The 72,089-nt window shown below is 37.8% G+C and overlaps 3 protein-coding genes, 1 long non-coding RNA gene and 1 pseudogene across 8 annotated transcripts; 1 reads left to right on the top strand and 4 right to left on the bottom strand.

Annotated features, from left to right (window-relative positions):
- Positions 1–17,830: 17,830 nt before the first annotated feature.
- On the bottom strand, positions 17,831–20,274 carry LOC122143595. The gene is made up of 2 exons (XM_042754098.1): positions 18,054–20,274; positions 17,831–17,948 (listed from the first exon to the last, which is right to left on the bottom strand). Exon 1 carries the CDS (start codon positions 19,867–19,869, stop codon positions 18,055–18,057), a length of 1,815 nt encoding a protein of 604 aa, XP_042610032.1. The 5' UTR covers positions 19,870–20,274; the 3' UTR covers positions 17,831–17,948; position 18,054.
- Positions 20,275–21,788: 1,514 nt separating this feature from the next.
- Positions 21,789–25,758, bottom strand: LOC122143594. The gene is made up of 2 exons (XR_006159244.1): positions 24,595–25,758; positions 21,789–24,409 (listed from the first exon to the last, which is right to left on the bottom strand). It is a non-coding gene; the product is annotated as an uncharacterized LOC122143594 (long non-coding RNA).
- Positions 25,759–28,984: 3,226 nt separating this feature from the next.
- LOC109054952 (bromodomain-containing protein 1-like) lies at positions 28,985–58,190 on the bottom strand. Of its 4 annotated transcripts, none has more exons than XM_042754093.1 (13): positions 57,868–58,190; positions 53,744–55,109; positions 53,298–53,454; positions 52,232–52,363; positions 51,987–52,115; positions 45,507–45,819; positions 44,782–45,024; positions 41,731–42,189; positions 41,244–41,352; positions 39,953–40,089; positions 39,092–39,198; positions 37,367–37,521; positions 28,985–29,182 (listed from the first exon to the last, which is right to left on the bottom strand). In XM_042754093.1, exons 2-13 carry the CDS (start codon positions 55,090–55,092, stop codon positions 29,176–29,178), a joined length of 3,297 nt encoding a protein of 1,098 aa, XP_042610027.1. In that variant the 5' UTR covers positions 55,093–55,109; positions 57,868–58,190; the 3' UTR covers positions 28,985–29,175. The 4 variants fall into 4 exon arrangements, with proteins under 4 accessions (XP_042610027.1, XP_042610025.1, XP_042610026.1 ...); XM_042754091.1 differs by lacking the exon at positions 28,985–29,182 and adding an exon at positions 34,020–35,146; XM_042754092.1 differs by lacking the exon at positions 28,985–29,182 and adding an exon at positions 34,020–35,146 and having other exon boundaries at positions 39,953–40,086.
- Positions 58,191–58,670: 480 nt separating this feature from the next.
- Positions 58,671–67,859, top strand: LOC109054951 (zinc finger BED domain-containing protein 4-like). 2 transcript variants are annotated; one of them, XM_042754089.1, is made up of 2 exons: positions 58,671–59,010; positions 63,037–67,859. In XM_042754089.1, the coding sequence occupies exon 2, from the start codon at positions 63,232–63,234 to the stop codon at positions 66,988–66,990; it is 3,759 nt and encodes a 1,252-aa protein (XP_042610023.1). In that variant the 5' UTR covers positions 58,671–59,010; positions 63,037–63,231; the 3' UTR covers positions 66,991–67,859. The 2 variants fall into 2 exon arrangements, with proteins under 2 accessions (XP_042610023.1, XP_042610024.1); XM_042754090.1 differs by lacking the exon at positions 58,671–59,010 and adding an exon at positions 59,333–59,445.
- Positions 67,860–71,594: 3,735 nt separating this feature from the next.
- The window catches only part of LOC109055011, a 2,257-nt pseudogene continuing 1,762 nt past the window's right edge, over positions 71,595–72,089 (bottom strand).

Raw genomic sequence — 72,089 nt, 5'->3', positions numbered from 1 at the left:
GTGTGTGAGTGAGTGAGTTGAGTTAGGAGGGAGTGGGTTAATTATTAGAGTCACATTACCTCGCTGCATTGTTTGGCGTTTTGCCCGACTGTCACACTAATTTAGGGAGACGTGTGACTCTATATAATCAGACTTGAGTGCTTTCCCCGTTTCCGAATGCACATGGACTAGAAATAACAGTGAACTTTATCTCCGCCTCCTTATTATGTGTTTCTGTCCTGACGGTCTCCCGTGGCTGCTCTTCACCCCACGGCTGGGTCCTGCAAGTTGGGGGACAGGGAAGTGTTTTAACTTATTTTTGTGTGGATGAGAGAATGAATGGTGTGGGTGTGTGAAGGGCGATCGGTATAAGAGGGTTGAGTCGGAGAGTATAGGAACGGAGTAACACGCCTTAATGATGTGTGCAGTGTAGGTTGATGTGATGTTTTCAATAGGGGTCACCATTGTATTAATCTATTGCATTTGAAGATTCACGGTGTGTGTAGATGAATTGACGTGAGGGATTGTGTGTTGTCCCGTGCCCTTCTCTTCTGTCCTCATACTCGTACCTGTGCTTTTTTCTGAGAAGCTGTATTTATTCTAGGCTAATTGTAATAAAGGAAGTGTTGTCTTTGGTACAACGACTGTGGAGTTTTATTTTGACGGACAGAGACTTGAATAAGGTTCGTTACAGTTTTAAAGTTTTGAAGGCAATGCAATCTTTCAGAAAAACAGATTGATAAATAGACAGATAGATAAATATATAAGAAATAGTAAACTAGCATGTTGCTAGCATGATTAGCAAATGACTAGCATGTTTTTATTATGTTAGCATGATTAGCAAGAGACTAGTATATTGCTAGCATGATTAACAAGTGACTAGCATGTTGCTTGTATGACTAGCAAGTGACTAGCATGTTGTTAGCATGATGTTCAAGTTACTTGCATGTCGTTATCACGTTTCTAGCATGTTGTTAGCATGATTCTATTTGATTCCAGCTAAAACCAGCTAAAACCAGTTGATTCAGTAAAAAGAAAAAAAGAAAAAAAAATATGCTAAAAACCAGCTAAGACCAGCCTGGCCTGGTAAAAACGTTGCCAAAACTACTTTAAAACCAGCTTGGGAGACCAGTCAAAGCAGTCAATCAGCTTAGGCTGGTTTTAGCTGTTTTTCAGTAGGGAGTTGTTAAGCTTTGCTATAGAAATGGACAGCAAAAATACTCCATAAGTCTTATTGTATGAAAGTTTTCACCCCCTCTTTCATTGGGAAGTCTATAGGATTTTAGGTGGTTTTGATAGTCTGGTTTACAAAAACCGTAATCCGGATCAGTTAGAAAAGATATAACAACCCGAGTCAGACCAGTCTAAAGGTCTGACCCAAGTTTGGTGGTTGTAACTTTAAAAGTCTAGCAGGAGATACATTTTAAAATTTCTTCTCAGAAGAAGTTTAAATTGGATTTCAGTAAGATGGCTTTCTCAAGCCAACTTAATAAGCAAAAATGACAGACACATTTGTGTTTCATTTTTGTTATTGCTGAATAGTGTTGAACTTTCTTCTCCTGCGTCATATTCTTCATGCAATTTGTTTGAGCTGCGCCCTTTAATGTACAGACGTGAATTTACATTTTCTTCAGCCTGAGGCATATTCATTTCACTTCTGTTGTGAAAAGGGCTTTTACATTTGTAAAAGAATAACTTTTTTATATTAAAAACAAACAAGCAAGCCCTGCTCAGATTTTAAAAGTAACTCACAAGTAACATAACGCATTACTTTCCATACAAATATCTAAGTAACGTAATTAGTTACTGTTTTAGGGAGTAACATAATATTGTAATGCATTACTTTTAAAAGTAACTTTCCCTAACACTGCTAGGGAGTTCTCTAGACTGACAGTAGGATTAGAGAACATTCTGCCACTTCTTGTAGCAAATCAGCTAGTGCCAACCCCATCAGCTAGTCTTAAAAGAATCAGAAAGAGTTTTATTCCCAAGTATGCTTGCACATACAAGGAATTTGTTTTAGTGACATAAGCTTCCAGTACACAGAGACAACAACAACACAGTCAAAAAAAAAAAAACCTTTGCAAATAATTAAGTGTATAAACAATTGTGCTATAAATGATAGTGGAATAGGACTGAGTAAGATGCAGGGATGTACTAGGATGGAGGGGTAACAAATAAATATAAGGATATTGCACATTTTTATTGCATAAGTGGGGAACATTTAACTGTTCATGAGGTAGATTGCCTGGGGGAAGAAACTATTCTTGTGCCTGACTGTCCTGGTATTTGCGGCTCTGAAGCGCCGGCCAGATGGCAAAAGTTCAAAGTTGGGGTAACTTGGATGTGAGGGATCCAGAGTGATTTTCTGAGCCTTTTTCCTCACTATGGATGTATACAGTTCTTGAAGGGTGGGCAGGGGAGTACTAATAATCCTTTCAGCAGTCCGAACCATTCTCTGTAGTCTTCTGATGTCTGATTTTGTAGCTGAACCAAAAAAGACAGTTATTGAATTGCACAGTACAGACTCAATGACGGCTGAGTAGAACTGTTTCAGCAGCTCCTGTGCCAGGTTAAACTTCCTGAGCTGGCAAAGGAAGTACAACTTTGTTGGGCCTTTTTCACAATGGAGTCAATGTGATTGTCCCACTTCAGGTCCTGAGAGATGGCGGTTCCCAGGAATTTGAATGACTTCCACTTCAGCCACAGTGCTGATCATGATGGTGAGTGGGGGGAGTGCAGGGGGGTTTCTTCTGAAGTCCATGATCATCTCCACTGTTTTGAGCATGTTCAGCTCCAGGTTGTTAAGACTGCACCAGACACCCAGCTGCTCAACCTCTTGTCTTTAAGCAGACTCGTCACCGTCCTGGATGAGGCCGATGACTGTAGTGTCGTCTGCAAACTTCAGGAGTTTGACAGAAGGGTCTTTAGAGGTGCAGTCGTTGGTGTACAGTGGGAAGAACAGTGGGGAGTGAACACATCCCTGAGGGGCATCAGTATTGATGTAGTGGCTGTTTGACATGAATTTCCCCAGTCTCACTAGCTGTTGCCTGTCTTTCAGAAAACCAGTGATCCACCGACAGATAGAGCTAGGAACAGAGAGCTGGGTCAGTTTGGTCTGGAGGGCTGTTGGGATGATGGTGTTGAAAGCCAAACTAAAGTCCATAAACAGGATCCTCACATAAGTCCCTGTTTTGTCCAGATGTCACAGGATGAAGTGCAATCCCATGTTGATTGCATCATCCACGGACCTGTTTGCTCGGTAAGCAAACTGCAGGGGGTCCAGTAAGGGTCCAGTGATGTCCTTTAGATAAGCCAGAACCAGTTTTTCAAACCACTTCATGATGACAGATGTTAGAGCCACAGGTCTGTAGTTGTTAAGTCCTGTAATCTTGGGTTTCTTTGGAACAGGGATGATGGTGGAGCGTTTGAAGCAGGAAGGCACTTCACACAACTCCAGAGATCTGTTGAAGACCTGCGAAAAGATGGGGGCCAGCTGGTCAGCACAGGTTTTCAGACAGGCTGGTGTAACACCATCTGGCCCTGGTGCTTTTCTTCTTTTGTGCTTCCTGAAGACCTGGCGGACATCATCTTCACAGATTTGAAGAGCAGGAGGTGTGGAGAGGGGGATTGCAGGAGGTGTTAATGGTTGTGTAGAGAGATGGTCAGAATGGGTGTTGGGGGTTTCAAATCTACAATGAAACTCATTCAGGTCGTTAGCAAGTCGTTGATTAGTCTCAGTGCAGGGGGATGGTGTCTTGTAGTTAGTGATGGCCTTCAGTCCTCTCCACACTGAAGTTGAGTCGTTGGAAGTAAACTGGTCTTCCAACTTTTTAGTGTTGGTCTTTTTAGCCGCTGTAATCTCTTTGTTCAGTGTGTTCCTGGCCTGATTGTACAAGACTGTGTCCCCATTTCTGTAGGCATCCTCTTTGGCCTGATGAACATGTCTGAGTTTTGCTGTAAACCATGGCTTATCATTGTTAAATAAGTCCTGGTAGGAATGCATATATCCTCACAAAAACTAATATAGGATGTCACAGTCTCTGTGAGTTCGTCCAGATCGGTGGTAGCAGCTTCAAAAACACTCCAATCAGTGAGGTCAAAACAAGCTTGTAAATCTGCTCTGTTTTGCTAGTCCATCTCTTCACAGTCCTTACTACAGGTTTAGCAGATTTAAGTTTCTGCCTGTAGGTTGGTATAAGATGAACCAGGCAGTGATCAGACAGCCCCAGAGCTGCTCGTGGAACAGAGTGATATGCATTCTTTATTGTGGTGTAACAGTGATCCAATATATTACTGTCTCTGGTGGGACATGTAACATGCTGTCTGTATTGTGGCAGTTCACGGGAGAGACTGGCTTTATTAAAGTCCCCAAGAATGATTAAAACGGATGGATGCTACGCAACAGCGTTCGAAATCCGTGCTTCCTGAGTCTGACAAGCACTCCAGCTCACTTTCCCCATGCGCGTCTTGTAGCGTTTGATCAGTGCCACTGCTCCGCTGACAACAACGTTCAGTAAAACGTCTGAATAATTGAAATCCGGTAAAAGATCTTGTGGTGTGTTCTGCTGAATGTTCAGCAGTTCTTCCCTGGTGAAACAGCCGTGTGCGGCTCCGTCGAGCGCTGAAATGCATTGCTGAGTTAATGGATGGACTGAACATTTGCAGCAGAGACGTGAATTTTCACATATTCAGATTCCAAGTGTGCTCCCTGTTTACTATGTTGGCACAGCTGGGCCAAAAAGGCCATGTTGAGCTGGAATGTGGGTCAGATACAGTATATCCAGGCTAATGCGCAAACTTCCACATGAACTCCCATTTCATGCGGTCACTATCACAACATTACTGGACTTTGCAGATTGGCTCAAGTAAGAGATTTATGTGCAGGATGATCACTGATTATACTGGGCAGTTTTAATGTTTCATCAGTGCAGAGAAGGTGGATGAGGAGAGACCTTGCAGACCCACTACCATTCTCCTTGGTACAGAAAACCCAAAGGCCAGTCTAATATCACCAGTTCATCTAACCAAACCACCTGCAAAGGTGACTTTGCTGTCAATACTGCAGCAAAAACAACAACAGACATTTCCTAAATGGATGTGAGAACTTCAAGCTTCTCAACAAGGGCCAAACGTGACTTGGATTAAAGGGAAAATAGATTCTGGCACTACAGTCATGGTGAACATGCAGCCAATTACACGCTGAAAGCCTTCTGTCCAACTTGTAACAGGAAACATCTACAGGCACTACGTTAATGAGCAAACTAGAGCCACAGGAGAATCGGTTCCAGCCAGTGCAGTTTTACATGTGAATTGTCCAATTTCAGCAACAAAATGCTGTTAAAGGTGTTCTGCTAAAGGTTCTGCTCTATGGAGGCTTTGTGGAGGCTAACCTGAGGAAGGCTTTCAGGATATGGAGTGTCTTCCCAGCCAACAATCTGGGTCTAGCAGAGGACACGCATTCAGTCAAGGTACACCAGAAGAAATATGAACAATATGCAGTGCTGCCACCACAATATCTTCACAAATTGAAAGGTCCAAGGTTCAAGAGTCCATCCAGCTTCTCTAGGACAAAACCATGAGAGTGGATGTAAACTGAACTCAGGGCTACACTATCTCCATCTATGTGTCAAAAGTATGCCTCACCTGCATGCACCCAAAGAAGTTGTCACAATTAAAGGGAATAGAGAATCCGCTGCAAGGGAATTCAGATCAAGCGGCAACATACCAAGAGGAGATCAGGTTACAGCAAGCAGGTTACATCACAAAACTCACTTCAGAACAGGTGGTTCATTCCAAAGAGACTTGGTACATTCCACATCATCTTGTGCAGCATAACGTGAGGACAGTGGTATATTTAACCTTTCATTTGCTTACCAAGGCCACAATCTGAATGAGTTCTTGTTCCCAGTTCCATCATTTAGTTCTTCTCTTCTGGCAGTTCTTCAGCATTTTCAAGAACATTTCATCGCTATTAGTAGTGACCTTCATATGATGTTCCATCAGGTACGCCTTTAGCCCAAAGACAGACCACTTCTGTGATTCATTTGAAGAGATCTTCAGAGACATGGCTCACGCTGAAGAAATTCTGAGTTTATGGAAAGCTTGGTAGATCGAGCTGGATTATCTACAGCACATTTTGCTTGGCCAAGGTGCTACTGCAGTAAAGAACTGATCACCCAACCAGTGTGAGACAAACATATGCGTAGGCCTTTCAAATGCACAGCTTGCAAAATTTCTGAAAACAGAGACAAATCTGCTCATTCACAGCATCACTTTGTGGTCTGAATCCACAACTGTCCTTACCTGATTGCTATAACACTCCTGTTGCCTCAAAGCGTTTGAAGTCACCAGAGTGGCAGAAATCTAGGTACTTACAGTGTCTGATGAATGAAGGTATGTACAGCAGATGACATCAGAGCAGATGAAACAAAGGCCCAGGATTTCTCAGACAACCCACTGATAGCTGGCCAGAGATGTCACAATTAACAATCAGCACCCAAGAAAGTGAAATGAGAAAGACAATTTTTTTGTGGTCTATCGATTTCCTCTCCATCCACTCCAGATCCACAGCAGTAGGAGTTCCCTTCATCCTTAGCTCCTAGCCCAACTCGCCAGCCAGCAGATAAGATTTGTCTGTAGTCAAGTATGGTGACCCATATTCAGAATTTGTGCTCTGCATTTAACCTGTCCAAGTGCACACACACACACACACCATGAACACACACCGGGAGCAGTGGGCAGCCATATTGTTGGGGTGCCCGGGGAGCAGTTGGGGGTTTGGTGCCTTGTTCAAGGGTCTCACCTCAGTTGTGGCATTGAGGGTGGAGGAGAGCACTGTACATTCATTCCCCTCACCGACAATTCCTGCCGGACCTGACACTCGAACCTGCAACCTTCGGGTTACAAGTCCAACTCTCTAACCATTAGGCCATGACAGCCACGACTGCCCCGTTTGTGGCTTAGATGGTTACAGAGGAAGTGCTAAGAACTGTCTTCACAGAAATAGAGGGCTCCAAACCCATTGCTACTGCTTGTCAGACACTTCTGCTCCAGTGACTCTTAACATCTTGCTGATGGGGTGGCGAGATGCCTCATTGCCACAAGCGGTAAAAACTGTTTACAAAATGTTCATTTATTGAATATTATAAATATAATATTAAAGTAAATTTCTTTAACTTAGCTTGTCTCAAGGTAAAAGGAGGGAGAAGTCACCTGACTCTTAAAACATACCTACAGTAAGTGACATACTGTAACCAAAACATGTGTGACGACCTGCACTCTGCACTATGAACAGCCCTACAGACCTGCATTTGGCATAGCTTTCTGAAGAATCCCAGTGTAAGAAACTGAAGTGTCTGAAGTTTATTTTTAATCAGGCTTGGGTTGTGGGGGCAGTACCGTTTCTAGGCATAGGCGAACTAGGCGGTCGCCCACGACAACACCAACTGGACACCAATAAAATCAAACCACACAACTACACAATACTATATTTATCAGGGTTGTGATAAAGAGTGGCATGGCCACCCTGAAATATGATTGCCACCCCCACTGGATCCCCCAACATCATTGGGCTAGACTCACTAGAGTACTGACAATCTGACGATGCCTGTATGCACACTGGATCAGAGCACTGTCAATTGCTTCCTGATTGTTGCATGCAAAGTTTGCATTCGGAGCACTCAAAACACCATTAGATCAATGTGTTCTTTCAGTGCTTTGGCAAGGTAACGTGTTTTTTTTTTTTTTTTGCCATGCAATAAAGTTAACTTCAAAGGCCAATTTAAAATATTGGTACAGTAAAAATTGCACAAAATCAGTATTTTGTTTAGACAGTATTTATGGCAGTCAAGTAATTATGTTGTGAAATTGTTCCAAAAGGTGTGCGGTTTTGCACCGTTTTTTCATTGTTAAAGGATCAGTGTGTCATGTTATATTCCCATATAAAGCTTTAACAGCAAATTAAAAAAAAATATTGGTAAAGTAAAATTCTGTAATTCATGAGATCAATACATCCTTTATTAAACTGCTTTGTCGAATTTAACGCATCCTTACGGAAGTGTTGATATGCTGAATCAATTCATTCACTTCTAACAGTGTGTAAAGGGAGCAATGTCATACACATAGAGGGCAGAGCATCACGTTATTTAAAGGGGAAGTTCATGTGTCAATGAGTATCAAAGGAATACTGTAAATAGCTGCATTCTGATTATTTTAATGCCACTGATCAGTTATATGTGACCGGTGATGAGTCACAATTAGCAAATTTTGAAAAATGAGTAGTTTTTTATTTTTACATTCTCCATTAAAAGACCTTCAAAATGATGTATAATTTGTTTTAATCGGACGAAAACTGACTGAGCTACACCTGTTTGAAGTCGATCGAGTCAGCAAAGTAAATTTAGAGAAAAACCTCCAAAGCAAAATCCCCTAGCAACATTACATCTTTCCCCCACTTATTTTCTTAATAATTATTACTAGATCAGTATTAGAGTACAACGGGGCTAAAGGCCTATCTTAAGTAAAAATGTGCCATTCACTGCACCTAAAATGTATAATTGCAGAAAAAATATATATGTTCTATTGAACATTAATGGAGCAACAGTTTTTGTGTGAAAATAAATCATTCAAGTTATTTTGTTTAAAAATCTTATAAATGTATAAGGTGGCAAGAGGGACCTTTTACCCCACACACAGGGTAAAAGGCTCATCAGCATGGAGTAAAAGGCACAGGGTATTGATACAAATACTTCAGCTAAAATAATGTTTTTTGTTTGTTTGTTTGTTTTAAATAATGCCTAAGCTAATACTTATTCAAAACAATCACTTTAGCAAAGTTTGTACTATTTCTGCTTATTTTAAAAATAAAAAAATTCAATAAATATACTTTCATTAAAATATGTTAATATAAAAAATATATTTTAAAATACAGAAACAAAATTGTTTTAATAAGTAAAGATTCTGAAAGTATTGAAGGAGATCCAATAATAATTGAATTTATATGTACAGTAGTAACAACAAATGATATTTTATTATATGATATGATTAATATCATGTTTTTAAATAGGATGGTTTCATTCAAAACATGGTAATTATCTCTAATATGGACATCCAACATAATATATGATATTTATCTAATCATGTCATGTCAACAAATGGAAAAGTCAGCCATCTATTAATTATAAGGTTAATTACTGTGTGTCAGGGACCAGTCAAGCCCGGTCCCATCCACCACTCAACGATCACTCTCTCCAGAGTACTAATCACCCGCACCTATTCACCATTAGCAACCTCATCACAGCACACCATAAAACACTCACCACAGCCTCAGTTCAGTATCAAACCTCCAACAGGAACAGACTATATGCTGGTGTCTCCTGACCTGCTGATGCACCACGGATTCAAGGACATAACGTATACTCACCTTTGAAACACTAACCTCTATGTCATTGTCCTCCTGCTTCCAGGACTCCTGCTTAATCCCCTGTTACCTTTGATCCGATGCTCATCTGAACTCCCAGTGTTTTCCTCTGAGCTTGCTTGGTTGCGTCTGCATCTGAAAGAAAGAGAGACAAGTACTAACCAACTGTGATGGCTTGGCATTGACATATTTAGAGTAGACGTGCTCACCTGCATTCAGCCCCGCACTGAGTAATCTGCACCGAACCCGCACCAGAAGTCACTGAAAATTCACCTTGCACTTGTGGTTCTCAAACACTGTTTGGATTCACTTACCTTTGCCTCTTGTCTATATCCTGACACTGTGTGCATTTAGCCCCAACAGCAGGGGTGCTTTTTACCCCAAATACCGTACTTTTACATTCTTTCCTTTTTAAAAAAAAAAAAAAAAACTGTTTCTTTAATTATCTTAAAACTGAAAATCAGAAAGACCTTTGTCAAAATATATGCCTTAATTTTAGATTCTCATTGCATACTTAAATCTACAAAATTTAAAAACCTAAAATATTACTTCAAGTAAGCACAGAATCATCCTTGCACTGCTGCGTGCGATCAAGTAAACGATCAGACAAAAATACACATGCATCTTGCAAAGCGGATGTTTTGGACGTTTTTGTGCCATCTAGTGGTTGAGATGAAAATATCAAAGGCGCCTTTTACCCTGAGGCACCTTTAGCCCCGTTGAACCCTAGCTATTTCTTATTTTATTTTATCTTTATTGTTATAAATAATAACTGAAAAAAGAACAAATATAACAAAGAAAGTGTATAGTGTAGTAATTTTTCATTTAACATCTAAACATAAGCATTCAAGTAAGAAAAACAAATAGTAAAATGTAAAAATCACTTAATCATATACATTCAATCAATTTCTCAAGATGGCGCCGATGATGACGGCCTCCGTGGTGTGCTCCGCAGTTGTTTTTGTGTTTTTGTTAGTTTGTCATGTCTTTAGTTATATCCCTGCAATCAGTTTCACCAGAGATGAATGGCTGGACATCCAGCACTACACATCACCCGACTTTTCTGATGTTTTGCTGGACGTAGTAGTTGGCGGTGAAGCAGCGCTGATCAAGTGTTTCAGGATGCGCAGAACAAAAAAGACAAACTTCTTCCTCTTTAATCTAAAAAAAAGCATATTTCGAACGCCGTTGCCTAACATCCATCTGGCGAACCTCCGCTCTCTACCCAACAAAACGGACAAACTTCTTCTGCTTTCCCAGACAAATAAGGATTTCTCACACTCTGCTGCTCTGTTTCACAGAAACCTGGCTGAATGACTCAGCGTGTTAAATCTGCTGAGTTCCCAGCTGTTTAGAGTGGATCGCGATGCAGAATCAACAGGGAAATCACGTGGCGGCGGCACATGCTTTTACATCAACGAAAGGTGGTGTACAGATGTAACCGTGGCTACGTTTACATGCACCCAAATAATCCATTTGTAATCGGATTGACAGCTCAATCGGATTGAAAAACATTCATATAAACACCTTAATCAATCCAATTGAGCTCGATCGGAATGAAATTTCGATCGGATTGAAGGGGGTGGTTTATTCCTCTTCTAATATGATTGAGCATGCATGTAAACACTCCATCGGATTGAACCACGAAACTGAAAGAACTGCGCATGTGCAATGACGTAGAAATAACGTAATGACATATGACGCACAGAACAAGCGGCTCTTCCTTTTGAATAGTGTTGTATAAATGCGTGTCCTGTCATTATAAAACTCTCCTTTCACTCGGCAACTGTTCTTTTGCATAGACTAGAACACTTTGTTGGCATTAATGGAAGTGCATTAGCATGGTTTAAATCGTACTTATGATCGCCATCAATTTGCAGCAGTGAATGAAGAGGTATCATATCGTTCACAAGTGCAGTATGGAGTACCGCAAGGCTCGGTACTAGGGCCATTACTCTTCACGCTTTACATATTACCCTTGGGAAATATCATCAGGAAACACGGTGTTAGCTTTCACTGTTATGCTGATGATACTCAGCTCTATATTTCTTCACGGCCCGGCGAAACATATCAATTTGAAAAACTAACGGAATGCAAAGTCGATATAAAAAAAATGGATGACGAGTAATTTCTTACTGCTAAATTCTGAAAAAACAGAGGTGTTAATTATAGGGCCTAAAAGCTCTGCATGTAATAACCTAGAACACTAAGATTTGATGGCTGCTCTGTCAATTCTTCGTCATCAGTTAGGAACCTAGGTGTGCTATTTGATAGCAACCTTTCATTAGAAAGCCATGTTTCTAGCATTTGTAAAACTGCATTTTTCTATCTCAAAAATATATCTAAATTACGGCCTATGCTCTCAATGACAAATGCAGAAATATTAATCCATGCGTTTATGACCTCAAGGTTAGACTATTGTAATGCTTTATTGGGTGGTTGTTCTGCACGCTTAGTAAACAAACTCCATTTAGTCCAAAATGCAGCAGCTAGAGTTCTTACTAGAATTAGGAAGTATGATCATATTAGCCCGGTCCTGTCAACACTGCACTGGCTCCCTATCAAACATGGTATAGATTTTAAAATCTTGCTTATTACTTATAAAGCCCTGAATGGTTTAGTACCTCAGTATTTGAACGAGCTCTTGTTACATTTTAGTCCTCCACGTCCGCTGCGTTCTCAAAACTCTGGCAGTTTGATAATACCTTGAATATCAAAGTCAACTGCGGGTGGCAGATCCTTTTCCTATTTAGCGCCCAAACTCTGGAATAACCTACCTAACATTGTTCGGGAGGCAGACACACCTTTCAGTTTAAATCTAGATTAAAGACCCATCTCTTTAACCTGGCTTACACATAACATACTAATACACTTCTAATATCCAAATCCGTTGAAGGATTTTTAGGCTGCATTAATTAGGTAAACCGGAACCGGGAACACTTCCCATAACAACCGATGTACTTGCTACATCGTTAGAAGAATGGCATCTACGCTCATATTAGTCTGTTTTTCTCTTATTCCGAGGTCACCGTAGCCACCAGATCCAGTCTGTATCCAAGTCAGAGGGTCACTGCAGTCACCTGGATCCAGTATGTATCCAGCCCAGATGGTGGATCAGCACCTAGAAAGGACCTCTATAGCCCTGAAAGACAGCCGAGACCAGGACACTAGAGCCCCAGAGACAGATCCCCTGTAAAGACCTTGTCTCAGAAGACCACCGGGACAAGACCACAGGAAACAGATGATTCTTCTGCACAATCTGACTTTGCTGCAGCCTGGAATTGAACTGCTGGTTCTGTCTGGTCAGAGGGGAACTTGCCCCCCGACAGAGCCTGGTTTCTGCCAAGGTTTTTTTCTCCATTCTGTCACCAATGGAGTTTTGGTTCCTTGCCGCTGTCACCTCTGGCTTGCTTAGTTGGGGACACTTCATTTACAGCGATATCGTTGACTTGATTGCAAATGATTGCACAGATACTATTTAAACTGAACTGAGATGATGACGTCATTAAATTCAATGATGAACTGCCTTTAACTGTCATTTTGCATTATTGACACACTGTTTTCTTAATTAATATTGTTCAGTTGCTTTGACGCAATCTTTTTTGTTTAAAGCACTATATAAATAAAGATGACTTGACTTGACTTGACATGTCCCACCAGAGATAGTAATTCATTGGATCACTGTTACACTACAATAAAGAATGCATATCACTCTGTCCCACGGGCAGCTTTGGCTCTCTAATCACTGTTTGGTTCATCTTATACCGACCTACAGACAGAAACTGAAATCAGCTAAACCTGTATTAAGGACTATAAAAAGATGGACTAATGAAGCAGAGCAAGATTTAATAGCTTGTTTTGACTTCACTGATTCGAGTGTTTTTGAAGCTGCTGCCACCGATCTAGACGAGCTCACAGAGACTGTAACATCTTATATCAGTTTCTGTGAAGACGTGCATTCCAACCAGAACTCATCTAACTTACAACAATGACGAACCATGGTTCACTGCAAAACTCAGACAGCTCCGTCAGGCCAAAAAATATGCTTACAAGGAGGGGGACAATGTCTTGTATAAACAGGCCAAATACACACTGGAAAAGGAAATCGGAGTGGCAAAGAGGAATTATTCTGAAAAACTAAGGACTCAGTTCACCTCCAGCGACTTGGCATCAGTGTGGAAAAGTCTGAAGGAGATCACCAACTACAAGACACCATCCCCCAGCACTGTGGAGAATCAACAACTGGCAGACAGTCTGAATGAGTTTTACTGCAGGTTTGAAAAAACACCCCACACCCACCCTGAACCAACATCTAACACACCATTCACACCTCCTGCAACCCCCCTTTCCCCCACAGCTGCACCTCAGATCAGCGAAGACAAGGTGCATCAGTTCTTCCGGAAGCAAAAAAGGAAAAAAAGCACCAGGCCCAGATGGTGTTACACCAGTCTGTCTGAAATCCTGTGCTGACCAGCTGGCCCTCATCTTCACACAGATCTTCAACAGATCACTGGAGCTGTGCAAAGTCCCTTCATGTTTCAAATGCTCCACTATCATCCCCATCCCAAAGAAATACTTTGATTACAGGCCTGTGGCTCTAAAGTCTGTGGTCATGAAGTCATTTGAAAAACTGGTGCTGGCCCACCTGAAGGACATTAACAGAACCATACTCAACAACCTCCATTTTGCCTACAGAGCAAACAGGTCTGTGGACGATGCAGTCAACATGGGACTGCATTATGTTCAGCAACGTCTAGACAGACCAGGGACTTATGTGAGGATCCTGTTTGTGGATTTCAGCTCAGCTTTCAACACTATCATCCCAAACCTCCTCCTGCCCAAACTAACTCAGCTCTCCATGCCCACCTCTGTCTGTCAGTGGATCAACAGCTTCCTGTCAGACAGGCAGCAGCTAGTGAGGCTGGGAAAACTCACATCCAACACCCGTATAATCTCTTCAGGGTTGTGTTTTCTTCCCACTGCTCTTCTCCCTATACACCAACGACTGCATCTCTAAAGACCCCTCTGTCAAGCTCCTAAAGTTTGCAGATGACACCACACTCATCAGTCTCATTCAAGACGGCAATGAGTCTGCCTACAGACAGGAGGTTAAAGAGCTGGCTGTCTAATGCAGTCTTAACAACCTGGAGCTTAACACACTCAAAACTGTGGAGATGATCGTGGACTTCAGGAGAAACCCCCCTGCATCCCCCTGCACTCACCTCACTCACCATCATGAACACCACTGTGACTGCAGTGGAGTCATTCAGGTTACTGGGCAGCACTATCTCTCAGGACCTGAAGTGGGACAATCACATAGACTCCATTTTGAAAAAAAACCAGCAGAGGTTGTACTTCCTTCGCCAGCTAAGGAAGATCAACCTGCCACAGGACCTGCTGAAACAGTTCTACTCCGCCATCATTGAATCTGTCCTCTGCACTTCAGTAACTGTCTGGTTCAGCTCAGCTACCAAATCTGACCTCAGAAGACTACAGTGGATAGTCCGGACTGCTGAGCGAATCACTGGTACAACCCTCCCTTCCCTTCTCTCCAAGAATCATTCTCATCCAGAGTGAGCAAAAGGGCTAGCAAAATCACTCTGGACCCCTCACATCCATATTTACTATATATTTTTTGAATCTGGGCTTTTGTCCTGTCGCTGTCATTCTGTTGCACTGCGGAAGCTTCTGTCTTGAAAATGAATTCCTCATTTGTGTAAACATACCTGGAAATAGATCTCATTCTGATTCTGATTCTATATTAACATATAATGCACAAATCTAATAATGTTACACATCCGATGTTTTTCCCCAACAGTTTCCCAATTGTTCGCTTAAGATATTACAGATTATATTTGTGTGAATACTTAAATATATTTACCCTACTGTAAACCTGTGTATAGCTTATGTGTATAGGGATAGAGCGTCATCGATGTCATCATTATGCGTGTGCTTAGGAAGACTGTAAGTACAAGGAAGCATATGGAGAAAAGGTACTCCTCTCAGAAAACCAACAAATAAAGATACTAGATGTTTAATTCCTATTTGGAACATTGGGCTCACTAGATGAGGGCTTAATTAACTAATTTTTGTGAAAACCTCAAATTGCCATTTAGCAAAAATAAATAGCTGTTGCTATTTAAGATTTACATAATCAGTTTTATGTTATTTTGAGTTGGATGGGGGGGCGCCAATAAGGATTTTGCCTAGGGCATCAAAATGGCTAGAAACGGCCCTGTGTATGGGAACCTTAGTAATATGTCAAGTCAAGTCAAGTCACCTTTATTTATATAGTGCTTTAAACAAAAAAGATGGCGTCAAAGCAACTGAACAACACTAATTAGGAAAACAGTGTCAATAATGCAAAATGACAGTTAAAGGCAGTTCATCATTGAATTCAGTGATGTCATCATCTCAGTTCAGTTTAAATAGTATCTGTGCAATAATTTGCAATCAAGTCAACGATATCACTGTAAATGAAGTGTCCCCAACTAAGCAAGCCAGAGGCTTGACAGAATGGAGAAAAAAACCTTGGGAGAAACCAGGCTCAGTCGGGGGGCCAGTTCTCCTCAGACCAGACGAAACCAGCAGTTCAATTCCAGGCTGCAGCAAAGTCAGATTGTGCAGAAGAATCATCTGTTTCCTGTAGGGTGACCACCTCCAGTCAGACAAAATGTGGGACAAGTAGCATGGTAAAGTGGGACAATGTGGGACAGACCTAATAACTTTAAACTTAAGATATATTGTCTAATTTACCAAGAAACATTTTTTAAACCCACTGACTAAGAGTTTAAGACAATACCTGACCCAAAATATCACCCAAAGTTTCTACAGCTTAATTTTGCAACATCTCGTCTTTATTGTCAGGGCTGGCGCTCCGCACACGCACATCACGCACTGCGCGTAGGGCACCAAGTGCTTGGGGGGGCACCAAAAAATCTGGGTCGTGAAAAAATCATCACAATAGGCTACTAGTATAAATAACAAATAAAATATTTCTAAAAGCATGTTAATATACAAAAGCAATACAAAAGTAATATAGGCCTAGACCAAATTAGTCGAGAAAGAGGTGAATCTCTGTGCCAGTCTCCCTCTGGTGCCCCCCTTCCCCACCTCCCAGTGGTCTGTTCGATTATGCCTCAATAAATGTCAAATTTGGCAGACACCGACCTCAGACATGGCCTCGAAAAGGCACCAAGAGTCGGGGGCGGAAAAAAGAAAAAAGAAGAGACAGCGGGATGATGCTCGCAGGTAAGACAATGTTTTAAATAAAAATGTTAGTTTTGTAGCCCTTGCGTGTAGTATGCATGTCCAGGGGCGTCGGCGCGCCCGACACTATAATAGCAAAAGATCCGGGGGTTTTTAGCCCTGCATGTTGAGTCTTTTATTTTAACGGGGTCCGGGGAAATTGTGAAACTTGGGCTGTTAAAGAAGATGCAGTTTGTTTGAGAAGGAAAGGAAGGCTAATCGTTGGGGTCCTCATCGTCATATTTGAATGACAAATAAAGCTAATTTTCCCCGTACGTTACAGATGTGTCACGTGTGCATTAGTGCAGAACGTTCCCTATTGTAATTTCTTCACTTCAATACAATGTCTATCTGCCTCAGTCTGAACTTTAGAAAAACCCTGCAACTGAACGTGATGTGATTTTGCCAAATTAGACCGCTTAGATAAAGATTTTTCGTTGTTGTACTATGGCATGCGGTCATTTTCAAGAGGTTCGGCCAAGGGCGACATCTGTTGGTGAAACTGCAATTAGAAAAAAAAAAAAAAAACACAATCTCAGTTTTTGTATATTTTCATATTCACAGAGTTGTCAAATTATTAGGGCTGGGAAAAGATTAATCTCGATTAATCGCATCCAAAATAAAAGTTTGTGTCTACATGATATATGTGTGTGTACTGTGTATAATTGCATGGTTATTTGCATTTTAAAATGTTCACTTTAAAATTCATACTTCATAAAATTCATACACTTATACTGTTATTTGCACTAAACTTTTTTTGCACTTTTAACTTTCTGTGTTTACATTGTTCCGTTCCAATTATTCATTTGCAGCAGTTATTTTGGAAGTAAAGAGAACCTAACTAAGAAATTCTGAATGGTAGTTATTTCTTTGGTTGGTGGGTGGGTGGGTGGTTGGTTGGGGAGGGGAGGGCACCGCCAAGCATTTGTGCTTAGGGCACCCAAATGGCTAGCGCCGGCCCTGTTTATTGGAACTATCAAATTAGTCAACTATCCAAAGGACCAGGCATTACGAAACTAAAAAAAATGCTCTCAGTGAATCAAATTCACCTTAAAATACAAAATATACAAAATATAAGGCCTAGCCTATACAGTGCAAAATATTTAGGGCTTGCCTATAGAAAGTTTAACTATTTCAGTGCAAATAAGGTAAACCAACATCTTTTTTGATAAGAATGGCTATATGAGATAAAAAAAGAAAAAATTCTCCCATCAAGCAGACACATATTTTGCCTATGTGTCAACACAATCCAGATGGTAGCAGGCCAACAGTATTCCCCAGTACCATGGATAGCACTTTTCTGAAACACATGGGTAGCAGCAAACCAACCAAATAAAAACCAACATAGTGTAGCAAGAGGACCACAAATATATTCTAAATTTTACACAATGAATGTTCATTTTACCTTAATTGTTCTTCTTGAATTTATACTTTTTGTCTGCCCGTACTGCATCAAGGATAGTTTTCTCTTTTAATGCATAGCTGTAGAACTCTGTGCAGCTATATCCAAAGTTGCTCTTGACTTGAATCTCACTCTTGATAAGATCCACAGAGCACCGGTTTCGTTGGTCAGTCCATGCTGCAGTCATCAGTGAAAACACTCTTTCCACATGTGCATTTGTCACAGGGATGCTAAAGAGAAAGGATCCAAGTACAGTCAAATTTGGTGTGTTTGTGCCTTGGAGCAAAGTTGACCACTTCTCCACAACAGGAACTGTTCTCTTTACAACCTCCTGCTGGCGTGGCAAAATCACACAGTATTCTTCATAGAGTTCATCCATGTTTAGTTTATCTCTCATCTGGAGGATCTCCACCACATCACAGAGATGAGAGAATGTGAATTCACTCTTTAGTCCTAACAATGCCACATGCTTGTGAAAGTTGCTGTCTGAAAAGTCATACCATTTGTCAAGGTAGCTGAGTGAATTACTGTAGAAATTAGAGAAGTCCTGCTTGATTGCTGTTGCTTCACAGTCTGGAAACTTTTGGAGAAGTGCACTGGTTTCAACTCCAAAAAAGGAGTCTGCCTGCCACTGCTGGAGCTTTCTCAGAAGAGTGGAGAGAATGTCATATAACTCACAGACAGTTATATTGTCTCCCTCCAACACCAGTATAACATCATGGAATGTCTTCAGTGCATTATGGAGGAAGGACAGATAGGCCTGTAACTGAAGAGGGAGCCCATCACCATGTTGATCCTTTTTAAAAAGCTTCCATAGCACCTTTGGACAGTGTTCCTCTTCTAATGACAGAAAGTAGGCCTTCACTGCAGGCCAGCTGACATGAGGCCTTGAGACAGCAGGCCATATACTTAGCCATCTTGTAGGTACATGCCTCAGTACAGCATGATAGTCTTGAGCCACAAATTCAAACAATGATTTCAGTTCTTCAGTGCGCTTTGCAGATGATGAGAAGTGACTGTAAATCTTGTTAGTTGTACATTCGATGTCTATGTCTAGTTTGTCTCCAGCATATTTCACACAATTATGCATGACATGAGCCATACAATTAGCCTTGATAATGCCAGCATTATCTGCCTTCAGCTTCTGATAAACAGATTTGAACTTTCCATAATTCACACTAGCGTTATCAGCAGTGTAAGCAGAGATCATCTCCAGTCTTAGGCCATTATCCTTCAGTTTGTTAGTAATCTGGCGGTGAATTGATTCTGACGTCTCTGCGCTATCCTCGTAAAAATCAACAACTCTATTCTCTAACCCAAGCTCTGGGGTCCAGTATCTCACTGCCAGGGGGAAAAGCTTGGTGCTGCCGTGGTTAGAAGCATCTGACGCCACTGAAAAAAACGGTGTGTGCGTTCCACCCGCAAGCATAGGTGATGTCAGTTCTTGAATACATTTTTCCACTGAGACCGGAGCAAGGACATCTGTTAAAATAGATGTTGCTTTGGTGCGGCCACACAACATTTTCTTAGCTATTTCAGAATCTGGAAAAATTACTGGGACTAACTTGTTACTGCAGTCGGTAGAGCGATATGAATGTGTGTAATGTATGGCATGATAAATGCTCATCACATGTGCTTTTTTTCTGTGGTACTCACATGCACCATGTCGCTTCACGTCGTATTCTCCACCATGTCCCACAGAAAAACAGCTCTTGCATAAAATGCAAAAAGCTCTCTCTACAGGTCTTAACCAAGAGTATGTTGCGGTCCATTCGCTATTAAAAGTGCATCTTCTCTTTTTCGTGGCCACACTGGCCATGGCTGCTTAACCTGACCGAACAGTGTGCGCGCTCTCCAATTTGAGATTGTTGACAATGTTGAGGAGGCGTTCGTGCACCAGTCAACAGCTTGATTGACATACGACTCAGCCTATCGACTAACGCTTTTATTGCTCTCCTCTGAACTATTGGACATAAGTTAACAGTACGCCTTTGAACGTATCAGTGTGAAAAAGCGGGACAGATGCTTAATTTGCATGAGGCGGGACAAAGGGTAAAATTGCTGTACAGTACAATGTAAAGCAGGACAGGTGGTCACTCTAGTTTCCTGTGGTCTTGTCCCGGTGGTCGTCTGAGACAAGGTCTTTACAGGGGATCTGTGTCTGGAGCTCTAGTTGTCCTGGTCTCCGCTGTCTTTCAGGGCTGTAGAGGTCCTTTCTAGGTGCTGATCCACCATCTGGTCTGGATACGTACTGGATCTGGGTGACTGCAGTGACCCTCTGACTTGGATACAGACTGGATCTGGTGGATACGGTGACCTCGGAATAAGAGAGAAACAGACTAATATTAGCATAGATGCCATTCTTCTAATGATGTAGCAAGTAGGAAGTGTTTCAGGTTCCAGTTTACCTAATTAATGCAGCCTAAAAATCCTTTAATGGATTTGGATATTAGAAGCGTATTAGTGTGTTATGTGTAAGCTAGGTTAAAGAGATGGGTCTTTAATCTAGATTTAAACTGCAAGAGTGTGTCTGCCTCCCAAACAATGTTAGTGTTATGTAGTGTTAGTAGAGCCAGTGCAGTGTTGACAGGACCAGTCTAATATGGTCATACTTCCTGGTTCTAGTAAAAACTCTAGCTGCTGCATTTTGGACTAACTGGAGTTTGTTTACTAAGCGTGCAGAACAACTGCCCAATAAAGCATTACAATAATCTAACCTTGAGGTCATAAACGCATGGATTAACATTTCTGCATTTGACATTGAGAGCATAGGCCGTAATTTAGATATATTTTTGAGATGGAAAAATGCAGTTTTTCAAATGCTAGAAACCTGTCTTTCTAAGGAAAGATTGCTATCAAATAGCACACCTAGATTCCTAACTGATGACGAAGAATTGACAGAGCAGCCATCAAGTCTTAGACAGCGTTCTAGGTTATTACATGCAGAGCTTTTAGGTCCTATGATTAACACCTGTTTTATCAGAATTTAGCAGTAAGAAATTACTCATCATCCAGTTTTTTATATGGACTATACATTCCGTTAGTTTTTCAAATTGGTATGTTTCACCGGGCGAAGAAATATAGAGCTGAGTATCATCAGCATAACAGTGAAAGCTAACACCGTGTTTCCTGATGATATCTCCCAAGGGTAACATGTAAAGCATGAAGAGTAACAGCCCTAGTACTGAGCCTTGAGGTACTCCATACTGCACTGAATAAATGATTGATTTAGATAAAGATAAATTCTATGTCATTAATAACTCACAGTATAGTAATTATGTAACAAGAATGCTTTCTTTCTCCCACCGCATGGGTTCACGGGAGCAAGAAAGTCTGCATCTCTTGTCTCCAGTCTGCACACATATTCCTTAGATTTTAAAGCTTTGATATGGATTCAACCACATACTCTAAGGTCCTTCAAGGTTGATTTGTTCTTGTCTGTTCAACAAGCATCAGTGCCAGTGTCACATTGGCTCGACGGGCAGGCATCAACCTTCTGTATGGTGACATTGGTATTGTCATTTCCATAGTGTCAATAGCATGACTGCATTAAAGTTCCACTTCAGAGGGGAACACCTCAGGTTATGTATGTAACCCAGTTATTTATTTATGTGGAGCATGTATAGCAAATAATAAGGGGGATTATCAACAGGTAGGAAATCCCATCTCTCTGCGTAATGAGGAAATGTGTATATGTTGGATATTTTTAGATCATCAGGTGTTTTTTTTTTTTGTTGGTTTTTTTTTTGTGTGTGTTTTTTTTATTTATTGGGAAATATTTTAGATATTTCTTCAGTTGCCCAGAATCAAAGTTTCAGGATTTAAACATGAAAACAGAAGCATTGCTTTTGGATGCAAAACAATCTTTTCCACAGTGTGATTTGATTTGTTTTTGTTGTTGTTTTGGTTACTATTAAAATTCCATTGAGGAATCCCTAATCACACAAAGAGATTTCATGTTGTCTTTTCACAAATTTAATTTCCCATTACAGGCCTACATCTGGACTGAAATTATCAAAAGCAGAGAACTCTATGGGAGTAGCCAAGTCATAACAAATAATACCTTTACTATGACTTTCGATCTGTCAGTAAAACATCTGAAATGACTCTGCATCTATAGGGACAAATTTAAAGCAATCTGGTCTAAATTATTGCATCAACATTGCACAAGCTTTTGTTAGTACAAGTCTCCATGCCAGAAATTGCTTATTTGATCCAGACCCTGATACCAGATCCTTTCAGAAAATATAGATTTTGTCTGGCATCTGAACAACTACTCAGTTTAATACCTAAAACCCATTAACAGCAAGTGTTTTTCTGGTATCCAAAATCAGTGTTTTGTCTTGTACTCAAAACTGTATTACAGTATTTCACAATTGCTAAAACACATTTCTTGAAACCGTCGCCCATATTCTCAAAACTTTAAACACAAAACCCAGTCTTTAAACTACATTCACAAAACCCCTGACTCTTCTGGCAAAATCAAACATTTGCCTCAAAACCATTTGATCTGTGCTCAAAATCAAACAATGCTTTTGTCACGTCCTCCCCCCAGTCTAGGGTCGGGGATTCCGGACAAAGTTCAAATAAAGAATTTAGAGACTATGCCCGCCCCTCTCCTGTCCCAGCTGACACAAACACAACGGAGGGAGAGTATACTTAAGAGAGAAAGCTTTTAATTCACAAAGTAACATATAACAGGAAGCGTGAATCTTCAGGAGGGGTTATGGCCAAAATAACAAACAAAAGAGGAACTAACTAAGACATGATTAAACATTAACTTACCTAACAAAACCAAAACCCAAAACAAAATACATCAGTCACCCCTTTACTCCCTAGCTGTCCAAAAACAGGAGAAAACAAGGGATCATAAAGCAAATGGCAACCTCCTCCCTATGGCTTCCAAAACAAACAAAAGATTACATTAAAGCAAACATAAGAACAAAGAACTCTCACTCGAACGGCAACCACCATCAGGACAACCAGTGCGATGAATGTCTGGGGCAGGAGACGGCGGGCAGAACGGCAGCGGCCAATACCGTGGAGCTCTGCAACGCGCATACACAGCGAGCTCACAACGCCGAACCACATCAACCGACAACCCACACGTCGAATGACCGACGCGCCTCCCTCAGTGCCATCCTCCTCAGCTTTTAAGCATGCTCCATCCTCCACATAATCACCTGCAGCTGCATCCAATTAACACTGCGCAGAGGAAAAGAGATAGAGAGAGAAAGGAGGGAAACTGCACAACAAACATCACCACAACAAAGACAGATAATAAACAATTAAGTCCAGAGGACGTAACACTTTCAAAACATAAACACAGCCAGTCAATATATAAACACTCATCAGCATTCATTAGACACTACATCAGAAAAATGACAACACAGCATCCAGGGCATGTAGTTACAGAGAAATTTTTTTTATTGCATATAGAAAATAATTTTGCCATAAATAAAAGTAAATAATTCACAACTCAGTACAGCAAATATATTGCATACTGTAAGTACTGCAAGTAATACAGTATTGAATTTCTGCATTTTCAGCATGAAAATAAAGTAAGCCCAAAGAACAAAGACAACTCTAAATGAAAAGCGTATTACACAAAATATTGTGCAATTGCAAAATCAAAGTCAATGAGAGACTCATTCTGCCTCAGCATCCCGTCTTCGTGCTGGGTCCGGCCAGAGGACTTCGTCCACATCACATGCAATGTTATCCCTTCCTAGGCAATGGGGAAAAACCCTCTCGTGTGCCGGCTCCAGCCTTGACAACACTCCACACCTATGTCATCACAGGCCAATTCCATTGCCTGTAAAAGATTTACCCTTGTATATGGGTTACAGTCATAGACCTTCCATCGCCACGCAGAGAAAAACTCTTCTATTGGATTGAGGAAAGGGCTGTATGGTGGAAGGCAAACATTCACGAATCACTCCCTGCTGATGATCCTGCTGCTCACGTTCAAACAAAACATCCCGAAGACCACCCAGAAATGTAAGAAGATGGTCAGTGTTATATGGCCCCAGGGTTGCATGACGGTGGAGCCTCAGTGCTGAAAGTGTACACTTACTTGCACATACTGATATCGTAGATCTTTGACCCTTTCTGAATTGGGCTCAAAGGGTACTCTGTACACTTGCTTCATGCTTACCCTGTTGCGATGGAGGACACGGGAAATGGTAGAAAGGCTGACACTGTGGATACCTTCAAAGTTTACATTGTCTTCTACAAGTCTTTGCTGTATTTCACGCAGTCGGATGACATTGTTTTGACGGACCATATCAACAATGAGAGCCTCTTGCTGTTGGGAGAACAAAGGAGTCCTTCCACCTTCATTTGGTAGTCTTGGAATTCTACAAAAGGGAAAATGCTCTTACAAATGTATACATACAGAAACAATAGTAATGGACATCACATTCATGTAAAATGTATTGTAAATCTTTTTTTCTTTTTTCCCCACTCCCCTTTCTATTGACAAACTGATTTACTATATCAAATGTATACAGTAAACTTATAAGTAACTATACAGTACATTTACCTGTTCTCTTCTCTGAATGTCCTGATTATGGTGGCCACAGAGAATCTGGACAAATTGGGTTGTACTCTTTGTCCTGCTTCCCTCATTGTCATTCCATGAACAAGAACATGGTCTATCACAGTTGCCCGAAATTTGATCTGAAATTACTATTCTTGGTCTTGCTCTTCGTTGTCCTTGAACTCTTCCTCCTCGTCCACCACCTCTTACACGAACTCTTCCTCCTCTTCCTCCTCTGCCTCTCACATTGTTTCCATCCATTGTGGTATCAACACTCAACGTACCTGGGCCACCTGTACTGGCTTATATTCTAGACAACTGATTTGATCACATCATTAGAAACAAGTGTGAACAATTTTGAGTTGTTGTGTGTAAACGATGACAGCTGTGTTGTAGTTGTGTTTAACTTTTGCCACATGTATTTACCATTTTGCAACACAGTGCAAAATGTGTTTTAGTGTGTAAGAATGTGTTTAGAGTTTTGCAAAAAGAGTGGATGAGATTTGCAAACCGTGTCTTAACTACCTGAACTTGTTTGCCTACAAAGTGGCTGATTCGACAAATGGGTTTAGGCCACTGAGCATTGGGTTCAGAGAATGGGGTTTAGTGTTTTAGCAATTGTGAAATACTGTAACAGTCTTCTATCAAGCCAAAAAGTTGGCTAAGAAAGCCAGAGAAGAGCAGAAGCACAAGACAAAGTAATGCTGATTTTAAAAAAAAGGTTGTGTATATATATAAGTAGAGGCAGAGTGTAAGACATGATGTTAATAATGAATAATATATTAATTGTGCAGTGTGAGATTCATTGGTAACAGAACTTTGTGAGATGACGATGAACAAAGAGTGACAGCTTTTTAGTGGTTATTATGAGTTATTATTATTTCTAGGCAATCCTAGAAATAATTAAAATCAAATTTTGAATCCAATTTAAAATGTAGAACTTTGTTTTTCAGTTTCAGGAATGACATCTGCATATTTATGCGTGATTCTGTCTCGAAGTAGCAGTGTTTGACATGGTGATATAACCGCAGCAATAGACAGGACAAAATATATGAAAATGTGCATTAAGACTAGAGGACCCTCACTAATTTCAGAAGCACCCTCAGTGATTATTTCTGGAACCTGGTTGTTACACTTTTGTTGTATAACTATATACAAAAACAATAAAATACAAATGCACTAAATAAAATTATTTAATAAATGCATATTTACAATTTAAGCACTTAACTAAAATAAGTATTAATAAAATAAATAACTAGAGAAGGCTGACTATAATCAGCTTGTTTCCATTTAGTGAGAAAAGCCTACTCTTCACCTGAATTAGAAAAAAAAAGCTCCTCTGGTCTTCAGTGATGAGAGGAGAACCATAGGCGGAGGGTGAACCAACTCCGGCGAATAAAATATGTGGCCCACAGAAATGACATTATCACTAACTTTGATCTATCGCACTCTCAAAAAAAACAGTATCATTAAATTCACTGAAGCTGTCTACGCTGCGAAGTGAATCCCTTGATTACTTTGTACGTACATCTGTGCCTTGTTGTTTATGATGAAAGAATTTGTGGAATTCATTCAGTCATGGTAATTGCATGCATTCAAAAAAACTTATGAGTTTCAGCAATGACTTATCTGAATGCCTCTGATTGGCCATTGCATTCCTAAGATGAAAAGAATCGTGTGTGATTGGTTATAATGTGCAACACTGTAAAAACACCTAAAATAAAATACGGTGTGTAAGGTCCACGCACTCGGTCCGAGGAAGGTATCCGATGCTGGCTGAAGGTCTCCTTTGTGTTCAGTCTTTTCAGCGCGTAGAGTTATTCAATTTAGGTTAAATTAAAATCTGACTCCATTTAATGATCTAATCTGACTCCATTTTAGTATGACCTCGAATTTAGGTTGAAAAGCAAATTGTTTTTTTGTCTGTCTCTAATTATTATTATTCTCACATTTGATTATTCTATTTATTCTTTAATATTATTGTACTCATTAATTTGGGTGCTCATGTCGCTAACAAGGATACAACGTAATCTACTAGAGTCAATAACTACAGAGTAAAACAGAATAAAATCAAATGTAACAATTTATTATCAGTCAGGTAAATATGTATTCTGCCAATTACATACCCAATTCAAACATATCAAATCATATCAACACAAAACATCAAATTCTCAAAGATGAATCTAAAAGTAAAATATGCAGACCTAACCTTAGAAAATATATAGTATGAAGTGAAGAGAGACACACCACACTATGGGCTTTCTGGCTACAGAATCGCCCTGATCCTTTTGCTGCAATCCTTTAAATACAAAACCAAGATAAAACATCCCCCAAATGGAGGCATGAACAAACAATTGGAATTTGTATTAACCCAGGTCCCAGACCGGGGTAGTTTACACCTCAAAGGGAACAGAAGGTAATTTACATGGAGGACCCTGGGAAAGGGCACTTCCATTACAGTAAGCAAAATATCTCTTAACTCTTAGGATCTGTATTATCTTTTAGTCTACTTTTGTAAGACTGAGACATTGTACCAGTTGCACTGAGACATTTCAAATGATACCAGACATGACTGTTAGTTCACTTGCATTGACATTTTCATGTTATCATTTTGAGCAGATTAAGTAGAAGGAAGCATGGGTGAAGGGATTTAAAAAGAAACAAATGGCCAGAAGGGAAGGAGGTCTCCTGCACTTCCACTCTGTGGGGTGTCTCGAAGATGCCTGTGTATGTTTGTATTGTCTGTTTCTCAGGAGATCAAAGTATCTGAGTTTCTTTTATCCTTACAGGTGCAACATGAGCAAATCTTAATTTAATGCGCAGTCGACACTTTCTATTCATTTACACTTTGTTAGCAACAAACGTAATAGATTTAATTTGTTTGTGCAGGGGCATTTTTGCCCCAAGACCCTGTGGCCAGCCTTACACACGCTCTGCCTATGAGGACAACAGAAATCCACTTGCAAGTGGAGATTCATGCTTGCGCATTGCATGGATCACATAATATTATGCGCTCTCAACATTGTCATTAAGATCATGCTATAGAAACCGCCTAAAATTAAGTATAAAGAGGAGAAGAAAGTGGTCCTAGGCAGCTGCCTACACATCCGCCACTGCCAAATGCAGTTAGAAATTTACTAAAAACAAGCATATCGCAAGACATCTGGTAGGGGGGCACCTGTGGTGACCAGCCAAATTTCAGGGGGTCTACATGGTGGCAACCCCTGGCCACCACGTAGACCTGCCCCTGACTAATTGGTTAACTAATATTGTTTTGTCTTTCTCGTTGCGCTGTGTGAAATTCAGACTGAACGGCGCACAGAACACCCATCTGCTGCACGAGTATTATGACAACTTTGCAAATTTATTAAAAAGGTCAAATTAAATTAAATTAAATTAAAATACTTTGTATAAATATTCATACCCTTACTTAGCTGAAGTACCTTTACAGTCTAAAGACTTTTTGGGTATGATGCAACAAGCTTTGCACATCTTCATTTGGCATAATTAATAATAATAATTATAATAATAATAATAATTGTTGTTGTTGTTGTTATTATTTAACAAAAACATACAAAAGTGCATTTGTAAAATAATAATAATAATAATAATGTCCTATGATTTTTTTTATTTTATTTTTTTAAATCTGGTCACCCTAACATTTGATCACTCTAATAATTAATGCCTGACTACACTGTGCAAAAATATTGCATGGAGTGTGAAAAAAAAGGGTAACAAACCAAAAAGAACAAATGATCACCAAAAGCAATATAGTCTTAGGGTTTGACTTTTAGAGCATTCAAATTCACAGCAGTAAAGTTAACTTTCTCTCTTGTGTTTGTCTTTCAAACATTACACCTATATCACAGTCACCACTAGGGGTCAGAGTTTGAAATATTTGCACAACAGTGCATTGAGGACACCAACTTCTATAATAAAACCTGGAGAAATCTACAGTATAACATTCCCATTGATCTCAGTCTCATCCCAAGCCCTTCAGTAGAAACTATCCTGAGCTGTGACATCAAATATGTGTCATCTACTATAGTATAAAGAATTTATGATTTATATGTTTACTGGGTAAAATATTTAATATTGTAAGAATGCAAGGCTACTTTATGAATTGGCTGTGGAGATATAAAGTGTAGTTACGGCATCTACATACCACCTCATCAGCTGAACACTAACACCTCAGTGTAAAAATAACAGTTGCAATGATAAGCATTGAAAATAGCATCTGTATGCAACCAAGATTAAGCTTAGCAACTGTATGATGACATAAGATGCAGCTGTATGCCTCAGGAATAGTAATTTAGAAAAGTACACAATAAACTAGCAGGAACTGAACTAAAATAGAAGGCATCCATTTACAAAACAAACAGGTGAAAGCAGTGCGAGAATTAATTGTGTGTATTGTTACATCAGTTCATTTGAGATTTTTTGAGCCACTGAACCTTGTGGTATGTGGTCTACTAACTTGGATTTCCATGGCAACTGTAAGCAGTATCATCCTGTTGTGTCTGATGGCTGTCTTCAGCAGGAGTTGGGGGCAGACTGACTCCTGTTTCCTGCACTGCAAACCATTTAGGAGCTGTCAAAGAACATACATTCACATCTTTAGTAGAATATCCTTGTACTGCATAAACCATTTTGAATGCACACTTTAGTATCTTTGCTTGCTTCCTAGTAGTATGCATTATGACTAGTATGTACTAATATCTACCATGTGCTGTATATAACTATGTAGACTACTACTACTAAGCATTTACTACGAATGGTTATTAGTTAACTAAGGCCCCATTTACACTGCATGGTTCAAGTGACCCAATTCCGATTTTTTCCTCTCATGTGGCACAGATCGGATATGACCGGTGAACGTGTAAGCAGGAAAAAACCGCATGGATTCCGATTTTCTCAGATCGGATTCAGGCCTCATTCATATGTGGTAATAAATCGGATATGAATCGGATACGTGCATTTGCGTGTGCCATGTAAGCAGACAAATCGGATATTCCCAGTAAATGCGAGTCGTACGTCATTTAAAAAAGTGACGTCAACTCAGGTGGACACCACCAACTGAGATCACATGACTTATTATAGGCGTGATAGAGGACGAAGGATACACACAGTGGAGCAATGCGGAGGTTTCATGTCTTTTAAGTCTTTGGGGCGAAGAGACAGTGCAGGCAAAAAATGCAGGGTTGTTACAGAAATAAATAAGTTTGAAGACATTTCACGAGATATGGGGAGGCACGGTTTTAAGCGCTTTTTTTCTCCGCCGTACGAGACCAATGTTTTTGCTGATTTTTTTTTTGTTGACTTTTCAATATATTATGGAAAGCAAAACACTGTTTAATTTTATTTGCATCTGCATCCATTGTATTTCGTGCTGTTTTACTTCCTTTTCCGAGTCAGAACGTCTACGTTTGGTAGTTTCAGCAGAGAAAAAAGAAATTGGAAATAAACACAAAAACTGAAAATGCAACCAAGACCATCAAAGCGGGTCGTCAAAAAAATTGGATATAGTCAGAAAATCGGATTTGGGCATCAAGACCTGCAGTGTAAATGCAGCCTAAAACTAAAACCATAATAAACATTGATTTAATATGTGTAAATATAATACAATGTAGACATTTTTGAAAATAAAATCTAATAGAAATGACAAAAACAACCAAATTATATAATTTAACAGAAATAAAAACAGAAAGTATGTCCTATATGTAGCTAGAATTTACCATTCGCAAATATGGACTACAACAAGTATGCACTTCTATTTAGAATGTACTAACAATAGAATAGTCTACTATTTAGTACATACTATGGACTACTATTCAGTGAACATTACAAATAGCTTGCATTACTTTAGTAAATACACATTGCTTCTAAGTACTGCAACTTGTGTACTAGTATTACTAGTCCTGTATATTTTACTTTCAAGAACGTGCAACAATTAGCATATTCTGCTATGTAATTTGCACAAAAACCATTATGCACTACTATTTAAAATGTACTAGTTTGTACTAGTATGGACTGCTATTTAGTTGGCACTACAAATAGCTTGCATTAACAAATACACACTTTTATTTATTTATTTATTATTATTTGCAAGTAAAGAATGTGACAATATTTTACAAGTGCCAAAAACAGAATCATTTGGACAAACGATCATTTCATTTGAGAAAGCCTTCAAGTCCCTTTAAGTGTTTTTCTTCATTGAATATGCTAAATTTTTCATGTGGTAACATCTAATTTATTTGATTTTATTAAACCCCCCCCCCCAACACCCCCCTCACATTTAAATGTTCTTGACATGCCCCAGGGCGGGTTTTAGTGAAGCATAGCTGAGCTTCTGGCCCGACGGTGGAAATGCAGAGTGATTTTGGCCTCAGTGCTACAGGTCCTATCATGTCTTTGTGCTTAAGTCTGGCCTGAGGACTTTGTCCACATCAAAAATAATGTTGTCTTTTTTGCTAGACAAAGAGAAAAAAACATGTAAACGATGACAACTGTGCTTTAGTTGTGTTTAACATTTGCCGCTTATGTTTAGCATTTTGCAGCACAAATGCATCACAATGTGTTCAGTGTTTAAGTGAATGAGAATGTGTTTTGATTTTTGCAAAAAGAGTACATGAGATTTGCAAATAGAGCCTGACTGCCTGAACGTGTTTAAGGTTTAGCAGAAAGAGTGCTTTTTTTCCACAAATTGGTTTAAGCTATTGAGAATTTGGTTCAGAGATTGGGGTTTAGTGTTTTAGCAATTCAGAAAAACTGTAAGCACGCAGAGCAACCACCCAATAAAGCATTACAATAATCTAAACTTGATGTCATGAATACATAAATTAACATTTCTGGATTTGACATTGAAAGCATATGTCATAATTTATGTATATTTTTAAGATGGAAAAATGCAGTTTTACAAATAGTGGTTTTCAAAGGAAAGATTGCTATCAAATAGCACACCTAGGTTCCTAACTGATGACGAAGAATTAACAGAGCAGCCATCAAGTCTTAGACAGTTTTTTAGGTTATTAAATGCGAAGGTTTTTAATCCAATAAAATAAAACCTCATTTTTTTCAGAATTTAAAAGTAGGAAATTACTAGTCATCCAGTTTTTTATATCAACTATGCATTCTGTTAGTTTTGCGTATTGGTATGTTTCATCACATGAAGAAATATAGAGCCGAGTCATCAGCATAACAATGAAAGCTAACACCAGGTTTCGTGATGATATCTCCCAAGGGTAACATGTAAAGCATGAAAAGCAACGGTCCTAGTACTGAGCATTCTGGTACTCTATATTGTACTTGTGATCGATATGATACCTCGCCATTCACTGCTACGAATTGATGATGGTCAGATAAGTAAGATTTGAATTATGACAATGCAATTCCACTAATGCCAACATTTTTTTAGTCTACTCAAAAGAATGTTGTGGTTGATAGTGTCAAATGCAGCGATAAAATCCAGGAGCATAATAGAGAAATACAACCATGATCGGATGATAAGAGCAGGTCATTTGTAACACTGATATGATATGGTTATTGAACTGAACCAACACTGATCTGACTTTAATTAAATAATGACACTATTGTCTTTTAGATCTGCTTACCACAATTTGAATTGCCTCCATATTTAAATTCCATAAATTATTCTGTTATTGTGATAGTGATGTTTATCACTGTGAAGCTGCTTTGAAATTTGTATTGTTTAAGAGCTATAGAAATATGACTTGACTATTGTTTGAGCTACAAAAATGGAAGCCAGTATGATGGAGATGTCAAATGCAGTAGGTCATCCTAGTTTACATCCATACTTCACATTTGCAAACTCTAATATACACTGCATATAGTTAGAGTTAGAGTTAGAGAAGTATGTAATTCCAGACATAACCAGAAAAAAAAAAAAACATGCAATCGGGGGTATTATTTCAGTGAAAATAGTCACTGTTATGCTTTTGACATAGAAGACCTACATAAAACATAATCTCCATGCTGAACCAAATAATAAACTGCATGTGCGGAATAATGAATTATTCAGACCTAGGTGCACCTGCTGATCAGTACATCTCAGAGACCTGTGCTGTGCCATCAGATTGGGGCCACTGGGACAGCAGCTAATTAGGGCACTTCAACTCTGTAGAAGTCATTTGATGACAGATTTATGAGAGATTGATATTCATGCTTCACCTCATTTGCCATCCACTCGGGCGTGCTGTTTAGCTTCCAAAGCAATTAGACACCAAACAGAGACAGCAACATATTTGAATTGAAGATAATACACCACAGTCAGTCTTTCAGAGTAATCAACAGCTTTCTAAACAAGGTCAATTTCAAATTTCCTTTTCATAAAGGAGTTTGAATTCACCAGTTTCCTCTAAGCACTGCTTATTTGGTGTTTCAAAAGCTCTGAGAGATGTAAAACTCAGACAATGTAATCAGGTTGATATAAAGATAAGTGACACATTAATACCCTCAGAAAAATCCCATGAATCAGGAACAGTTCAAATTCACTCTTTCTGAAGGCGTGTCCTGATGACATAGTCTAAGTGAAAATGCAGCCTTGCTTGCTTTTTTCTGTTTTTCTTTCACAGAATCACAGTGACTTCTAGTGACAGAATAGGATTTGGAGCATTTGCAATACCTGACCATGAGATGACTGTAGGCATCAATTAATCTGTTAGTAATCAGTAATTAATAATTATATCTAACAATGTACTGTGGCAATGACATTGTACCAGATAGTAACAAAATGGTAGTAAATAAGTACACTAAAAAAACAATAGCCACTGTAGTGCTTGTAAGGATTACCTTGGAGTGTGCCCTCAGAAAAACAAATGGCACTGGCAGTGACATGATAGAGTGATGGTATCAGATGTTAATACTGTGGTAATTATGAACCATGTTATTTAGTTCCAAGAACACCATGTTACTATCATGGTACATGTCCATAATAAACATGATACTACACTGTCAGAAAAAAAGGTACAAAACTTGTCACTGGGGCGGTACCTTTTCAAAAGGTACACTTTTGTACATTTTAGGTACTATATGTAAACTTTAGGTACTAATATGTACCTTTAAGGTACCAATATGTACTCTCCAGGTACTAAGGTAGGCCTTTTGAAAAGGTACCGCCCCAGTGACAACTTTTGTACCTTTTTTTCTGACAGTGAAAGCGTAGCATAGAAAAACCATGGAACATAAGTACCAAGCAATTGTATGTATGGAGCCCCCTACATTTAAGTGTGAGGATTTTACTGTTATAAACATACTTCTTGTAATTAGAAACCGAAACCGATTTTGAAACTAATATTTCAAGATTTAAAAAAAAATACTTACAGTTGCTTCAAAGTGCTATGCAAATAATATAATGTGCTATAAAGCACATATTAATATAGAGTAATTGTTTTAATGAACTCAAGACACAACTAGCTTATGAATTTATTAAAAAAAAATTTTTAAAAAAAGGACAATTCAGTCAACATTTCTGATATCAACTGAAACAACTGACATACTGTATGGTTTAAAAAAGTATTCCAAAATCTACCTTTTGCAACCCAGAGTAATTCTAAGGAAGTCACTGTAAACAGACATAGCCACTGGGGATCTGATATAAAATTAAGAATCATAAAAAACAAGAATATCTCAAGTCAAGTAAAAAAAACTTTTTTTTAACTCTTTCCCCGGTTCATAAACATACCACCCAACCCACAATAAATTAACACCAGAACAAGCAAAGTATCATACAGTTTAAACAAAACCATTCACTCAACACAAACAAAAGTCTGGGAAGCATTTTTTTTTTTTTTTTTTTTTTGGTTTCATTAGAATATCAGAATAACGCACTTGAGGTTTTCATAACAACATGAGTTTCTAATATTAAAAGACATATAAAGTTATATATTTAGTTATTTAAATACATCAAAATAGGTTAAAATTGTTGTAAAAACATTCTTAGGTTATAAAAACAATGCCAAATAAAAGCCTATGTGTACAAACTTTAATAATTTAAACATAAAAAGCAAGAACTCTCACATTATGTTCCAGCCCTGATTACAGTATTCTTTTGCTTTAGTTTCACAGAGTTTATTTTGTCCATTTGTTCCAGCATCAATGAGTGTATTGGGTATAATTCACTAAAATGTATAAATACTATAAAAAATAAAATGTATGTAAAGTACCCATTACAGTAAATCTGAAGAATAAGTTAGTGTTAAGTGATTTACATTATTTACAGAATTGATTTAAGACTTCTGTGTAAATGAGAAAGGAGAGGCAGGTATGGAGTAAAACAAAATACAGAAGTAACAGCAGGTGCCAGTCAGGAATGACAATTAGTTAGGCTTTAAAATGTGCCTGCATTTGCCAATCTTAATCAACATCACTGAGGTCACCAATAGGTTCATCTTGGACTCGACTCAGATGGTTCATGGCACGGTTAAAGGCAGTCTGAACAGCCTTACGGACAGCTGAGGTGCGGCCCTCCATCATTTTAATCTTGTCGATGGTTTTGTCAATACCAAGAGGAACCATCTTGGATTTAGGAAGCCACTGCCTAGACAACAATAACAGCAGACACAATCGAATGAATAGAAAATTAAAAAAACAGGTTTCACTATACATCTCCAGTTGATTCAATATATTAAGAACTGCATTTTCGGTATTACAAGTTTTCTGAAATTTTAAGTTTAAATTTAAAAATAAATTTAAAAATAAAGTGTTAACTAATTAAATATGTACTAATTTGCATGGATTTCTAGAACAAAAATCCTGAACATTGTATAAATCAGGTTCAAAATTCTTGTTTCATTTTGTTGAAATATTAGAGTCAAAGGTTATAAAGACCGTAATTTGTATATCTCTTGTTACCATTCCATTAAAGAAATAGGCCATAAATTAAAAACATAAACTTGTCAATGCTGCCCCCCGACTTTTATTAATGAAACCACTTAGATACTGGATCACTGCATTACATTCCTCAGCAATGAGCAGGTAAAATCTCTGTTTAAGTAACTAAAATCACAAGTTCAATGTTTGAGAGAGATGCAGGTAATTCACACACAAAACTGTCATCATTCTCTTCTCTCGATCAAACGATCGATACTTCATTCAAATAAATGGTATAATTCATTCAAATAAATGTGATCTAACTGCACTATTTTTTCTCTGTCTGATTTGAAGCGTTCAGAATGCCAGAGCTAACGAGCCGTAACTGACGAAAATACCCATAATTTTTATCAGTCAAATATTGCGCTGTAATGAGCAATAATAGTTTTAACTTGTATATAACTTGTCAAATGACCATGAAATAAGCAGTTTGCCATGCATTAAAGGATTTATTTATACGATGTGGGGGCAAAGAACCACCCAATGCGAAGCAGAGGGTGGCTGCCTTTGTGAATATATATGTATGTATGTATGTATGTATGTATGTATGTATATGTATGTAATAAACACTCAAAAGTATTTTGTATTTTGGATGTTCTCTTTCCACTAGTCTGAAAAAATACTTAATGAAAAGCAATATAAAAGCCCAAAATCTCAAAATTGACAGATGCATGAAAAAACTATTTTCCTTTAGTGTCTCGCCATAATGAAATTTTTATTTCCCTATTTCTCTACAAAATAAATAAATAAATAAAATAAACAAATAATAATAATCAAATTACTCATTACGGTTTTCTTAAAATCATTTGAAGATTGTACAGATTGTGTATATTCATGTGATGATAGCATTTTCAAAGTGTTTCAAGTGTTTTCTCAACCACATTAAAAGCCAGGTTTATAAACTGTGACACACTGTTATCTGATAGTATTAAAATAACTGAAACCACATTTAGAGGTAGTCTGTTATGGGTTTGGACCATATGGGGAAGTCGTGGCCTAATAATTAGAGAGTTTGACTCCTAAACCTAAGGTTGTGGGTTCGAGTCTCGGGCCGGCAATATCACGACTGAGGTGCCCACTGCTCCGGGTGTGTGTTCATGGTGTGTGTGTTCACTGGTGTGTGTATGCACTTTGAATGGGTTAAATGCAGAGCACAAATTCTGAGTATGGGTCACCATACTTGGCTCTATGTCACGTCACTTTATTTAATAAATGCAAATGAGTTTCCTTCATCTGCTTTCAACTACATTAGACATATGCATTGGGGCTACACTGGTGAAAAAAAACAAATACATCACAAAGTTGTTCATGTATTACGTTCTTTGCTTTTCTTTTTATTCAGTTCTCACAACATTAGTCATTGCGCTCTTGTGATTTAATCAACTGACTTGAGTGTGCATGCGATAATTTTTCTGCATGCATTTAGCTGGCTATAGCTTCTTTTATTTATTAACTTATTTATTTATGATGTTGACAATGCAGTATCAGGGCTTGGCAATACATAAATATTTCTGTTATCCTTACCTGAAAGTCTGTTAATTTCATTTGTATCTTTGTTCTGTTGTATTTGTGCTGTTGCTGGTAATTTGTTTATTACTGACTGTTTAATTGTCTTTAACAATGTTTGAATTTTACATTAATAAGGCTTTTCAATTTTGCTGTTATCAAAATTGGAATTGTGAATTTTAAATGGAACGTAACATTTTGGTGTCAAAACCTTATTAGAATACAAGGTTACATGGTTATCATTCATGTCTGTTGTACAAACAAGGACAAGTTACAAGTTAATTGCAGATGTTCAATACTTAGTTTGCTCAAATTAAGTATGTGCAATAGTAATAGTGATGTTTGACTTGACAAACACCAATAATTAGCCTGTAAATCTCACCAGCTACGTTTGTTGTCGAAGAAGAGAACGAGGTAAAGTTTCTCTTCAGACTTGTACTGCATCTGTTCTCCAATCCGTAGAACGTCCAGTGGGGGCACTGGGATAGAGACTCCATTGTGCTGGCATCCCACTCGTGGCATGTGAGGGTCTATTATCTTTAATAAAACAAAAACTGGTTACAGAAAAGGAGGACAATCCTGAAACCTGAACGGAGTAGCTTTACTTTTTTTACTGTACTACAGTTCACTACATTCCAAAGGATAAGATCCTACTTTTTACTTCACTACATTCACTACACCAAGTATCTATACTTTACTGGAGTATTTTTATTGTGAGTAACTTTTACTTCACTACATTCCACAGCATAAGATCATACTTTTTACTTAAAACGTATCCTTACTCCTTATAATATATCACATGCTCCAACACGCAGAAGCAGTGTCTGAAAACGAACTGATTCTTTTCAATGAACCTTTTAAATCGGTTCGCAAATTGCACCAAACAATTCACTCACAAATTAGAATTATCCGATTGCAGCTGTTCTCGAGTCGACATCTCACTGATTCAAATTTATTTTTTATGAACACAGTTTAAAACCATTCTGTGTTCCCCAAAGAAAGTTTTCAAAGTTAAAGGTTCTTTGTAGAAACATACAATGCAAATAAGCAACCTTTACTTTTAAGATTGTTCTTAGTTTTCCTCGTTCTATCTCATCCACAGTTGAGCGGTCAGGCCTTTCAAAGTATAGTCCACTGACTGTCAGTGTGGATGGACATGTTCAGCACATGCACACTACCTTGTTGACCTTTCTGTTTGAGTGTTTAAATCACTCGTACATGCATAGTTTTCTGTGGGGACAGACAAATTAGCCTGCATGGACATTAGTGGATTGTGCTTGTGACAAAAATTACATCATGCACTCGGTGTATGCGCAAGATATCGCCTAGTAGCCTCTGAGCTATAATAATATACATATATAAAGCGTATGTGATGTGGTTGTAATTGATTTGGTAATATTGGAGAGCCTATACACTGGTCAAAAACGGGCAGACTCCCTAAATTTTTTTAACATGTTTAAAAATTATTGGGAGCTCATGAGGTGCTATGCACAGCTCGTAAATTCCACGATGCAATGCTCACTCGATGTGAGCAACTACAATATCATACTAAACAAAAAACACTCAAAATCTCCCAATGGGAAAAATGATGTACAAGTTCATATCACAGCAAAAATCGCACTGTGTTCTCCTGGCTTAAGGTAATTTATAATAACAGAGGATGAGACTGAAGAACCACCTAAATAGACCAGTTAAGTTTAGACTGAACAATTATTTCTTGGTCAGGAAATTTGTATTTTTGGGTTTCCTGACTGACAGTCATTCTATGTATTCTGATTAAATATTTTTTACAAGGAAAAATTATCATCACAAATATTTTATTTTTTGGCTGGCTCCTAAAAGTGTGACAACTGACATCACAGCTCATGCACAAGACTGAAGCCACAAGCACCAAGGGGTTTAGCAAAATAAGCATCAGCTAAACATGTTTAAATTGTTAATTTTGTAGTAAAGTGGTACTCAATGAGCAGGACTGAACAGACCCCAGCCCAAAGAACCTAATGAAAACTGCATTTTCTAATTCACTCCTTTACATGGATGAGAATGGAAATAAAAGAAAGAAAGCGGTAGAAATGGCTGGTTTCTACACATGCATACTCATACTCACCAGGGCAGGGTAGGAGGGGTATCCACTACATTTAGCCCAAATTAGCTTGAGAGGTTCCAAAACTGTAGCAGCACTAGCAGGCAACCAAATACTGCTGTTGCCAACTTCTATAAAAGCAGGAATATCAACAACCATGTTATGATGTGCAGACATATAATATATATTTCTATATTAATATAGCAAATAATAATAATAAAATCTCCATAATTTTACACAATTCGGGTAGAAATTATTTGCACTGAAATCTGATTTTTAATTAGTAGACAATAGGGATGAAATTTTAAAAAAAGACTTACGGTTCAGTTAAACTCGGTTTTAAAGTCACAGTTCAGTACATCTTCAGTACAGGAAAACTAAACGTAAAATTGCTTCTTTTTTTTATTATACAGTGGTTTACTGAACAAACTGTGAGGTGTGTTGTTTACAAAGCTTTTTTCAGTACAAATACGTGTAAGGTTACACCCCTAGTGGACAATTAGATTCATAACGTTTAATGTAAAAAATAAAACAATAAAATGTTTAAAATTATTATGGCATGTTTTCATACATGTGGACATGGTTTTTCATTAAACAGTTCCAGTCCTCTAATCTGCCATGATAATAAAACCACTAGGCTACTAAAAATAATGTAATTTAAAAAAGGTTCAGACAAAATATCATTTACAACACCATTTAAAGGCAATGTGCCAAATCTACTTATAAACCAACCAAAAAACAATATAGCATAGCCTCATTTGCTTAAACTGAAATGCAGAGCAGCAAAATCTTTCTTAAAAAATATCCCATCCACTGTCATTTGACAAACTGTCAAACTGGATAAAATTACAGTTCAGTTAAAAGTGTATAGATGTGGATACCTACCAGCAGCTATTCTAGCAGCCTTGGCAAAGTTTCTACTCTCGATGCAAGCAATAATATCATTCTTGTCCTCCACTGTGTTCCTCCGGATGAGGGCTGGCTTCCCCTTCCCACACTTCGGTAGATTAATTGCAATGCTACTAAAAACAGACAAGAAATGATGATGGTGTGGTGTGGGAGATTTACAACAATCACCCTGCAGAATGGTGCAGATAAATGACAAATAAATCAGCTGAGTGCTTGAGTACTTGTGGATGCAATGTGTGTTCCTGCAGCTCAAACCACTGAGCACAGTGCTAACAATGCCTAAACCAGGGCCTTTGATTCTCAAAGGATGAAAGAAATGGTAAAAAAATCCAATGCAGTTTTCTTAGTGTGGATTTGCCAAAATTTCTGATTATGTATCAATATGGCTGTAAAATTGAGTATGAAATACTACTCAATTTTACAGCCATATTGATACATAATCAGAAATTTTGGCAAAATTGTGTAGCCCTACAAATAAACACAACAAACTTATTTATTTTTGTTTAATCACAATAGCAATTTGTATCTGAAAATGTGTGCAGCTCAAGCAGCCCCAAATCATGCAGCTTTTCTAGACACCATTTCCTTTGTCTTCATGAGACTAGGGTTGTGACGATATAGACGATTGTATCGTGTATCAACGATATTGCTGGATATATCGCCTGTTGCTGATGCCTTTGACGATAGCAAGACAATTATTATTATTATTATTGTCCATCAAAAATGGGCTAGGCGCCTATCTTTAGTGATGTAGTGCAGAGAGCCGCTTCTGGGACGCTTATGAAATGTGGCGCGGCTGGTATAAACACAAGCATTGATTAGAGTGGCCGCGATTAGCTCCGGTAGCCGTGTCAGAGCCGTAACGCACCACAGACATGTGCAGTGTAAATAAGAGGTAAGAGATTTATTCACCATACAGTGTAGATAGCTTCACTAATCATAATGGGTGTGTTTTTTAAAGTGCATAGACTCGCGCTAGACTGAAGTCAGTGATGATGTTCTTTGTTAATGTAAATGTTCTTTGCTCGTTTTCTGTAGCTGCTTTTTGAATAACAGATGAAATCTAAGCATTATACTAAGTAAATAATTAAATTAATTAGCATGATAATATCGTGTGTCGGTGATCTCACAGGCTGATGATAGGACAATATGACAATTGAGAAATGAAGTAAGCAAAATACTGTTAAAAATAATTTTCGATGAAGTATAGCATGTCACACCACAGTACATTTCATTTTCTGAAAAGTACTTCATGACAACTACCCACCTGTTGCTGGAGGACATGCTGGATTCAGATGCGCACCTCCGACGAGGCTCCAACTGTCTGCTAGAATCCAAATCCTTCTCCGGCTTGAGACCAAAACCATTTGGCAACCCTGACCGACACAAGAAAAGGGGAATAGAGAGATATAAATAGTTACTACTTAATCTATTGAAACTAGTGTTGAAACTAATAAAGAACCACAACTGTGCTTACTTGAACTACTTAGCTTTGTTAGACTTTAATTACAGACTGGTTGTTCACATGACAAATCACACAGCACATGTGCATTACTGTGTATGCAAGACCACTTTTTGACCCAGGATATCACCTGATATTACACTTTCCCATGATGCCATTCTAATGACCTGATTCTAAAAAGCCTTAAAAGCACTTTGGCCTGTTAAAAAAGTGCATTTATTATTTAATGTGCATTTATATCAATCATACTGTATCTGTCTTGCCCTATTGATTGATTTCCTAAAGTTTCTACCTGTATCCAGGCGTTTGATGGGCGATTCGTCCTCGACACTTTCTCTGTTGGCACTCCGTAGTCTCTTCCTAGAGTGAAGCAATGTTTCTAGGCGTGGTATGACGACTGACAAGAATGTTTTTGTGCCTAGCTGAGAACTGCCCTTTGGAGTTTCACCACCTCTCATGGGCTTATGAGGGTTTGTGCTTTTTGATTTGCGGAAAAGCACAGACGTCCGTCGGTTTACTGGGCTTGATGGCTCAGCCAAAGTTGATGTAGCTACTACACTGACATCGCTGTCCTCTAACTGCAGATAGGAGTGTTCATTGAGAGGCTGGGAAATTCTATCCTGGTGGTGACGGTTTTTGTTTGGACTGGGTTCAATGGGTTTCAGTTTGGGTGGCTCAGAGTGACTTCCCACATTAATGAAGGGCAGCACAGAAACAGATGGCTCAAGCTTAGGTGGGATTGATTTATCACCTGCCATGAAAGAAGGAGATACTGTCAAATATTGTACAAAAAACAGTGTGTGGCAGATTTTTTACATTTTCTCAGAAAGAACAAACTAGAGTTTTTATATTTTCTCAGAAAAATGTGAGCAGTATTGTGGATGGTTGCCAGGAAAATGCTATCAAGCTGGTAGTGTGTGTTTTCAGTGCAATGCCATGCAGTTGCTAAGGCAGGGTTTTTCAATCCTGCTCCAGGAGGGCCACTGTCATGCAAAGTTTAGTTTCAACCCTGATCAAACTCATCTGCCTATAATTTACTAGTAATCCTGAAGACACAGTTCAGCTTGTTCAGGTGTGTTTGATTAGGGTTGAAACAGGACAGTGGCACATCAGGAAGAACATTTAAGAACCATGTGCTAGTAGAGTGCTCTGGGTGGTTACTAGTGTTTTACTATGTGGTTGCTACATCAATACAGCAAGATTCCATAGATGTTCCAAAGAATGTTCCATAGCAGGGCTGCGCAATATTGGCAAAATCTGACATTGTGATATTGCTTGTTTGTTTGTTGCTGTAAAAAAAAAAAAAAAAAAATACTGAATATTTCACCAGATGGCTTGAATAGATTTGAATGATCTGAATATTTGGAAATAATTAATGATTCTACAATGACTGGAGTGATATTGTAGGGGAGTGCATTTATATAAAAAACTATATAAAAAGAGCGTTTTTTTGTTTGTTTGTTTGTTTGTTTGTTTGTTTGTTTGTTTGTTTGTTTGTTTTTTACAAAAATAGTGCAAACCATCCTTTTAAGGCTGAGTGATTTGGGAAAAAATGTTTTTGACTTATTTTGTGTCACTATAAAATAAATATTATACACATTTTATCATGATTATTATTAAATAAAACTATAAAAAAGAACCATCATATAATAATAAAATATTTAATAAAAATATTTTTTATTTCATATAACAAATCAAAACTATTATTTATCTTAATTTCTTCATTTTCAATTTGTTTTCGCCCAGAGTGAAGCATGGCACTGTGTTCATTTACACCCAACACAAAGCTACAATCTAAAACCTGATGTGCATTTATTTATTTAATTAAATTTCAGCCTATGTGTTTGGATAAAGTACACAAAACATGCAATAGCAATTTTCCCCAATATACTATTCCAAAGCGTGTTTTTACAGTATTGTTAGGTGGTTGCTTAAGGCGTTACAAGTCTGTATGTCGCCATTTTATTTTTCACCTCATTAGACCACTGTCTCACTTACCTGATGCACCCAATTCAGGTTGTAAGGATGGCTTGATTTCCTGACTGAACTTTCACAGCAACACCATGCAATAAAATGATTAATCTACAAACCTGGACTAGAGACGATGAAGCAAAGGGACAGAATAACATTTGACTAAACATCTATCCTCATCCATCCTGAGCTCCCCTCTTCCTCTCCTTTTCCACTAGGCTCAGATTATTAAAAAAGTTCACTCAGAATGCTTATATACCACACATAATGCATCCTGTGAATTTGCTGTATTTATCTTCAGTGCGAATCACTTACCTAAAATGAGCAAAAATATTAGTGATGCTTACCTTAGCCAATACCAAATACACAAACTGCAATTTTAAAGGGTTAGTTCAGCCAAAAATGAAAATTATGTCATTAATGACACCCTCATGTCGTTCCAAACCCGTAAGACCTCCGTTCATCTTCGGAACACAGTTTAAGATATTTTAGATTTAGTCCGAGAGCTTTCTGTCCCTCCATTAAAAATGTATGTACGCTATACTGTCCATGTCCAGAAAGGTAATAAAAACATCATCAAAGTAGTCCATGTGACATCAGAGGGTCAGTTAGAATTTGTTGAAGCATCGAAATACATTTTGCTGCAAAAATAACAAAAATTACGACTTTATTAAGCATTTTCTTCTCTTCCGGGACTGTTGTGAGCGCGTTCACAACACTGCAGTGACGCCACTGACGTACGGCGCTGCTGACGTGTTTTCTTTGTTATTGGGCGCACCAGAAAACACGTCAGCAGCATCGTACGTCAACAGTCACAGCAGTCGCGTTCACAACAGACCCGGAAGAGAAGACAATCCTGAATAAAGTCGTAATTTTTTTTTATTTTTGGAGCAAAATGTATTTTCGATGCTTCAATAAATTCTAACGGACCCTCTGATGTCACATGGACTACTTTGAAGATGTTTTTATTACCTTTCTGGACATGGACAGTATACCGTACATACATTTTCAATGGAGGGACAGAAAGCTCTCGGACTAAATCTAAAATATCTTAAACTGTGTTCCGAAGATGAACGGAGGTCTTACGGGTTTAGAACGACATGAGGGTGAGTCATTAATGACATAATTTTCATTTTTGGCTGAACTAACCCTTTAATGAAGTTGTTGTTTGCTTGTTTATAATATGTGTATTTTGGGGCATTTAATTTTATTGGTCAGGAAAGCGGAGCAGAGGCAAGAAGAGACAGGAGAGGAGGTGAATAAAATCAGTAAATGAGCTATGTCAAAGTGTTACCCACAAAGGATTTGACAGATGTGTAAAAAGGTTAATATCTAAAAAACAAACATTTACACCAACATTTTTCAAACAAACCTTTTTGAAGGATATGGCCGGCTTCTTCTTCTGCAGCATTCTCCAATTCAACAGCAGGAAGAGACTTCTTCAAACTCAGTTCCATCCTCACATCACTAATGATTTTCTTAAGCAGCTTTAGTCGTCTGCTCCGTGACAGGCTGGATTTCATTGCTGTAGTCAGATCCAACTTTTCCAGTAGCTCCCTCAGCTGCTCTTCCAATGACATGTGCTCTCGATTGGCTGGAACCAATAAGCGGTCCACTGAAAGAGTAAAAAGCCAACATTTTTTGATTGATTTGTTAAAATGTAGGATAGGATCTACAAAAGAATTGATCATTCTGATCTGACTTAACTATTCAGATTCACTGATTCACTTATTACACTATTAGTGATTCTTTCAAGGAGGTCCAAGGAAGCACTAAACTGACCAGTACATCTCATAGTGACAATTGACAATAAATGCCATTGCTTAGACACAAAGATATGCTTGAATCAATACATTTGTTTCGATATATTAAGAAGAACACATGAAAAAAAGACAGTGGTATATGTGCGTGATTTTCACTTTCTTTTACATGTAAACATATTCAGTGATCTCATACCATCACAGGGGGTGTACTGAGTGTAGTTTGCTTAATATCCACAAGCAATTACCTTTTACAAATCATATAAAGAAAAAGACATGCAATACCATTGGGACTACAGATTTTGTACCCTGATCAGTATAGTTTTTGTGTATTTACCATCTTCCCAGGAGAAAGGTGCAGATGGCTCAATCTTAGGTGGTTCAAGTAGGTGCATGCCAGTTTCAAAATCAAAGCCGATTTTCTGAACATCTTGGCGAGTTTTCCTTAGCACAGCTCCACCCTGGTCTCTTAATCTAACAGCTGCCCTGTAGAAGAATGTATCCTTGCCATTGTACTTCATGCAGTTTTCAATAATAAGATTGAAGTCAGCTTCAAATTCATCCAGATTCTTGTAGCCTTGTTCATTAATGTGTTTCCTCATTGTGGAAAAATCCATAGGGTTCAAGATGTGGTCCAGATAGTCAGGCACCTGTGACACAAAAAAGGGATGAAATTCTGATCAGTGATACAGACTCTAAAGCCAAAAAAAAATGGTTTTAAGCCAGTTATTTCTATATGTTGCTTTAGTATGTCAGTAGGAAATAACAGTATACATTTCCAAACATTCCTTTTGCCATTAATAATTGTAATAATCCAGTGAGATGTTTGTATGCGCAAGGATTCTGACAACAACCAGTGCTCCACAGAGATCTGATCTCATCATCATCCAGTCTATCTGGGATTACAAGAAACAAGAAAAATAAATATGTAAAAAAAAATGTTCTTGTATTTTGAATAACCTTTGAATTCCTATATCAATATGATATGCCAAATTAAGATAACAGAATCAAACCAGTAGAAGAAAAAATGGTATTGGTGCACGTCCAACTTGTGATCAAATTTCAAGGACCACTGATTTGGTTACAGCATTAAATCAGATTACATCAGTGTGTTACAAGTTAACAGATAACAAAAATAAATGAAAATAAAAAAATTATTGTGGCAAGGGGTGCATGGTTCAGCAAGGTCTGCAGCGGTAGAGAGAGTTGGGAGAAGAGCGGTGAGTAAATGGGTCAAATGCAAATGACAAACACCTTGTTCCAGTAATTGGCATGGAGATACAGCATAAAGAGGCCTGGGAATGAGAAGGCAGGCAGAAGGGGAACAGACTGCTGACTTGTGTGTGTATACACATACATACATACATACATACATACACACACACACACACACACACACACACACACACACACACACACACACACACACACATATATATATATATATATATATATATATATATATATATACTATATATATATATATATATATATACAGTACTCCGCAAAATCTTAGGCCATTAGTATTTTCACCGACCAAACAAAAATGGTTTTAATACATTTATCTCTATATTTTGCCATAATGAAACAACAGTAAACAACACCAAACATTCCCAAACATTCTTTTGCCATTAATTGTAATAATCCAGTGAGATTTTTGTATGCGCAAGGAGTCTGACAACAACCAGTGCTCCACAGAGATCTGATCTCATCATCATCCAGTCTGTCTGGGATTACAAGAAACAGGAAAAATGGAGACAGACTAAATCCAGAGGAACTGTGGCAACATCTCAAAGATGGTACAAGAAACCCACCTACAAAGCTACAGTACTGTGAAAAGTTTTAGGCACTTGTGTAAAAATGCTGTAAAGTGAGGGTGCTTTCAAAAATAATGTCATAAATAGATTTTATTTATCAATTAACTAAATCAAATAGACATTTGGTGTAACCACATTTTGCATTTCAAACAGCTTTTGTCCTAGGTACACTTGTGCATAGTTTTTCAGGTAGCTTTGCAGGTAGGTTTCTTCAAGCATCTTGGAGACATTGCCATGGTTCCTATGGATTTAGTCTGTCTCAGTTTTTCCTGTTTCTTCATGTAATCCCAGACAGACTGGATGATAATGAGATCAGATCTCTGGGTGGAGCACTGGTTGTTGTCAGACTTCCTGTGTATACAAAAATTTCACTGTATTATTACAATTAATGGCAACAGGAATGTTTGGAAAAGTAAACTTTTATTTCCTACTGACACACTAAAGCAAAATACAGAAATAAAACCATTTTTTTGTTGTTGGTGAAAATACTAATGGCCTAAGACTTTTGCACAGTACTTACTGTATGTGTGTATATATATATATACATTCTTCTTCTTCTTCTCCTTCTTCTTTTCTCTTTCTATACTTTGTAATTGCTAATAAGGTTGTATGCCCGCCCCACACCCCCCACCCTTGTAATGTCGTTTTAGAGTTTTAGGTATTTTTAATATCTATATTGAGATGGCAACAGAATGTGAAAAGGCTTTTTAACTTTTGGACCAGAAGATGTGCCTTGGATTCCATTTTTTCAAAAGTTGTTTCTGTGATTAGCAGTAAATATCAATCACCTGCTTTCAAATGAAGCGGCATTTACTACACAGAGCTGTAGTCTGCTGACAAGCTATACAATATCGCGTTCATAACCGAATGCGATTCATCTGCGTTTATGATGCGATATTGCGTAGCTTGTCAGTGAACTACGGCTCTGTGTAGTAAGTGCCACTCCATTTGAAAGCAGGTGATGGACTAATCACAGAACCAGCTTTACTGACGAGACACACATGACAATCGCATCCGATTAATCGTGCAGCCCTAATTAAAACACTATCTTTATGTTATATGTAGATTAATTTGAAGAACATAGTCCTATATATTTATAGGTCCTTCTCAAAAAATTAGCATATTGTGAAAAAGTTCATTATTTTCCATAATGTAATGATAAAAATTTAACTTTCATATATTTTAGATTCATTGCACACCAACTGAAATATTTCAGGTCTTTTATTGTTTTAATACTGATGATTTTGGCATACAGCTCATGAAAACCCAAAATTCCTATCTCAAAAAATTAGCATATCATGAAAAGGTTCTCTAAACAAGCTATTAACCTAATCATCTGAATCAACTATTTAACTCTAAACACCTGCAAAAGATTCCTGAGGCTTTTAAAAACTCCCAGCCTGGTTCATTACTCAAAACCGCAATCATGGGTAACACTGCCGACCTGACTGCTGTCCAGAAGGCCATCATTGACACCCTCAAGCGAGAGGGTAAGACACAGAAATAAATTTCTGAACGAATAGGCTGTTCCCAGAGTGCTGTATCAAGGCACCTCAGTGGGAAGTCTGGGAAGGAAAAAGTGTGGCAAAAAAAACGCTGCACAACAAGAAGAGGTGACCGGACCCTGAGGAAGATTGTGGAGAAGGACCGATTCCAGACCTTGGGGGACCTGCGGAAGCAGTGGACTAAGTCTGGAGTAGAAACATCCAGCCACCGTGCACAGGCGTGTGCTTTTGAACCAGAGAAGGAAATGCCAAAATGCCTGAAGTCCAGTGTCAAGTACCCACAGTCAGTGATGGTCTGGGGTGCCATGTCAGCTGCTGGTGTTGGTCCACTGTGTTTTATCAAAGGCAGGGTCAATGCAGCTAGCTATCAGGAGATTTTGGAGCACTTCATGCTTCCATCTGCTGAAAAACTTTATGGAGATGAAGATTTAGTTTTTCAGCACGACCTGGCACCTGCTCACAGTGCCAAAACCACTGGTAAATGGTTTACTGACCATGGTATTACTGTGCTCAATTGGCCTGCCAACTCTCCTGACCTGAACCCCATAGAGAATCTGTGGGATATTGTGAAGAGAAAGTTGAGAGACACAAGACCCAACACTCTGGATGAGCTTAAGGCCACTATCGAAGCATCCTGGGCCTCCATAACACCTCAGCAGTGCCACAGGCTGATTGCCTCCATGCCACGCCGCATTGAAGCAGTCATTTCTGCAAAAGGATTCCCGACCAAGTATTGAGTGCATAACTGAACATAATTATTTGAAGGTTGACTTTTTTTTGTATTAAAAACACTTTTCTTTTATTGGTCGGATGAAATATGCTAATTTTTTGAGATAGGAATTTTGGGTTTTCATGAGCTGTATGCCAAAATCATCAGTATTAAAACAATAAAAGACCTGAAATATTTCAGTTGGTGTGCAATGAATCTAAAATATATGAAAGTTTAATTTTTATCATTACATTATGGAAAATAATGAACTTTTTCACAATATGCTAATTTTTTGAGAAGGACCTGTACTGTATGACTACAAATTCTAATGTTAGGTGCGATTAAGTGTAATTAATTACAGAAATTTGTTAAAGATTTTTTAAAGAAGTCTCTTATGCGCATCAAGGCTGCATTTATTTGATCTACAGTATTTATTTGATATACAGTAAAAACAGTAATATTTTGAAATATTACAATCTGAATTTTTGTCAGTCATTACTACAGGCTTCTGTGTCACATGATCCTTCAGAAATCATTCTAATATGCTGATTTATTATCAATGCTGGAAACAGTTGTGCTTCTTAATATTCTTCTTAACGGTCTAATATTCTAATTGGAACCTGTGATACTTTTTTTTCAGGATACTTTGATGAATAAGAATACAGTTCAAAAGAACAGCATTTATTCAAAATATATTTTTTTGTAACAATAAAAGTGTTTACTATAACTTTTTAACAATTCCTCATATCCTTGCAGAATGAAAGTATTAATTTCTTTTAAAAAAAAAGGAAAAAACATACTGACCTCAAACACTGAACAGTAGTGTATATTGTTGTTGTAGTGTACTGTATAAATGCTGTTCTTTTTAACTTTTTATTCATCAAAGAATTCTGAGAAAAGTATAACAGGTTCCAAAAAATATTAAGCAGCACAACTGTTTCTAACACTGATAACAAATCAGCACATTAGAATGATTTCTGATGGATCATTGTGGATCACCACAAAAATAAATTTTAAAGTATAGTTTTATTTAAAGTCCATTAAAATAGAAAACCATTATTTTAAATTGTAATAATGTTTCTCAATATTGCTGTTTTACTGTATCTTACTCGAATAAATGCACCTTTGATGAGCATAACAGACTTCTTTAAAAATATAAAAAATCTTACTGATCACAAACTTTGTAATGTTAGAGTATATTGTGCACCCTGACTTTGCCTATTTATATATTTTGTTGTCTAAGTCAAGTCAAGTCACCTTTATTTATATAGCGCTTTAAACAAAAAAGATTGTAAAAGCAACTGAACAACATTAATTAGGAAAACAGTGTGTCAATAATGCAAAATGACAGTTAAAGGCAGTTCATCATTGAATTCAGTGAAGTCATCATGCAGCTCAGTTCAGTTTAAATCATATCTAACACAACAGCCACTTTTCCACTGTCAGGCCAGTGCGTGCCAGGGCTAACAATGAGCTGGGCAGGGCCAATGGCCTAGCACCTCAAGCCGCGAGCCCAAAATCAAGCCTCGTTTCCACTGTAAAACCTGCCCTTAACATGCCTCTCTAAAGCAAATGTCACACAACCCCAGCATTTCACCAGCGAGGGGAAAATTAATGAAAACTATATTGTAAAATGAACTTAACAGAAAAGTAGATTTAGTCCTTACATAAAGACTTAAGACTTCAGCATCGATATTTTATATGATTTAAAATAAAAATAGTCATTTATTATTTTGTGTGAGCATGCTTAAACTATTTATCATTACTTCAAATTAAAAGAGAACAAATACTTGTTCAGTCGCAGCAGCTCTGTTTATTTGTGATGACAGCAATACACAAGACAACTCCATTAGGGCTTTTAAATCCAAATGCGTACACATATAACACTACAGAAAAATACAGACAAACCCTTGTATGTTTCCGTCAAATTTCTTTAGAAAGGATGAGCATTTATATTAATATTCCACTATGCATGTAATCTAAGGAGGATTGACCACTATCCCGTTATCCTTTCAGCCAAAGCAACAGAGGGAGCTCACAGACAGAAAATCGGCGTTACACAGAGTAGGCTATATGAAATTTATGACATATGTGGATGTAGAAGTCAGGTATAAACAAATACACGTGGAAGAGGCAGAAATATTAAACCAATAAATACATGATTATAATCATGAATGATTTGTCTAAGTTCATTAAGCGGTCTTTTCTATTTTCATAAGCATAACGTGTTTTTATCATAGGATTGTAAGCAGCATGCAGCCTTTAGTATCGCATATAATAAATTTCTGACTCATACAGTGATCAGAATTCCCATCGGGTCACAGTAGTAAGTTAATTCAGACAATCGCTGGTGTCTGAAAGTGAGTTTTGCCATTAAAATTGTTTTAAATGTCTTAAATGTTGATGCTAGTTGATTGCTTGATATGAAAACATGGTAAATGAACAGTGGTGCCAACCATCTCTAACTTGGATAAACTTCGCCTTTGCTCATGACCACTCCTCTAGCCCCACTTGGCCTGCTTTGGCTAAAGGTATTCGGCAGGCAGAAAATCCCTGGCCTTTGGCCCTGAGGAAGCCCCGATGAGGCATGATCAAACCCCGGAAGTGACAGTAGAAACGTGACTGGCCCTGGCATGCACTAGCACTCTCGCTTTTGGCCCGACAGTGGAAACCCTGCTAATGATACTGGACATTTAAATGAAATACTTTTTGCTTATAGACACTTTCCATACCAAAATGCCTTCCAACATTTTTTAAAGTCAAAGTTAAGGAAACTGCAGACAAACCTCTTTAATGCTGACAGGCTCTGCAAAAATGTGTGCTTGGTCTTTTTCCTGTAACTGATCCAGCACAGCCCTTAGAAGGACTGTGAAAGGAGTGAGATGGACCTCCATTAATGTCTGCTGAAGCATAATCTGCAACATAACCACAAGTCATCATCCAAGAACATAAGTATGCAAACAGTTAACATTAGCATATGCTACTGGTACAAATGCTTGTCTTGATTAAAAGCAGCATATTGTTCTCATACCTCTTCTTTCTTGAGTTTCTCTCTTTTCCGGATCTGCTCTAGCAGGAGTCTTGCTCGCTCAAGGTCATGTCTCAGCCGTTGCCACTCCTTCAGTTGCTCCTTCAATGCTTGAGTCTCCTCTTCTGTCTGTTTCTGTCGTTACGTTTTCAAATTCAAGTAAACTATATTATTAAAATGCAAAAATGTGCATGACCATGCTGAAGTGCTGCTTAAAGAAATATTTCACCTAAAAATTAACATTTGCTGAAAATTTACTCCCTCTCAGACCATCCAAGATGTATATGACTTTGTTTATTCATTAGAACAGATTTAGAGAAATTTGGCATTTTTTAGCAAATTTAGATTAAGCAAATTTAGCACGTCACTTACTCAACCAGTGGTTCCTTTGTAGTGCATGGGTGCCATCAGAATGAGAGCTTTTATCCAAACAGCTTTTAAGAGCATTGCAATAATTCACAAGTAATCCAAACTCCAATCGATCAATTAATGTCTCATGTAGTGAAAAGCTGTTTGTTTGTAAGAAACAAAACCATTAAGGTGTTTTACCATTACTTCTAGCCAAAATAAGTCCATAATCCATAATAACACTTCCTTAAGTGAAAAAGTACTCTGTTTTCCTCGCACATAAAAATCCACAGACATATTTATACAGAACTCTTTTGGATGTTTTTTGCTTATAAACTATGCTTGATTTTTTTCCTGATTCAGATGAGGCTACTTTTTTTCCACTGGAGAAACCAATATTATGGACAGAGAGTTAAACACATCTTAATGATCAATTTACTGAAAGCATGCAGTTTTTCACAAGATATTAATTGATGGACTGGAGTAGTGTGGATGACTTTAAAAATTATTATGATGTTTTTTATAAGCTGTTTGAACTCTCATTTAGATGGTAAACATTCACTGTAGAGGATCGCTTGGTAAGCAAGTGATGTAACGCTAAATCTTTCCAAATTTGTTCCGATGAAGAAACAAACTCATCTATCTACTTGGCCTGTAAATGTTCAGCAAATTCTCAATTTTGGTGATTTATTCCTGGAATGCTTCATAAGGATATACTTACAGGCTGTGCATTTTTCTGGGAATATAGGCTAGTTTGGAGGCGTCTGTTGAGTGGCACTCCATTCCTTGATAGTCTTTTAAGCATCCAATAATTCAAAACAAGTTCGCCAAATGCCTTCTTCTTCTGTAGAGAAACTTGACTGAGGATTGTGTTTAACCTGTAGGAGAATATGACAGCATACAATGAAATTAAATGTTTTAAACATTCTTGCAGCTATGGCTTAAGCTTATGAAATGGTTTTAATTTTGCATGATCATTGTGAAATAATATGATGTGCCAGAATGGATTAAAAACTGTTTTGTTGTTTTTGTTTTGAGCCTTTTGATGATTTACGAATATATATATATATATATATATATATATATATATCCTGATATTTGCACTGATATGGATTAAAAGGGTCCAGTATTTCACCAGCTTTTGTAAAATCAAAGATTCAAACAAACCTTTCAGGTGAAAAACTGGGTACAGATGCATATGGAACTGGGGCTACAACTTCCACCACATTGTTTATAAGTCTCTTCTGTTTTTTTAATCTCGTCCTGCTGCCCTTTTTGTCCAACAACTGACAAAGTCTGTAATTTGTCTTAGTTTCATTATAAATTGTAAGCGGTCTTTTAATGGAGCCATTTGGGGTATGGGCCCCACAGTAAGCTGTCTTTTTTACAGAGAAAGTGGGTACACCTGAGTCAGTCAACTCTTTAATAGGCTCCATCTTCATAAAGAGACCAGCCTTCTGTGCACAGCTGACATGGAAAGCAGTGTAGCAGTTCGCTTTGTGGCACTGGATACAAACCCCAACACCTTTTTCTTTACAGAGGTAGCAGGTAAGCTTCCATCGAGCTGGCGGAATGTTTGAGACACCATCAATAGGCTCAATAAAGACCGTGTTGGAAAACCCAACCTCCGGAACCCATAAAGCACAAACAACATGACCCCATTGGTCATCTTCTGTCTTTTTGACTGCTCCTCCCTTGTTAGGGCAGAGGATGCAGTTAGCGGGTTGTGTCGGAGACTGCAGACAATGTCGGCAAAGCCACTGGCCCTCTGGAATATACGGAACACCATAACAATCCTGATGAACGGCTAGATTGCACATATCGCAGAAGAGGATGGCATTGCTGTCCATGCAATCTCCATCCATGCATATACAGCAAACAGCATCTTCATCAATTAAGGACTGGGGAATCTGTTGGCCCTGACTCTCTAAAAATGATTCTTTTTCAAAACGGTCAAGAAGGAACTCAAAGGCATTATGTGAAACTGGGTTAAGACCTTCATTCTTTCTTTTCTCATTGACCAGCTCTAGCCAAGCATAGTCCTCTTCATCCATATCATATTCCACCTCCTCATTCATCTCTTCTAAAGTTTTCTCCTCATACTTGTAGTATGCAGAAGGTCTGCATGGGATAGCTGAGAGATTGTAATCCACTGTGCGGAATTTGGGCTCAGGTAGTGTGCTGCCTTGCACTAAAGTATTTTGTGCTGTGACAGCAGCGTTCTTTTTCTGCTGGTTGTTTCTGAGGCGTGCAGAACGTACCAAAACCTGCTGGTGTTTCTCAGCATTCTCCTTATTGCTGGTACACTCCATAATTTCCTGTGCCATGGGATCATCATCTGTGATGATGTTGAGCTTGTCAAAGATGCTGATCCGGTGCAACCGGCCATCAACTTCTAGTTCGACCATTCTCTGGGCCTGGGCGTAAGTCAGCGTCTCATTGTTGGGGGAAAGTTTGATAGGGGAAGGCAGCCGCTGAGGGGTGGATACTTTGTGAGCTGGAGATTTTCTTTTCATTGGGGATCCTTACAAAGCTGAAAAGAGAGAACAGAACCAGTATTATTCCTAATGCAACAGTGCATCTAAATTAGATGTACACCGTGTTCCAAATTATTATGCAAGTAACATATCAGTAAGATTTCATTAAAATAAATATTTTTGTTGCTGTTGTTGTTGTTGTTTTTTAAAAAAAGTGTTTGTTTGTTAACCGATAACTGGTTTCAGTCTTAAGCCCTATTCGGACGGTAATTGTTTCTCAGGGGGATGTAAGTGATTTTCACAATTTACAGGGGGTAGTCGGTGATTTAATTGCCGTTCGAATCCAGGATGTCTGTGTTTTTCTCTACCGTTTTTTGACAAACACCAAGGTCGTGTGGTAATTTAATTGCTGTCTAAATCCACATATCTGAGTTTAAAAGAAGAAATCGATTCAAAATTCAGTGCTTAAACCCTTTTTGAGCACTCCCGAACACCGCAAGGTATGTTAACTGTTGAACGTCAGTGTAATTTGCATACATATTTATTTCTGAAATGCTGGAAAGTATTTAAAAGAACAATACTTCATCACTGCTCACATCGACTGGGAGCAGAAAGAGAAGAAAAGCACGCAAACATTCTAAATGGGTTTTTATTATGGCAGCAGGTATGCAAAACAGTTTTAAAATGTGTATTAAAATGGATATATAGGCTACACAACTATATCACGTATAATTATATACAACTATATACTTTTTAAACAGGAGATTTAAATAATCAAATAATAAATAGGATTGTATATTATAAAATATGCTTGTAATAATAAGAATATATTTTAAATAAGTATTTTTAAATGCATTTTACACAACAATAAGAATATATTTTGTAAATAAAATTCATTTTATTTACGGCAGACAATTATGTGACTAGTCACGTGAGCAGCGCGTTCCCAGGTTCATAGGATCACAGAACTCACTCCTCCTATGTGAACAGATCGCCATCTGAATCCATAAGTTTTATCACTGAGGTGATATGTAAATTTATTTTTACAGACATCCACATGAGAAACAATTACCGTCCGAATCGGGCTTCAGACAGGTTAGCTAACTAGGTTGCCAGGTAATCTTAGTTAAAGGGAAACCTAATTAAAGAGGTTGTTCCACATTATTAGGTCACAGTTCTCATGCAAAATGGGGACTAATAAATTACAAAAAATAAAAAAAAAATAAATAAAATAGTGCAATGTCTTGCAAAAGGCATGAAAACAATTGATATATCACAAAAACTGAAAAGAGATCATCGAACTGTCAAAAGATTTGTGAATGATTCGCAGCACAGAAGAATTTGATCAGATAAAGGCTTATTAAGAAAGGTTTCTGTGAGACAAATTAATATTATTAAAAAGGCAGCTATAAAAAAAAAGCCACTGTTGAGCAGCAAACAGGTATTTGAAGCTGCTGGCATCTCTGGAGTCCCAAGGACCTCTCGAAGCAGGATCCTTCAGAGGCTGGTAGTTGTACACAAAGCTGCATTTTGACCACCCCTAACCAAAACTCACAAAGAGAAACATTTGCAATGGGCTCAGAATTACATGAAGATTAATTTTCAAACAGTTTTATTCACTGACAAATGCCATGCTACACTTGATGGTCCAGATGGATGGAATTCTGGATGGTTGGCGAATGGCCACCCTGTTCCAGCAAGACTAAGACGTCAGCAAGGTGGTGGAGTGATGATTTGGGCTAGAATATTGGGAAGTGAGATGGCAGGTCCCTTTAGGGTCCCTGACAGTGTCAAAATGACCTCTGCAAGATATATGTGGAGTTCCTAACGGACCATTTTCGGCTATGGTATAGGAAGAATCGTGCCTTCCAAAATAAAATGATTTTCATGCAGGATAATGCACCACCATCCCATGCGGCAAAAAACACCATTGATTCCTTGATTGCTATGGGCATAAAAAGAGAAAAAAAATCATGGTGTGGCCACCATCATCCCCTGACCTCAACCTGTGAACCTGTGAAGCATGCTTAAAATGAAGATCTATGAGGGTGTGCGGCAGTATAGCTCCAAACAACAGCACTGGGAGGCGATACTGGCATCCTCAAATGAAATACTGACAGAAACTATACATGGACATACAAGTTCAATGGATGAGAGAATTGTTAGTCATCTCCAAGACGGGTGCATATATTGATATGAAACTTGAACTGTAAATAGTTTTTTTGTTGTTGTTGTTTGGAAAAATTATCTGTCCATGCAGCAGATATGACAGATTTATGTTTTGAGTTAGTTATAACCCATTGAATGTTTTCAAAGTGCCTTCCACATAATTATTTGGAACAACATAATCTGTGTTTTTTTTTCCAAAATATCAATAAATCGGTTGACATTATCAGTTCTTTCACATGTAATAAGATTCTCATTATAAAATAAGAGTTGAGGATAAAATTAATCCTTAATCTGGCTTAATCTCCTCATACTGGCTGATTTGCGCAATTAGGACGGTTTTCAAATCGAAGTATTTTCGGGCATCACAGGCGAGGTCAGAGACACCATTCGAATGTATGATTCAAAACAATTTGGGGCATTTTATGTGCATTCCAAACATTCGAATCGAAACATTTTTTCAACATCACGGCAGCGTTTTGGGGGTCGTCTATGATCCCCTAAAATACTGTCTATGTAGGCAGGTCGCTGTTTTGAGACACCATGAAGATGCACATCTTATCGCTTTACATTCCCATGCATTATAAAACAGGTGCACTCCTGCAAATCGCAAAACAATAACGGTTATTTTAGGATCGATCATATTACCTCTGATCTGATGGATAAAGAAAGGAGCAGCTTTCTAAAGCGATGGCGAGATGGCCTGCAGTTATTCTTCCGTACACAATGTTCTCATTCAAGGAACACCAATTTAAATCTGCATGGATAAATCTGGAATGCTGCAAACGCTTAACCACAGAGGTTGCCAGGACTATAATAATGAACTAAGCATCACTACGAAAATGCTTGGTTCGATTGCCATTCAAAGAAAGCGTCGTTTCCTTTTCATCAACGAGCGGCGACACGATTCTTCGCCTGCAACCAACAATGCGGATGGTTCACTTAGAAAAGACGTCCCACCCGCAACGCACGGCGTCATGACGTACCTAGATCGCTCATATGGTTACACAGGCTAGACAATGTTATTTCATTGTTATGATCATGATATTTCCTAAAGAAAAATGTTTTTATTGTACTTGATACATACACACACAAGCTTAATGATTCTGAGTACAACAATACAAAATAATAGTAATAATAATAATAATAATTTCCATTTTCAACTCAAAATCTCATACATTTACAATTTCACTGTTGCATGAACCTCTACGAACATATTTTTCATTTAATTGCAAACAGGAAATACAAATAAATAGAAAGCTGGTTTAGGACAATAGGCTATAGTATCTCTTAAACAGCAAGAAAACAGAAAAATACCACATGCTTTAAATTGGCCTAAAAACACATTTAAACATCAAAGGGCCTGCGTGTTTTGCCCCACCCATTTTGTTGCCTGACAGCCCCTGAGAGAGACCCTTGGGTCAAGAAACCCCGTGTGTTTGCTTTAGTAGACCCTCGTTGTTGTTGTTTTAACCCCTGTGGTTCTATACATAATTATGCAAAGTGTAGAATCAATTGCTTCGAAAATTTATTTACATGATTATAAACTTTTATCGGCTATGGGATAGAATGACTGTAGTTTTGTTTTATTAACCCCACCCACTATCGAAAGCCTCTATGACGCCATAGAGCCATGCTTCTTCCGTCTGACGCCGGGTGGCGCTACTACAGCGCACTGTTTACGGCACAGGAGACAAAGCAACCAACTCAATTCCAACACTGGATCAATCGTACGCTTTATTTAACCATTTCACAGCCGAAACTCACTTAAGTTAACCTCAGGACACGAAGGTAAGCTATACTTGTGCCTTTATTCGATTGTTTTACATTGTCTCGGGAAGACACATGCATGATTTTGGTTTAGATCCAGAGACCCGGCTAGTTCGACGAGCTTCTCTGTTTTGTGCTACCAGGATCCGGTTCTGCCTCATCAGGTTATGTCCTGTGTGGCCTAACGTAACCACACCATTGAGTTGTCACCAAGTCAAATACGCTCTTTCTGCGTAATTAAATGATTCCACCTAGGCATTTTAAATTCCCAAGTAATCGTTTTTATAAATTCAAGAATAATAAATTACAAACGAGTAACTCGAGTTTTATGTCCATATGGCATGAAAGAAGCGTGAAGTGTTTTCCTGTTGTTTTGTCTGCGAGCTAATGCACTAGCCGCTAGCATGTGTCGCTCAAGCTAGCGCCTACGTCTAGTGAGGTCGCGAGAGCGTTGAGGTGAGTAGCTCAAGCAGCACCCAGACTTCCTTACTAGGAACAAATCGGAGACATTGTACAAAATTTAATTCATACTACATGAACATACAACGGCATACGGTCATTATTATAGTAGTAGGCTACTTATTGTATTTTTTAATGCTTTATTAATATATCGTGACAACTGACAAAAAATTAGACGTTATTTAATATATTCTTTACACCAAATATTTTAGCATAGTTTGACATGTATAATGTATATTTTGTTTTTCCTATTAATGGCTGTGATAGGCCAAATTGGCATTGATGGCAACAAAAACCGACGTTTTGTTTAATTTAGCTCTATCGCTATGTTCCGTTATAAATAGTTGAAAACCAGGATAGGGCTATATGACTTTATTTTATTGTTAATTGTGGAGGTATTTCGAAGAAAAATAAATGAATAAAAAAAGATTAAAATAGTAATAGTTACTATGGAGGAAAATCAAGTCGTCTTTATTTATATAGAGCTTTATACAATACAGATTGTACAGAGCGCCTTTACAGTGTTAAAATGAAAAATGTGTTGATAATGCAAGAGGACAATAGAAAAGTTCGTTTATCAGTTAAAGTCAGTTCATTGTGGATTCAGTGATGTCATCATCCAGCTCAGCTCAGTTCAGTTCTCGTGTCTGTGCTTTCAAGTCAACAATGTTGCCAGAAATTGTGTCCCCAACTAAGTGAACCAAAACTCTATCGGTGACACAAATGGGAAAAATAAATAAATAAATTCTTAGGAGAAACCAGGCTCAGTCAGGGGCGGTTCCCCTGTCCAGACGAAAACGGCATGGTGTGGTTTAATTATATATATATATATATATATATATATATATATATTCATTTTAAATTTAAATGCATAATGTGTGTGTGTGTATGTGTATATATGTATATATTCTGCGGGTAAAATAAAATTTTGTTCATTTTAAATTTAAATGCATAAATCTGGTGCATTTTGAGAGCAGAATCAAGTGACTAGATCAATTAAGAAATATGTGCTCTTTCTTAGTAGTAATAATTTATTGTTTGCATAGATGTGAATGTGATGGTAGGGAACAATTTACACTATATAAATTCTTATAAAAGCTACAAATGCCATTCTGTCAAGAGTCTTTTGTTGTTTGATTATCATTAATGCTGACACGAGACGAGACTTTTACACGTTTTTTTTTTTTCCTAAATTCTCAATGACCAAATCCATGACTGGAAAAAAAATTATTTAACTAATAATATTGTAATAAATGTGATTTCAGGTCTACTTTCTGAGTATGAACTATCATATGCAGTAATCACAACAACACTCAAGCACTGTTAAAGGTTTTGTTCAACTGACTAGCTTCTCTCTTGTATGACTTCATGTGAGTCTCTTCAGACCTTAGAACTGTACATGAATTATGAGCTGCTAGAATGTTTGACCTCCTAACTGAACTCATTTTCACAAATTGAACATAGAAATGGATAGTATAAATAATTTATACAGTATAGGGGTGGAACGGTTCAACTTTCACGGTTCGGTTTGTATCACAGTGATTTGAGTGACGGTTTCGGTATGGTTCGGTATGTGCTGTGTTTGTGGAAAAACTATACTTTCAACAAAAAAAAAAAGAGATTATTCTATCTAACAGCACAAATAAATACAAAAAAGTAAAGATACAAATAAAATAAACAATGATTTTCAGGGTTTTTTTTAGGTAGGTCTAGCATTAATTTTAAGGCACAGAAATTGAATAAAGTAATCAAATGTAATACAGCATTGCATATTTGACTGTATAAATTAAAAAATAATCTTTATCCAAGTCACAAAAGCTATCCAATCAAAATCAAATCCAATCAGTAAATTATTTATTTGTTGTTGCTGTTTGATTAATATTAAAAATGCACTGATACAGTACGTTCAGCCGGCTATGTCTGCTATAAGATACTTACCAAGACGGACATTTTGACATAATTTTTGTGTGAATTTGTCTATTCAAACACAATACTTCAAAGAGAGCTTAATATTTGCGCGTGTTCCGGGACGCGGGTTGGCGCGCATTGGATGAGCGCGTGCACAAATCTACTCACTGCTCGCGCGAGCTTGCGTTCTCTGGCTCTTAAATGTTTAAACTGGCAAAACTTAAATGAGTTTAGTTTCAACAAAGAAATCAACGTGTGCCTGGCGGGTGACAAAGAAATTATGCTCATATTCCAACATTCGCATTGAACAAGAGTGAATGATTTGTCCGGGTTTTTTTTTCTTCTGTCTTTCTCATCGCTGTTGTTGTAATGTACTGGGAAGCCAGAATGCGCATCCATCAACAGAAACATACATTAGCCAAACCCTGTTTTTTTCACGTGTTATTTATAAGAAACCATATTACAGATGAGTTGTCAGATTTAAGTTAAACCGCGGTCCTAGCGCGTGCCGAACCGTGTGTGGAGAACCAAACGGTTCAATTTTTTGCGCGAACCGTCCCACCCATAATACAGTATAAATAAACAACTGCTCTTTCTTAGTCATATTAAGTGCGAACAATAAGTGCTCTCTCTGTCAAAGAGCAAATAGAGACCAAATTTTTCAAGCATGCTGCATAGCTATAGAGACAACTACACAACCTATTATAGCTTACATACTACTAACAGCCTAGTTATGTTATGTAACCTAATTTGCGCGCATCGGGGAGTCGCTCTCAAAACGCAGGGTATTAAAATTGCTTTTGAATGCACGTGCGTGTTTTACTTCCGGTTTCGATTTAACTACCGTGCGAACTCTCGGCGGTGCTGAGCGTGCATTCTACAATACAAGACATTAATTTTGTCAGACTCTCTGCAACGAATCCTCCTTTCATGTTTCTTATGGGCAAATGAGGGTCTTTTTTGTCATGTTCACATGAATTAATGAGCTGTATTGTAATTTAGTAATATATAAATGTATGATATGTATATGATTGATCATGGCTATTGATTCCAAGTATAAATGCAAAAATTGTAATGCTGGCCACAAATAAGGTCATTATGCTTATATATGATGTAATGGGAGAGCTCAATAACTGTCTGTTTTGGCTGTTATGGTTTAAATAAAATAAATGTATAAATACAATATAATTTTCCATGATCTAACTAGTGAGATATCCAGTAAATAAAGATGTTCTGGTTTACATTTTGGATAGTGTCCCATGGTATTACGAAAACCTTTTTTGATTGTGGCTGATATAAAAGCATGACGGCAGGGCTTGACAAAGAGTGAGTTACACAAAAACAGACAGTGAGTTTCACAAACCTTGAATACACAAAACTACTTTTCAAGATTGATATCACTGAAAGTAATGATAACTTGCAGTTCAGGTCAGTCAGTGATTTCATTGTTAAATCATCAGACTGATCCAAACAGACAGACCATAATAATAATAATTTAATTACTAATAAATAACAATAATGTCTTAACTAATAATAAAAAGTGGCTTGTTATATTTTTTTTTGTCATTGGGTATATAACATTTTTAATCACATCCTGTTGCAATGAACTTTGAGTCCTTTATACTGTTAATTGTATTTTTATTTATTTAATGTTCTTCTATGTCCCATCTAATTTTTCAGATTCTACAAATGAACACATGCGATTTACACTATCCTAAATGGAGATCAATATATCTGTTGCATCTGGGCTCAGATATAACATGTTAAAGTAAACATCTGGATGGAAGAAAGAGCCACATCCATGACACTTGAACACTTAAAAAGCTGCTTTGAATAGAGAGAGTTTTTTTCCCTGCAGAAATTCTTTCTGCAATTATGGACGGGGATGACAGCCTCTCACAGAAGACTGAGGATTTAAGTCACGTGCATAATGGTTCCAAAGATAACAAGAGAATAGAGGCCAAAGGAACCTGTTTAAAAATTGAAGGGAAAGATGGTTATGTGTTTAAATCATACAGAATTACTCCTCAAGAGGTATTGGAAGCAGAACCACATACTTGTCCCCCTGAGACACTGGCAAAAGGTTCCTCTTTGGTGTCTTTGTCATTTGAGGGCACAGAGGAAGATGGATCTGAGGTCGATGGGCTTTCAACAGGGGATTCAACAGCAGAAAGTTGTGAAAAACATGACTCTCAGACATCTCCAACTATTTCAAATAGGAGCCAGAACATTGAAATAAATAATTCCGAAACTGAAACAAGTGTATGTATCAAAGCAGAACCAAATGAAACAGGTGAAATCGCTCAGGATGATGAAAAATTGTCATTTGATGGGGCCTTTGGCCCCTTTGCCACCAGAAGTTATGACGATGATTATGGAAGCTTGTTCAGTGGGTACTCCAGTACTCTGTATGATGTCGCAATGGATGCTGTCACACAAAGCCTTCTATCATCCATAAGAAGTCCCCTAAACCCTAGAAAAAAATCCCCTGCTTGGAACCATTTTTTCATTTCACCACGTGATAGTACCAAAGCAATCTGTATGTACTGTATGAAAGAGTTCAGCCGGGGTAAAAATGAGAAAGATCTCAGTACTAGTTGTTTAATGAGGCATGTGCGAAGGGCTCACCCCACTGTTCTTCTGCAAGACAGTGACTCGTTAAGTAATTTGTCCAATAATTCATCTTTAATACCTCCCAATATATCACCAAACAATGGAGACTTGTCTGTAAGCATCAAGCCCCCTACAGACAACCATTCTCCGCTGTCCTCCATTCTAGCCGAGGCCACAGACATAGTGTCCAAAGACTCTTTAAAAAAGTTCAAACCAAAAGCAGAAAAAAGCGTCAATAGTGACTCTAGTGTGGTTCCATCCCCACATTCCTTAAACAACCATAATGATGATGCCACTGACTTGGGTGAATGTCCTGGATCAGCCCCTAAGAGCTCAAGTTCCCGGCGCCGCTCAGCAGTGTGGAAACACTTTTATTTATCCCCTGCTGACAGCTCGAAAGCAGTGTGTATTCACTGCATGAATGAGTTCAGTCGTGGCAAAAATGGGAAAGACTTGGGGACGAGCTGCCTTATTCGCCACATGTGGCGGGCCCATCGAGACATAGTCATTGAAGAAAATGGACAGGGCTCAAGTATTCCTCCGCCTTACACCACTCCACCAACATTGCTCTCTCGCACACAAGACTTCGCAGAGGTCAAAAAGGAATTCCTCTGTACCTCCCATCACTCTGATGCCATATCAGATGATGTGCCCAATTATGACAGTGAGCACATGACTCTTGAGGATGAGGCAACTGATGCTACATATCGGTCTGGACAAGAGTCCTCACTTGATGCATCTTTTAGACTGAAAGGAGAAAATATACCTCTGTCATCCTCACCAGACGAACACACTGAGGGGCACAGCATATCCCAAGATCAGAGCTCAGTTTTTCAACAAAACAAGAAAATAATGAAACGGGTGAAATCAGAAGTATGGCATCATTTCATCGTCTCTCCTGTTGACCAACTCAAAGCTTTGTGTCGGTATTGTCCCTGTGTCATAAGCCGTGGTAAACGAGGGGACTTTGGCACAAGCTGTTTAATGAGACATTTGATGCGACGGCATCCTGATGTTCTCAAAACCCAAAAAAGCACAAATGACAAAGTTTCCTCACCTCAGTCTCCCCATTGTACTCCTGCTGCAGAGGACAACATGGCAACAAATGCAACGGACAGCCCTGCTGCTGAAAATAAACACCACACCCTGCCTGTTTTCAGCAAAAAGACTTCAAAGCTATGGAATCACTTTTCTATTTCCTCTGCGGACCCAACAAAGGTGGTCTGTTTGCACTGTAGCCGCACAATTAGCAGAGGCAAAAAGACAACCAATTTAGGCACTAGTTGCTTATTTAGGCACATGCAGAGATTTCATGGGAATGTGCTTGAAAATAATAGTAATATCTCAGGTGATGTGTCATCTGCTGAAATTCAAATTAAGCAGGAGCTCATGGACATTTCTTCTTATGAGGAGAATGCAGAGAAGTTCAGTGAATGCCACCCAGCTGCCAAAAAAATCACCAAACTCATTGCAGAAATGCTTGCACTGGATCTTCAGCCATCAACTGTAGTGGAAAATGTTGGCCTGAACAGATTACTGGAATACCTCCAGCCACAGTATTCTCTACCTTCCTCATCCTACTTTACCAGCACTGCAATACCAGAAATGTGTGGAAGTGTGAAAGAAGTAGTTCTGACCCACCTCAAGGAGGCTGAAGGTGGAATCATCCATTTCACGACAAGTGTTTGGGTGAGCAACCAAACTCAAGAGTACTTGATTCTTACAGCCCACTGGGTAACGTTTGAGTCTCAAGTTCTGCCTCAGGGGCAAGACTTCCACTGCTCAGCCCTCCTTGGTGTTTCTTCAATTGACTGTGACTACAATGTGCTGAACATACAAAAGCAGCTTGAATATCTTTGGGACACCTGGATTGGTTCCTCAGGCCTTAAAATTGGATTTACTGTAACAGATAATCAAACTATTCGAAGCATACTAGAGAGCAGTGATCACACCACCATGCAGTGTTTTGTTTATAGTATAGACCTCATTGTTAATGAAGCTATAAAAAATCAGAGAATGGTTCAGAACTTGCTTAGTATGGCTAGAAAAATCTGTGAGAGAGTGCATCGTTCTGCTAAAGCAAAGGAGAAGTTGGCAGAGCTGCAAAAAGCTTATCTGTTACCTGAAAACCAGCTGGTTCAGGATGTTCCCTCTAAGTGGAAAACATCGTATTTTATGCTTGAGCGCTTAGTAGAGCAAAAGAAAGCCATTGATGAGATGTCAATAGAGTGCAATTTCAGGGAACTGATAAGCTGTGACCAGTGGGAAGTCATGCAGTCAGTCTGCAATGCTCTTAAGCCTTTTGAGGTAGCCTGCAGAGAGATGAGCAATCGCACAGCAACACTAGGTCAGGTCATTCCACTCATTCACATACTCAACCGAAAAATAGATATGCTATTTGACGAGACCATGGGTATTGATAATATGCTCAAGTCTTTAAAGGAAGCAATGGTGGCTAAAATGTCCCCTACTCTTCATGACCCCAGGTACATATGGGCAACCATGTTGGACCCGAGGTATAAAACCTCCCTTTTTACTGAGGAAGAAGCAGAGCAGTGTAAGCATGACCTCATACAAGAGCTTGAGGTGTCTACATCTAACTCTGCGGAGACTAAACCACCACTGTCAAATGGATGCAGTGAAATTCCAGCTTCATCAAACCGCTTGGCCTCAAGCAAAGAAAACCTCTGGGCTCTTATGGATGACATTAGACAGAAAATCAAGCAGGAGGAGAGACCAAAATCACTGGAGCTTGCAGTGCTGGAGTATTTGGAGGAAGACATTCTTGACCAGAGTTGTGATCCTCTGGATTATTGGAACCTAAAGAAGTTACTGTGGCCAGAACTTGCCAAAGTAGCTGTACGCTATGTGGGCTGTCCACCCAGTATTGTACCAGCAGACACACTTTTTAGCACATCAAGTCTGAACTGTGCTCTGAATCAGTCCTGGCCATTGCTAGAAAATATTGAAGGACTTCTATTTTTAAAGGTCAACCTTCCTTTGATATATTTTCAGTACTGATGATTGCATATTTATATTTGCAAGGCTGTTTCATAGAATCTCATGAACCTAAACCTAGGACCACTCAAGTAACTTTTCTGAGAAGGCCTAACTAAACAATTCATTTTACTGAGTTTCATATTCTTCAATACATGGAGCATTTGGATGATATTTAATTGATTTAAAAGATTGCTTGAGTACTACTGTTGAGTACACTTGATAACTAGAGTCTTATTTCTGGTGAAAAGTGTTTTCAGGGAGGGAGGGGTAGCTAGCTATAGGGGTAGTTATTGTTTTTTGCTGTACTTTAATTCCTTTTATAAAATTTATTTTATCTTTGTTTTCTGTCTCCTTGTGCCTTATACAAACTACTTCAGGTCAACATGCTGTAAATATTAACTGATGTGCAAAGCAAGTCATAGTCTTCTGATTTAAATGATTTTATAAAATTGATACTACGTTGAATACTGTTTTTATATAAATACATGGCCCAAAATAAATGCTGTGACTGAGAGATGTTTTAAATGCATTTTATTTAATTCTGTGATTTTTGTGGTTCATGGTACTGTTAGAATTATGGTTATTTTTAACCCTTTTGCTGATGATTGTTTTGTTTGTATCTGTTAAAAATGTACATAATGCTGTACTTTCAGGTTAAAATCTGTTTTGAAAATTTGTCAAGCACATTTTTGTTTTTGTTTTTTTAATCTAAAGGACTAAATTATGGGACGTTAATGAAACGTACTGTACATTTTATAAATAATTTCCAAAATACAATTTGATAGAGGAATAATTCAGACAGGAAAAATTATTATTTATTTTTTTTGTTTGTTGTTTTTTTTTTCCTCTTTATGTGGTAATTTGGTAAATAAAATTTGCTTTTAAATTTGTTAAAGTTTCAGGTCTTGGTCTTGTGATTTTTCTTTGATTATTGTCACCTTATGGATTATATATTTTCCAAATCTGGATTATCTTGCTATATCTAATTCTAATCCAAACTGAGAAAATGTGTGGAAAGAGGTTTAGATATTAATAGGACTAGCTGAACTGTTTTATATATATATGTGTATATATATGTGTGTATATATATATATATATATATATATATATATATATATATATATATATATATATATATATATATATATATATATATTCAGGGATGTATTGGAGGAAACAGGAAAAATAGAAAGCACTGAATTTGGGAAGGACAGTGAGCTGGGACTGAAACTCACTTGCACTGTAAGATCTATAAAAAGACTAAGATGATGTTATGCTGAACTTTAGTATAATGATTGCAGTACTGAAAAAAAAGGATGTGATGGACAGGACATCTCTCCAGAGTGTTCCTCTGCCTTCAGCCAAAAATGTTGAGATGACTCTACATAGCACAAGCTGTTTGGTAAAAAATGCTGGATTGACTTTTTTGTACATATGATTAAAGGGATGGTATAAAATTTAATCCCTTATGTCATTCCAAAATTGTGTGACATTCATTCTAATGTGGAACATCATAATTTTTGTCCATTCATGTCAGTGCTCAACAAAATAGTTTGGTCTTCTGCTAAAGAAAGTCATACAGTTTTGGAAAAACATAAATGACTCTACGTGCCATTAAAGTTTAAAACCGCAGTTATATCATCATTCATGCATCTATGAAAATAAAGAAAAACATTCAGAGAAATCACCAGAATTGAAAAAGTAAAGCATTGTCTTTAACGATTGATCACACACCTCCGGTTAGTATTTAGCTCCAGAAAACATGAGACTCCCGTCTGTGCAGCAAGTACATCAAAGTGTAAAGACATGTCTGTGTGAGAAGTTCATCAGCTTAATAAGATTGTTTATTTTTCAGTAATAATTCAATACTAAACCAACAATCAAAATCAATATACCTGCTGTTGCTGGAATTAATCTATGTAGCTCCTGCATTGCTTTCCCTCCTGGGTAGTTGTGATGGGACATATAAAGAGAAATACTTGTGTATGCTCCATTTAACATCAAATGTCCTACCACAACTATGGAGCCAATTTTATACATCTGTGACTCGTGGTAATTCTTCAAACTGTAACAAAACAAAAGAGAAAAATAAAACTGTATCTAAAAATACCTGTTAACATGAAATAGTCTAGGGTTGAAAAATTAACAAAGATAATTGTTTTCCTGTTTAAACCACCTGTTCTATACCAAAACAGAGAGTATGCAAACTGTAACACATTTAGTACAGCTTTAATCTGCTGATTGTTTAAATGTATCAGATTTGTTGTTAGCCACATGGAGCTCTGGTCTCTTTTCAGTGTTCTCTGCTCCTCTTCCTCTACCAGAGTTCTGCCTTCCTGGGCAAATGTTTTAAGTCCATGAACCCAACCAAAGTCCTCAATGGCATCTCAAAGTCCTCAATGGCATCTCTCTCTCTCTCTCTCTCTCTCTCTCTCTCTCTCTCTCTCTCTTATCTTTTAAAATTTCTTTCTTTTATCTTTCTGTCTTCCTTTCTATATTATTTTTTTTCATAAATCTTTTCAACATTTAAATGCTACTTATATAATAGTCACATTCAAGCTATCCTTTCTCATATATTTTGCTTTTCTTAGAAAAATTTAACTGTTCGTATCATTAACAGGGTGGTAATATATGAGAAATGCATAGTTTTATAGCATTAACATTTATCGAGTCATTTGGCAATCCTGCACATCTTGAAACATAATTTCATGAAACCATCTGTTAACTATATTGTGATTATTTATATACAGAAATCATTTATAGCCTTTATAATCACTGGAGCAGCGCAAGTCTATCAGTAATATGAATTCTGCATTTTCACCAAAACTCTCATTAAAATCAACTAGACAGGTTATACCACTCAACAAATTTCTAATTACCTGTTTTCACTGTGTAAGTTATACCATAGCAACAAATGGGACAAATAATCTGATGTCAAAATAGATCTTGGAGTGTAAATTCAGACTGATAGACTTACAACTAACAGGAACTGTGTGTAGTTGAACATTTAGTCACTGGCTCAATTTGTCAATGCATAAAAGCAGTAAACCATTTTGCCTAAAAGAACATCTGAATATGACACCGATCACAGGTCATGATGGCCATGAAATTCCATTTCAGATTAGGTTTCTAGAGGCTAGCTTATAAAGTTTGCAAAGTTTGTTGTTGCAAATTGTTTGTGAATTTATATTATAAAATTATAATATATATTATAAAATATTTATAAATTACATATTTTATCTGTTTGATCATATTTGATGCATGGAATATACAGGAAAGAAAATGAAGTGCAAAATTTAAAATTCTGCACTGAAGTTCAAGCCCTGAGTACATTTCAGAAAACATTTAAAAAAAAAAAAAAAACCTGTTCATTAGCCCTTTAATCTTTTTTGTAAATCAAAAAATAAACTAAATTTCCAGTGCTCTTACATTTTCAGCTAACAGGACTTCTTGTGTCAATGATGAGGCTTTCCAGGTGAGTTTTGTATTGTAATAATGTTTCTTCCTCGTCTATTTAAAAATCATAGGTATTTTGCCCTTTCAGTGTTATGTACTGACAGTGTTGTGTATGGCTTGCTACTAAGGGACTGTTGTACATTTCTTTTTACATTTATTTCCTTTTATGCTCGTCACTTAGGCCAATTAAGCTATGAAATGCTAACAACACGTTACTTAAGCTTTGTTTCAGCAAATTCTCATTCAGTCTAGCCCTAATTAGGTACACCCAATTTTTATCTTCCAATCAAAATTCTCAAATGGATAAAATAAAATCTCATCATACATTTTTTCATTCACTATTCTGTTTAACTCTGAAATACATCACATTATGGAATTAAAATTGGTTTCATGCAGGAAAATTCTAAACATTATTTTCTATCAAAATATGTAAAGGACATAACGGAACAGCTGCAGGCAGGCAATCATGTTGAACATAGAAAAGGTGTAAATGATGAAACGGAGCTCCTTGTGGGGCAGAAAGGAGTACAGCAGAATGAAGCCTATGTTACAATGAGCAGTTTTCTTGTTTGTCTATCCAGCAGGCCAATATTGTGCTGTCAAGAGCTTGAGGGAGAGGAGAGTAGAAGTACCAAAGAAAAGGGGAAGTTTGAGGCACAGAACAAGTCAAGGAAGGATGCTAAATTTTTTACAGGAGACAGAATCATGAAAGAATGCATTTTTTTATGATAATAGTAATGCATAAACATAGTTTTTAAATGTTTAGTTGGCACAAAAATTAAAAATTCTGTCATCATTTAATCAATTTCATGTTGCTTAAAAAAAATCTGTATTTCTCTTTCTTCTTTGGAATACAACTGTTTACTGGTCACTCTTACTCGTGATCACAATGAATAGAGCATCAAAAAGAATGCAGAAGCAGTATACAAGTATTTCATCCACATTTTAGATGTTATACAATGGATTAATGTGACGTGAAGAAAAAACTTTAAGTAGTTCAGCTGTTAAAGCCTCAGCTGTTTACTTGAGAGCCACTGAGCCCGAAATACTGAGTAATTGTTTACAATCTACACAATAAAAACTTTTGCTAGAAATTTGCTCAAGAAAATGGCATTTGTGTTTATATGCACTGTGTTAGCAGTTTTATTAACTAGCGTGTACATACAGTAAGCAGCTTTCTCAACCCTTTCCATTACTTACATTATCCCACACAAATGCACACTCCTCACAAACCTGTTAGTCCTATGGACTAGTAGTCCTATTAAATACTCTTATAATATTTTTGTGTCATTTTTAAATCTTGACATCTCTGGCGTACATTCATTGTAACTGGAAAAGAGCAACCAGTTCCTCCTTTTGTGCTCCACAAAAATGATATGGGTTTGGATTGTCATGAGAGACAATGACAAAACATTTTATTTTGACTAATATGTTAATTTAAACTACAATCATTTTAAAAGAATTTTGCAAAAGGATATTCCCCAATTGGAGCTTTTATTCAAGACAGTGTTGTACCATAGTACCTGACCCTCAGGCCAGAGCAGCTTATTCCAGAAAACAGTGTCAACCATCACAGTGAGACCTACAAAAGACAGCAAACACATTTCAGTCTGTGAAGGTCTATCTGTGCATTATGAGAAGCAAAACATCTGAACAGATGGAAA

The sequence above is a fragment of the Cyprinus carpio genome, unplaced genomic scaffold (genome assembly GCF_018340385.1).
Source record: "Cyprinus carpio isolate SPL01 unplaced genomic scaffold, ASM1834038v1 S000006457, whole genome shotgun sequence".
Taxonomy (NCBI): Eukaryota; Metazoa; Chordata; class Actinopteri; order Cypriniformes; family Cyprinidae; genus Cyprinus; species Cyprinus carpio.
The sequence above is the reverse complement of the archived record's forward strand: the minus strand, read 5'-3'. Positions and strand labels throughout refer to the sequence as shown.

What these genes read in the sequence shown, in the direction of transcription:
- LOC122143595 (XM_042754098.1), bottom strand. Translation starts at nt 19,869, where the DNA reads ATGGCCAGTGTGGCCACGAAAAAGAGAAGATGCACTTTTAATAGCGAA.
- LOC109054952 (XM_042754091.1), bottom strand. Translation starts at nt 55,092, where the DNA reads ATGAAAAGAAAATCTCCAGCTCACAAAGTATCCACCCCTCAGCGGCTG. An exon ending in AGCCTGTCAGCATTAAAGAG is followed by an intron (nt 45,820 to 51,986) that starts GTTTGTCTGCAG and finishes TTTGTGTCACAG; the next exon opens with GTGCCTGACTATCTGGACCA. An exon ending in CATCAAACGCCTGGATACAG is followed by an intron (nt 41,353 to 41,730) that starts GTAGAAACTTTA and finishes TGTGTCGGTCAG; the next exon opens with GGTTGCCAAATGGTTTTGGT.
- LOC109054951 (XM_042754089.1), top strand. Translation starts at nt 63,232, where the DNA reads ATGGACGGGGATGACAGCCTCTCACAGAAGACTGAGGATTTAAGTCAC.